The sequence below is a fragment of the Girardinichthys multiradiatus genome, chromosome 14, assembly GCF_021462225.1.
Source record: "Girardinichthys multiradiatus isolate DD_20200921_A chromosome 14, DD_fGirMul_XY1, whole genome shotgun sequence".
NCBI lineage: Eukaryota > Metazoa > Chordata > Actinopteri > Cyprinodontiformes > Goodeidae > Girardinichthys > Girardinichthys multiradiatus.
Window position 1 is genome coordinate 2,767,394 of NC_061807.1, and position 72,089 is coordinate 2,839,482.

At 40.6% G+C, this 72,089-nt stretch overlaps 1 protein-coding gene and 1 long non-coding RNA gene across 2 annotated transcripts; both read right to left on the minus strand.

Moving 5' to 3' along the window:
- Nucleotides 1-22,657: 22,657 nt before the first annotated feature.
- LOC124881167 lies at nt 22,658-26,515 on the minus strand. The gene is made up of 4 exons (XM_047386703.1): nt 26,047-26,515; nt 25,826-25,927; nt 24,668-24,763; nt 22,658-24,228 (listed from the first exon to the last, which is right to left on the minus strand). Exon 4 carries the CDS (start codon nt 24,134-24,136, stop codon nt 23,189-23,191), a length of 948 nt encoding a protein of 315 aa, XP_047242659.1. The 5' UTR covers nt 24,137-24,228; nt 24,668-24,763; nt 25,826-25,927; nt 26,047-26,515; the 3' UTR covers nt 22,658-23,188.
- Nucleotides 26,516-26,518: 3 nt separating this feature from the next.
- Nucleotides 26,519-27,874, minus strand: LOC124881185. The gene is made up of 3 exons (XR_007041561.1): nt 27,498-27,874; nt 27,071-27,211; nt 26,519-26,989 (listed from the first exon to the last, which is right to left on the minus strand). It is a non-coding gene; the product is annotated as an uncharacterized LOC124881185 (long non-coding RNA).
- Between the last annotated feature and the right edge of the window lie 44,215 nt (nt 27,875-72,089).

Here is a 72,089-nt window from a genome sequence, read left to right on the forward strand (position 1 = left end):
TTGCAAGGCCAGTGGCGGGAATTCTTGTAATCTGAGGAAGCACCTAGTTAAGCACCAGATTTTCGTCAGCCTCAGATATATGTCTACAACTCCTGCATTCAGCACCGTTAACACGCCTGCTAATGGATGCAATTTGTGCCTTATTAAGAAAACAAAAACTGCATAGTTAAGGGTTTTCATGTTTGAAACATCTGAAATGTTACAATACAAACAGCTGGATGTTGTCTTGATATATTCAATAAAGTTTATATATTGAGAAATACACATACTACCGGGCTGCACGGTGGTGCAGTTGGTAGCACTGTTGCCTTGCAGCAAGAAGGTCCTGGGTTTTATTCCCGGCCAGGTCTCTTTCTGCATGGAGTTTGCATGTTCTCCCCATGCATGCGTGGGTTCTCACCATGTACTCCGGTTTCCTCCCACAGTCCAAAGACATGCCTGTTAGGTTAATTGGTCAATCTAAATTGCCCTTAGGTGTATGAATGAGTGTGTGCTTGGTTGTTTGTGTGTTGCCCTGCGATGGACTGGTGGCTTGTCCAGGGTGTACCCTGCCTCTCGCCCATAGACTGCTGGAGATAGACACCAGCTCCCACGTGACCCACTATGGAATAAGTGGTAGAAAATGACTGACTGACTGACACATACTACCGGTCAAAAGTTTTAGATACACTTTCTCTCTTAATGGGTCTCTTTATTTTCATGAGTATTTACATTGTAGATTCTCACCAAAGGCAACAAAACGTTGAAGGTGCACATATAGAGTTATGTACTAAACAAAAAAATTTGAAATAACTAAACATTTTTATATTTTTTATTACAGCTTTATTTGAGATTTACAGCTTTTATTAAAGCTATAATTTTTCCCTTTTAGATTCTTCCAAATAGCCTCCCTTTGCTGTGATTACTGCTTTGCTCTCGTAACATTCTCTCCATGAGCTTCATGAGGTGGTCACCTGAAGTGGTTTTCCAAAGAGTCTTGAAAGAACTTACCAGAGGTTCATTGAGAGACGTCCAAAGGTTAATAATTCAGACATCACAGCAAAGGGCGGCTACTTTAGGCAATCTAAAATATAAAACATATTTAAAGTTATTTATTTTGTTTGCTACATAAATCCATGTGTGTTTATTCACAGTTTTGATGCCTTTAGAGAGAATCTACCTACAATGGAAATTGTCATAAACATTGAAAGAGAAAGTGGTTCTAAAATGAAAATTTTTTTAGATTTTATTTTAGAACATGTATTGCCACATGACACTCATAAAAGTACTGAAAACTGGTACCAGCAAGTACCTGTCTAAATTCCCTGGTACCAAGTATTGGTACCGTATCTGTTCAAATGTGAAAGGTACCCATCCCTAGTCAGGAGAGGGTGATCAGACTGCATTTAGATGTCTTCTCATTTTCAAATGAATATATTTTGGAGCGTTACCGTTTTTTGCCACAGTCAATGTATCTGAATAATATTCTCAGCCCACACATTGCTCCTATGACACAATGACTGCACGTCGTTTTAATGCCAACAGCAGCTTTTTTGTATAACATAGGTGACGCAGAAAATCCTTCAATGGCAACTGTTTGTCGTGCTGTCAGGAATGTTACTGTTGCTCGTAAACATTTACTGTACAGCAGAGGTGTCCATGGTGTCAATTGCAAACATTTAGTGAAGTCAGGTTGTCCTCCTTAGCAGAGTGTTGCATGTCCCTACCTGCCACACAGGACACCAGGGTTTAATTCTGTGTAAAAAGTGTAATTGTGGTTTATGTCATCAGACATACATAGCTTAGGTTTAGTTAAAGTTTAACTGTGATTCTAGATGGGAGTCTCCACCACTCCCTAACACACAGACACACAAGAATAATGAAAGAAGAATTTCACAGAACTGCAGGAATCAGTGAAAGCAGTAATTTAGTTGGTATCACATTTTGAGAATTCAAGCATTATGTATTGATATATTTCTGGGTTTTCAGGCATCATTCACTGCACACATGGCATTTACATTCACTGCTCCTTCACTGAATGACGGAGATTGTTTTTTATTTGTTTTATATTATATTTCACAGTTTATCATCTGCTCAACAAGTGTTAACATTCATTCTGTCATCTGACTATGCTGCACCTCTCATTTAATTAATCTGAGTATGCTTTGTTGATAACCACACAGTTTGTTCAAATGTATATTTAATGTTTCCTGGGTTTTATTCTCCTTTACTCTACAGCCTCTTCAAACTATTTGTGACTCCGGTTTTTCATGATTGGTTCTTATAGCTTCTATTCTGGTAACTTTTTCTATGGTTCTAGTAATGTATAAACCTTGATGCTTTCATTGCCTTTTGCTTTGTTTCTGACATGCCCAAATTTCTCCCATTGTGGGACAATAAAGGATTTTCTACCCTATTCTGTATTTGTATCTGTACTTATTTAATATAAATGTTGTAGACATAGCATCTGTGAAGATCATGTATGATGCAGCCCACATTGTCAGCAATGTCTGGGTCTGTGCATGACTTCACACTGAGTTCTAGGCTTGCTGGTGGTGAGTTTATATATAATCATAGTTATAATAATTTCTGATTTAACAATGACTTCTCTAACTAAAGACAATTGTCCCTTTATTTCATTAAGTGTTCTCTATTACCTGCAAGTGAAAATACAGTAGTTTTTGGTTAAATTAAATCATCCAGCTCTAGGGGCACCTTATCCTCATTTAACTGATGCTCCAGCTGTTGTATTTTACGGAGCCCAGCAAGTGTCGGCAGGTACAAAAAAAAAAATCTAATCTTTGTGGCCTTTTCCAACGCTTTTTGCCCTCCGGACATCACAATGAGGCACAATTTTCTTACTTCAACTTAAATCCACTGGCTAATTTTTCCCAAGGTCTCCTACGTACCTTATTTAACAAGTTTTTATATATATGAATTAGCTGTCTCTTAAACAAGAAGGATTAATTCTTGGAGAGAATCAGTATTAACGCCAAGTACTATATGAAAAAAAAAAAGCTTATGCTTTGCCTTGGCACCACGACCTAGCCGGGGGGTGCGCACTACTCTATTTAAGACTGCCTTAGCCAATTCCAACTTTATGTTTTTTAGACAGTCTCCCTGCATGCAGGACACCGTGAAGATTGTTAGAAGAGAGAAAAAAGAGAGAGACCAAAGTCTCTATCTATTCACTCCTCAGTCGAGGGAACCGGGAGGCCGAGATCCTTTCAACAAGAAAAGAGACAAGAACTCACCTCCTCCTGCTGTGGGCCCTGAACGGCAGCCACCCAGGCCCCTCTCCAGAGGAGCGACCACAAACCTCTCCCTGTAGAGAACTCCCCGTACGGGCCACCAATATTTGGGAGTGAGCGGTCTGATCTCTGAGCCAAAATAATTAAAACAGTACTCAGAAATATTCTCCCTTGAAACAGCCTCCACAAGAGGGGACTTTATTCAAAGCGCACAAACTACATCTTCACAACAATTCCCGAAGTCTCCCTCCCGTTCAGTCTTTACGGGGCGGTTTTTATACAGATACAAAGCATTAGTGTGTATTGTATTGCATCCTGACCAACTGACATCATCATACTCATTTACGTAAACCTTCTTGGCACCTTCCACATTGCTTTTCTCAACTTTTCCTGGAATACACATTTAGCCAAACATCTGGAAAACATCAGATTGGCGTACGTGACATTTTATAATAACACTCATGACTTTATCAGGATGCAAACTCTCAGGTCAAATTGACCTGGCAGGACTTTAGGGATATCAAAACTTTCCCAGCTGAAAGCTCTTATCATTCCTCATTCCTGTGGTCAACTGGACTGCCTGAAAAAACAAGCTCATTTGTCTTCCCTCTCGCCAAGAACTTTCCTCTAATATAATCTGTTTCCAGTCATGCCTGTTTCCTTATGCACAGAAGAAAGAATTCACAGAATCCATCTTATAATGATAAACACAATAATAACACTTAATCTATTCAAACACAGCTTTATGCCTCTACAAAAGCCACGGCACACTTAGATTAAGGATGGACACCAGCTACTACACAATCTAACAGACACCACAATGGTGACACATAGTCCACTGATAATCACTGAGGGAGGGAACATCCATTGCATTGGAGTGCCAGATATAAAACTACATGTGACCTTCTATCGGGGCTCTTCGTCATCCTTATACAGACGGCGACGGTCCGAGACGGGAGCCTCAGCGCTGATCTCTGTAATCATTCCTCTGCCTAATTCAGATTAAAGGAGCTAAAAGTTAGAAACTGTTTGAGATTCGTTCATTTTAAGTGTCTTTAGATAGAGTGTGTGATTGCTTCTGGGGACCAAGGACCGGAGGAGCTCCGAGGCATCTGACCGCCAACAGGGTGCGGTAGTTCGGACAACTAGGTCTGAGGACCATCTCAAGTTTTGAGAAATGGTGGTTCCTAGGAACCGGGAGAGAACACACCCCTGGGGTTCACAGGTGTTGGATGATCTACTGGAGACAGGTGGAGGCTGGGACTTTAAGCTGGGTGAGCTTCTGCTGGAGGATATCTGGGTTGATGTTCTTGAAGGCCGAGCTCAAATCCTGGCGTACATCCCTTTTTGGTTGAGATGTTGCAGGATGAAATGTAGTCCCAAGTTGACTGCATCATCTGCCGACCTGTTTGCCTGGTAGGGAAACTGCAGGAGGGTCCAGCAGGAGGGCTGTGATGTCCTTCAAGTACTTCAGCCTGTAGTCATTCAACCCTGTGATGGTGGGTTTCTTGTGTACTCAGATAATAGTGAAATGTTTTGTTAGGAATAACCTTTATTAATATGCTCATAGCTGTTTTCCCCATTTATACTATGTTGAAATAAAATATAAGTTCTAATGTTTCCCTTTTTGTACAATAGGATAAGAATGCTCATTCAGATTAAAGGAGCTAAAAGTTAGAAACTGGTTGAGAGTCGTTCATTTAAGAGTCTTTAGATAGTGTGTGATCGCTTCTGGGGACCAAGTACCGGAGGAGCTTCGAGGCGTCTGACCGCCAGCAGGGTGCGGTAGCTTGGACAAATTGGTGTTCCGCGCCCCGGAGGCGAAAACCACTTTTGGATAGGATAGGGTTGCCACGGAAGGACAACAGTGTTTTTCCTGTAAAAACACTCTGGCTGTGTTGTTAGTTCTGAGTGAGCTGTTTTTGTAACTCTTGGAGGCAGAGAAATGGTTCAGAATAATTGTTGCGTACGCATTAATAAGTGATAAGACGTCTTAATAAGCGGTGCAATTTTAATGGTGACAGCCCGGGAAGAAAGGTACAATCTTCTAAAAGACAGCTAAAATCTAAGGGTGTAGGTTTTGAGTTCCTTTATATGCAAGGGAAGATAGTTTTCCCTCGCACATAATATAAAAGCTACCTCCCTGAATGAGGCACCCTACTTGGCTAAGGTTTGAACGGATCCTGAGTTCCGCTTAACGGAATTCGAAAGCGCCGCCAAGGGGGAAGTATTAGGTTTCGATTGCTCCTTGAATTTCTTAAAAGATTGAAAAAGCCGCTTACATCCTTGTGAGTAAAACACGCAGAGATAAATGCGCATCCTCGGTTTAGGTTTCGATGGTTCCTGTTTGCTCTCGTAAAGAGCACGAAAGCCACCACCGAGAGGGCGTCTTGAGTTTCGATAGCTCTCTAATTTTTCCATAAGAAATATTCAAAAGCTGCTGGCTCCTTTTTGAATGAACAGCTGTATAAATATAAAAATGTAACATCAACTGGCCAGTGGGAGTGTGAATGTATGTGAGTCGGAAGTGAGCTGACGGAAGTGACAGGGGAGACATTACACTGATAGACACTGACTGACTGCTACATGCTAAGCTAACAGGCTAAGGTAACACACCCTAGCTCACTGAATAAACTCTGCTGTGAATAAGCTTTGTTGTCTGAAAGATAACGACCACAATCACAAAGACGCTTTAACGAGTTAAAACAACAGTTTGATGGAGCTTGTTTGGGTCCCGGAAATAATTGTCGACTCACCAGAAAAGGGTAAGAAATAATTTTAACCATTAAGTGACACAAAGTGGTTCCACTCTAAAATGCCATATTTACAGGGCAATTGAACTTATCATGTGGCCAATGTTTGTCCATTTTGCCTGTCTGTTTTTGTGAAATGAATGTCTGTTTCATGTTATGTAACAAATTGGGGTATATGTGGCAGGATACATTTAATTTAAATTGTTTTCTGATATGAAACTAATTGGAATTTTGAGTTTTTAGGTCTGGAGAAGCAGTCTTGACCATGGACCACCTGCTTGAAAGGTAAACACATTTTAAACTATCTGACGCTCTGATCCCCAGCAGTACCATAATAATATTAGGTCAGTTCCTTATGATAAAATGAAAGGAAGTTCCAGAAAAGGGACAGTCTCTCACCTCAAAACTTGAGGATTCACTTTTTCCAGTCAGGTTCAGAATAATCAAATTAGACTCAAATTTAACACAAGATGAAATGCACCTTAACAGAATTACTGGACTGGACTGAAATGGAGAAAACTTGAGTTAAGTGAAACAAACGTTCGTTACTTGAAATAAATACAAAGTGTAATTAAAAAGGAAACTGTACAGTGTGTTTATAAAACTAGGCAAGACAAACTAAGATTATAAGACGTAACATGCCCTTCATTTTTGTGTTCATCAATTTCATTAAGTCTTCTAAATGGATGAGGAGTGAGTTTTTCCACAGGACTCAGTTACAGTTAAATGTAATTGAACCAGATTTAAAAAAAAGGGTATCTATAGTTGAGATTTAATACTTACATTCACAATTTAATGAACACAATACTCTGACCTTTTTTGATGCCTACACTACACAGAAAGAGACCAATCGAGGTATGGAAAGAGATTAAAATAAGCACTAGAACCAATGAAATTGGCACTTCGCATTATTAGAATAATAACAACCAATAGAAACTAGTGACCCCACTCTTAAATATAATAAGGACTTACTGCATTAGAAAATATAGATAGATCTAAATAAAGCTAGATTAGAATAGAACATTCAGAGCCGTTATAGTCTTGTTGATGAATACCACAAATATTGTTATGGAACCAGATGATTACAAGAGAGCAGCTTTATCATGGCCAAACAGAAACATTTGCAGGGAAAATCCAATGTCCTTCGACCTGATTTTGACTTTATTTGACCCTATTATGACATATTATGTATGGAAATAAATAAAAAGTATAATTGGCAGCACTGATAACTGATTATTTCAAGTGTAACCCCTTGAGATGTACCATCTCATTTTTGACAGGGTCCTTGGAGAACAGAAGATAAAACAACAGTAATACATATCAAACAAATGTGAAAATATCACACAAAAATACCCACAACATTCTCAAGGACCCACAAACACACACTCTCACAACAAGGTCGAAAAGTTCAAGGGGGCTGAGTACTTTTGCAAGGCCCTGTACCTCTGTGAGGATTAAATCCAGAATAAATGAATTTAATTTCTTACTGAAAGCAAGAGCAAGATGTTTTACAATAAAGTAAATATGAATAGCAGTAATACAGCTAAGTAAGTGAGGCAAAGTATTCAAGCTGATGAAGCTTTAAACGGAAATGTAAAACGTCTAATTTTTCCTAATTCTTGGTGTAAAACCCAAAAAGATAATTTATCAGCATTTCTCAGGCCATATTGTGAATTAAATTGGATTAAGTATTTCTAAATACGCAGTATTTCAAAGTTTGAGGGGATGAAGATTAGTTTCTGTGGCATGGCCATAAGTAACCAGTTGTGGAACACTCTTTTGCGAGCTGGAAGGAAAAAACATTCCCAGAACGATAATGTGACAATTTTAAGGCAACAGGCTTTCAAACAATATTAAATTTAGGATTTTAGCCCGACCAGTTAGACTCAGATTTTATCTGACTCCAAAGGATGATTTGTTGAAAACTTTACAACAATTAATTGCAGTGATTAAACTTGGAAAAACTTTCACTCATTTAACACTTTCAGCAGGAGAAAAAAGGCTGTTAACTTTATATAATTTGTAAAGAATAAATCTACCATCGCCTTCTGACAAGATTAAAATGAATGTCCTATATTAAAACTTGGTTTTCACCAAAAGTGGTAGTTGCATTAAATGATACAGTTGATTTAATTACAAACAATAAAATCCCTGGCGGTTTATACATACCGATTTATGACAAGTCAAGTCAAGCTTATTCATATAGTTTTTCAGCAACAAGACACTCAGGACGCTGTGCATAAGGAGGAGCATTGCAGTGATGCAAAATCAAATAACAGAGGTAAGAATAGAAGGATGGAAAAGAAAATGAAAGGAAACTTGGACTGAAAACTTAACTAAAAATGTTTAGATGTCACAGTCATTATTTATGCATGAATAGGTTAATTGTTGTAGGCTGAAGTACAAATTAATTTTTCAACTTTCACTACTTGATACTGCAAAAAGGGTGACAAGAGGCCAAGTATCCATAGTTTTTGTGTCAGACCACCAGGTGCTACAAAGGTAGGCTATCCTTTCCTTTTTCTGAACGAAATGATTCTGTTTATAACTAATCTAGTTGCTTTTTATCTTCTTTTATTCCTTAAGCTGTTACACAGCAAGACTGCAATGTTTATTTTTGTCTTCTTTGTATATAATAATAATGGAAATAATGTACAAATATGATTACGTGTTGTGAAATGAAGATGGCGAAAGAAAGAAAAATGCTGATTTCACTACCCAAGTTTGTGATTTCTTGTTTGTGTTAATTTGTTGTTCTGGGATGGTTGTATGATCAAACTGTTTATTTTCAGGCATTGCTCATGATTTCTCTGGAAAGGTTATGGAAAATAACGGTTTGAACAAATCTAACTTTGGCTGCTAGTTAACAGACAATAAATTAGCAGCTAACTGGGTTACAATATAAATATGATTTTTGGTTAAAGGTGAGAAGATGACTCTATTACATTATCCACATATAAGATTATCATGAAAACAGGTATTGGAGCATTTCCTGCTCCCAACAAGCCCTAAAGGAAATTGTTCTTGATTTTATGGGTTCTGACAACAGTGTGCAAGGATGTAGACATGTGCTTGACACTTTCACCTGGTCGGCTGAGAGAGCTAATCACACAATCAAAAAACAATTGGCTAAAGTTTGTGCTGATACAAAAATGAGGTGGCTGGATGTGCTGCCCTTGGTGATGTTTTACATCAGATCATCACCCACTGAGCTCATGGGTTTAACTCCCCATCAGCTGCTGACAGGAAGAACCATGCCCTGACTTTTCACCTCCTCTCTCCAGTCGGGCTGTGAACCCAGTCTGGATTCACAGAGAGAGCAACTGACATCTTCAAAGATTTTAATCTGCTGTGAAGTTTTTCTCTCATAACAAACAGGAGGCTCTAACCAAAGAACCAACAGGAGAAACAAATGGAACTCTGGATGAGGGCAAAACTAAGGTAAGCAGATCATATAGCAGGAAGGTAGAGCCATCCTCCCAAAGGAAACCTCAGAGAAATCAGAAAGCACATGAGGAAGAACATATGAATAGGTTCGATTGGATATCTTTTGACTTAACATTTCATTTCCAGCTAACATATCAAAAATGTGCTTGTGGAATTAAATTAATTTATTGCAGTAACCATAACGTCAAAAGGTAAGATGAACTCATCTTTATGCTTTCAACTAACATGTTGGAATAATTATATATAGTTTTTATCTTTTATATTTCTTCTTATCTTATATTTTTTCCTTTTCTTTAACTTGACTATTTGATCTTATAACCTTTCATGATGTATGTGTGAGTAAAGAACGTGATGAGTTTGTCTGCAGGCAAGGATCAAAGGTGGAGCTGGAAAGGAAGCAGTCACAGTTGAGGAGGTCATAAAGATGATGGCTGATTGTGCTGAACAGAAGACACAACTGATCTTAAGGATGGAGGAGACTGTGGAAGTGTGTTGTTAAAAGATAATGGTGTTTATGACCTGTTTACGATGTGGCTGTTTTTCCCATCCTTAGAGAGCGACATTCATTGTAACTAGGGAACCCCCAAAGATAATAAAAAGAGAGGTGCGGACAGATGGTTTTCAGAGCGGTAGGAAATTTGTAACTGAAAAGCACATCTCTGTCCGTTCTCCTCGTGGCGAGTAAATCGAAAAGTGATACTGGAGCATGCAGGACCACCTGTAGAGAAACAATCCCAAATTCCAGACTTAGTGATCAGCAAATAACAGTAAGGTCACCTAGTGGGAAATTGACACAAGTCTGTGAGTCTGAACCAGTTTGGATAAGAGATCCCAATGGACAGTCATGCCAGCTATCTGTTCTAATGTTCCAAACAAGCCACCCCTAGACATAGGGACAGCTTTATTAACAGAAGGAAGAAATGTCATTACTCAACTACAAGATCAGATGACACCAGATGATCTACATATTACCATGTGGCATAAAAATACTCCTGGACCAGATAAAACGTATGGAGAAGCATTAACTAAAGTAACCCCTACCAAAGTCATGGTAGCTTATGTTTATGCAGATGGGAACAGTACGTCATTTGCTGAAGTAGTGTTAGCGGAAGACACTAGGAAGCTCTGCAAAATGTGGACACCTCCACACATAGCTTTATTCAAGGATAAAGAACTCAAGTGGCAGGATATGGGAAGAATAGTGCAGAGGGGAAAAGATGCCACAGACTGGTTTGCAACAATAATGAATACAGAAATCAGTGCATCCACAGGATTAACTAGGAAGCCATTATTATTCTGGACAGTGACAGTGCAGGAAGGTGTGCTTTCCTCCTGAGCAATACAAATATCTGGATCTTTAATCGGATTTCTATTACCCCAAAATCTATAAAGAGTTCCTGTAGACGCACATGTTAAATTAGTCTCACTAGAAAATTTACTAACATTTCTGCTTTTCCATACAGTATAATTCCTCACCCAAGGAAAAATGACCTCCACCAACCGGTTATCTGGAAAGAAAGTAGCTAGAGTATAAGCAGTATCAATAGGAACTGGTACCAAAAATGGTTGATCATTAATAGCATGTGGAATCAAACAACAAACATAGCAACTATCATTTCTTATCTTCCTCACGGTTTGATGCATCAGTTGCCACCAGACATTATCAGCATGATCATAGTAGTCAGAAAAGTGATGAATCTCTCTTCGAATCCGCTGATGAGTATTATTAACACAATTCCTCAAATTAGCCTTACATTGTCTTTGCTGTACCTTTTCCCAAATGAACACAAGAGTTATAAAAATACTTGCAATACCAATCATTAGCATCAGAACAGACCATCTTCCATTTAACTGCATCGTGACCTTGAAGTGGAATGTCCTTTCTTCTGGTACAGAAAGCAAACAGTTTTTTTTCTCAAAGAAAACAAATTATAAACAACTTTAAAAAAAACAAAAATCCTGCTGCCTCTCCTGAGTGGCTTCTGCGCTTCAAGCTGCCCTGTTACCACACTGGTACAGGTGGGCGGTCGTTGGTAGCTCCTCTAGGTAGGAGGTTCAGAACCAGGATGCTGCTCGGGTGGTGTTCCCGTGAACACCTTGCAGTGCGTAAAATGGACCCAGGTGTCACGTTCCTGGACCTTTACGGCAGTGTGAGTCACCAGCAGAATTTGAAACGGACCTCTCCACCGCTTGTCTCTCCAGTGATGTCTCCTGGTATCTCTAATCAGCACCCACTGTCCTGGCTGGAACTGGTGCAGGGATATGTCAGCTACTGGGGGTAAGGCAGCTTTCACCATCTGATGAGAGAGAGAGAGAGAACGTGACAGAACTTTACAATATTCCAACATGGAATGTTCAAAATGAGCAGTTGTTAGTGTACTTAGATTAGTACTCGGTATTCCCCCTGTATTTGCAGGTCTCCCAAAAAGGATTTCAAAAGGACTCAAATTAGCTCTGGATCTATTCCTCATCCGCATATACATAAGAACCAGAGGGAGAGCTTTTGGCCAGGACAAACCTGTTTCTTCACAGCATTTAGCCAACTTATTTTTTATTGTTCCATTTTCTCGTTCTACTGCTCCACCTGATTGTGGGTGGTAAGCACAATGTGTCTTCAACTGGAAATCAGGAAGTTTACTAATTTCTTGCAAAGCTTTGTTAACAAAATGTGTCCCGTTATCACTGGAAATCACCTCTGGGATTCCCCAGCGGGGAAGAATCTCTGTTAACAAAGACTTCGCTACAGCACTGCTGTCTGCGTGTTTCGTTGGAAACGCTTCAACATATTTAGAAAACATGTCCATGACCACCAAACAATATTTCTTCCCTTTGGCAGGTGTCAACTCAATGAAATCCATCATCAAATGCTGAAATGGGAACCGTGGAGGTGGATGTGCCGCCTGTGATTGTGCAGGAACCCTCGAGGGATTGTGAGAAGCACAGATCAAACATCTTTTACAATAATTTTCAGCTACCACTGAAAACCCATTTGTATACCAATATTTTTTAACCATATCCAGCATTCCCCCTTTGGACACATGATCCAATCCATGCGTCCATTTAGCAAACCAGGGAAAAAAATGTTTAGGCAGGCATGGTCTACCATCAGAAACATGCCAGCCAGAACTGCTGTTAAAGATACACCCAGCTCTTCGCCATTTTTCTTTTTCCTGTGAAGTAGCAAAAGATTGCATTTCAGGAACAGTGACACCTTGCGGATCAGTCAGAGAAAGAAAAGATTCATCCGAGGAGAAAGGCCTCAAAGCTGCGGTTTTTACTGCCGAGTCCGCGGCTGCATTGCCCCTAGAAACAAAATCAGACTGTCCTGTGTGCGCAGCACACTTAACCACAGCCAAACGTGCGGGTAACATAATAGCATCCAAAAGATCAGACACTTGTTTAGCATTCAAGATAGGTTTTTCATCTGATTTCAAAAAGGAGCGATGTTTCCACAAGGCCCCGAAATCATGCACCACTCCGAAACAATATCTTGAGTCTGTGTAAATAGTCACAGTCTTTCCTTCTGCCAACTTGCAAGCTTCAGTCAAAGCAATTAATTCAGCTGTTTGAGCTGAGTAATGCACTGGCAAAGGACCTGAGCGCAAAACAGCTGAGTCAGAGCACACTGCAAAGCCTACTTGGTTCAAACCCACTGCAGAACGGGAGGAAGACCCATCTACATACAAGATAAGATCAGGGTTAGTCAAAGGGGTGTCTTGCAAGTCAGGACGAGGGGTACAAACAACATTTAAGACAGCTGCGCAGTCATGACTTTCACCATCCTCCTCAGTAGGCAGTAGTATGGCTGGATTTAAAGTGTTACAACGTTTAATTGTAATGTTGGGCATGTCCAATAATATTGAAGAAAACCTCAGCCACCATGCTGCTGATAGATGAGACGTCTTTTGTTCCAGGAGGATGATGGAAACAGAATGTGGAACAAAAACTGTCAATAGATTATATCCAACAATGTCACGTGATGCTAACACTGCTTTCTCAGCTGCAGCAATAGCTCGCAAACAACCAGGCAGCCCAGCTGCAACTGGATCAAGCTTACTGGAATAATAAGCCACAGGTCGCAATTTATCACCATGGGATTGCAACAACACAGATGACATGAAACCAGATTTTTCATCCACCATTTGAATAAATGGCTTGTCAGAGTTTGGTAAAGCCAATGCAGGCGCAGAAGACAGGGCTGTTTTTAAATCAATGAAAGCCAGTTCTGCCTCATCTGTCCATTTAATTTTGTCTGCAGCTGCCAAGCTCCTCCCATATATTAAACTGGCCAAAGGCGCTTCCAGCTCAGAGTAATTCAGAATGTGAGCTCTGCAATAACCTGTCATACCCAAAAATGACATCATTTGTTTCTTGGTGACAGGTTTTGGGATTTTCAGAACTGCTTCAATGCGCTGAGGGGACAGTTTTCTGCTTTTATGTGAAAGAACATGACCAAGAAATGTCACTTCTTCCTGTACAAACTGCATTTTAGATTGTGAAACTTTGTGACCCTTTTTATGAAGATGTTGAAGCAGTTTCAAGGTGTCTTTCCTACACTGATCCGCTGATCCTGCTGATAATAATAACTCATCAACATACTGTGTAAGGACAGTTCCAGGAGACAGAGTCAAATCCGCCAAAGAGTCCTTCAGAGCTGTATTAAAAATAGTTGGACTCTCTGTGTAGCCCTGACAAAGACGAGTAAAACAATATGGCTTCCCATCAAACTCAAAAGCAAACCAATACTGACTGTCCTTGTGTACAGGGACAGAAAAAAACGCATTTGCCAGGTCTATCACTGAAAAATATTTAGCTTCTGGGGGAATTTGTGACGGAATCGTAGAAGGGTTCGGAACTGATGGTGCACGGGCCACAACAGACTGGTTGACAGCCTGAAGGTCCATGACAAATCTCCATTCGTCAGGCTCTCCAGGGGGCCTACTTTTTTTCACAAGGAACAATGGTGTTCTCACAGGTGAATTTGGACAGGGTACAATTACCCCAGCTCTAAGGAGGGAATCAAAAACAGGACGAATTCCCTCCAAAGCTTCCTTTTTCAGTAAATATTGTTTCTGACATGGCCTGTAATTTGATTTAGGAGTAACAACAACTGGCTCACAATCTGTAATAAGACCAACATCATATTTGTGAGCAGCCCACAATGAATCAGGCAGCTCCTCAAGATCTGCATCCGCAGAAGAAGCAGTAGCTAAAAACAGATGTGAATGTGAAATCAGTTGCACTGTACGATTACAGGAAACAACAGTGGGACAATGTCTTTTAAAAGCATTTTGAGAAGGAGATGCAAACACCTATGGGACATCCGTCTCCCTCCAATCCGTGGCAAGGAGACAACGTCTAACAAAAAACCCCACATCCTTCCATTCCATATTTTCAGACTTGGCCAATGATACATGCGGCACCGAACCAGAAACTTGAAAAAAATGCAGCTGTCAGAGGTCAAAGTCACAGATAAAGCTGCTGTGTGATCATTCCAGTACATGTCAGAGAGGTGCACTCTCTCATTTGTAATGTTGTACCAACTGTCCTCATAATCAAAATCAGGTCCTTCAGATACATGTGAAGTACAATGCAGATCATCTGCACTCATTAAATCGCAACCAGGTGCCACAGCATTTACTGCCAATGTGACAAAATGTTGAGGTACAGGACAAACTGGAAGCTTCCACTCATATGCATATAAAGTTTGATCTGGGGCCCAATGTACTGCAGTGTAGTCATTGTCAAAGTCTTTCTGAGTGTGAACTGTCAGTCCATCAGGGTTTGAAATAATAGCAATATTTAATCTGCACATCAAATCTCTACCCATCAAATTTAAAGGACACAAAGGAGACACCAAAAAAGAGTGTTTTAACTGCACTCCCTGTGGAGTGGAACACTTTAGAGGAACAGAAAAACTTTCCCTAACTGTTTCACCTGAAGCAGAGACAGAATGAACATAACGACCACTCAGTTTTGGCTGCTCTTTGATACATTTAGCTGATAAAACAGAGTGTGTCGCTCCTGAATCTACAACAAAAGAAATTTCTGCATCCATCACCATCATAGAAAACATAGGCATTTTTTTAAAAGCAGGGTTCTGTGTATGGAGATATGTGCCTGGTAAAACTACGGAGGCACCTTCTAAGTGTAATATGGCCTCTGTAAGCAACCTATGTGAATCAGTATTTTCATGCAACTGTGTGTGTGTTTGTGAAACCTCACGCTCCTTAAGAGACCCCTCCTCAATGCGAGTGACAGCCAGATCCAGGGTCCCGTCCTCCCCCCGTCAGTTACCGGTGTCCGGCTGCTGCAGTTTCTCTGGACATTCATTCCTCCAGTGTCCAAACTTTCCACATTTATGGCAAGCATCGGAGCGGGACCACTGTCCCCTTCCCCGACCTCTGCTCCGGCGTCCCCGGCCTCGTCCTCGAGGAAAAGAACCACGTTGATTTGTACTGTAATACAGGGTCAGGGCAGTGTTATGCAAATCAGTCTCTCTTTTGTCCGCTTTTTTCTTCTTCCTGTCGTTGATAACATCATCGCTGTGTAAAGCATGTCTTTTCAGCTCCTCAAAACGCACCCCATGTCTCCAACCAACATAAAGAGTCTTAGTTTGTGCTGCGATCTCAGGGAGAAGTCCTTCTATAATATATCCACACATCATCTTTTCCCAGGGGCCCAAAACAGTAAGGTCAGCGGGGCGCTCCATACCTTAATGTTTATTGAACGCTTCTTCCATCCGGTAAAGAAAATCAGCGACAGTCTCATCAGGATGTTGTTTGACTTGTTGTAGCACGGCATAATCACTCCTCTGTGGAAACTTTGTGATCAAGTCAGTGCACAAATGTTCTATGGCATTATACCATGGTCCATTACGATGATTTAAATCACCATTTTCACCTCCAGTTGTCTCGACAAGGCGCACTGCAGGATCTGGCAATCTCAGACCAACTAACTCTCCAGGTTTGATTTTTGCAGCAAGGAGCCGGCGAATTTCTGTGCCGGTAGGTCTCATTTCATGGCATAAAGCTTTAAATTCCGTAGCAAACTTTTTTCCGTCTCCTACGGGATCTGGAAGTAACGCGGCGCTGGCTTGGATGTCTGCTGCAGTCCATGGTCAAAACACCAACTGAGGCTCATTTGTTCCGGCTACTTCCAACATAGGGCATTGATACTCTCCTTCCTCTTTTTTATCTTCTTCTCGTTGTCTTCCACTCCGTAACCATGTAAACTCATGAAAGCTAACAGGAGAGGAGAGGAAAGGTGTTTTCTGGTCCTTTGATGAACCCGGTCGCTGCTCATCTGTAGGTTGGTGCATAATCACACCTTCCGCACCGCTGGGGCCGCTGTGCTCGGTGAGGTCAGCCTGCACTGCAGGAGGATGTGTGAGTTGATTCACGGGCTGATACTGAAGCGGACTGGCGAGTTGTCCTGGTTGACTTGCGGACAGATTTGCTGGTTGGCCCGCTGCTGGTTGGCCCGCTGCTGGAGGAGGACAGGAGTCTAGGTCTGCCATCTGGAGGGCCCGCAACTCCGTCTGTAAAGATGGATATAGACAGGAGGGTGAAGCATCACTAGGTCTATATGGAGGTGGAAACGTGGGGTCATCAACGGCACGACCAGCATTGTCATACCTGTTTCCCACGTCCCCGGACAAATCTTTTCCCCCTGCCATCTGTTTCAATTCGGATTTTCTTTCCCGACGCATAGCCTCCATAATCCATTCATTCCAACATTTTACCCATTTTTCTCTCTGATCTAAATCTTGTTTTTTAATCCTTTTTTTATTTTTTATTTTCTCCCAATCACCATCCATCAACTGTTTTATTTTATTCAACTGATTTACACTCAAACTTCCACCTTGTGGAAAACCAAACTTGTCCTCCCAAATTAAAGCACATTTAACACAATCATCTCCACCTTTTTCTTTCATAATTATATAAATCGCAGAGTCTGGAGAAGGAGACACCCCTGATGCCTTTGAGGTTCCGGAACCCATTTTTTCCTTTTTACCCGTTCAGCGGCACGTCTGCCGACTGGCTTTTCTCCTTTATGAGATGTAGAAAATTGCAAAAAACCACCCGCAAAACCCTGTGTTCTGCTTTTTGTTATCGTTTCCAATAACAACCTCCCTGTATACCTCTACAGGGTGACGTGGCACTCAGCTGATGTCCTCCCTCTCGCAACTCCAGAACCTAATTAATTAATTAGGAGATGATGGTTAATGTGTAATAAAAAAATAATATACATTATATCATACAGAGCAACTTCTCACCCAGATATATTTGTAGACAATTAGTTCGGATCCAATCGGCCAGAAGCCGCAGGCAGGCACCCAGACTCCACCACCGTAATATGGAAGTGGACTGAGGACAACGTCTCAGGCTGGCCAGGCGTCCGTGTCCCCCTCCTGCGGTCTCCTCTGGCAAGTTAGATCCTGTTCGTGACGCCAAAATTGTTGTGGAATTTTCTTATCAAAGTGGAGAGAAGTTGACTCACAAGAAGAGAAATATCCAGACTTTGTCTTAATAAATTTTATTCAAAGGCATTCAGCGTTTGAATGACTCTGTCACCAAGCAAGTCAGTTGAACAGAACCCCGAACGCTATTTTCACACAGTATTTATACCAGAACAAGACAGTGTTATCTCAACTGCAAAGAGTCTATGTTTTATGACCCCAACCCTTCTTGAGTTCAAAAGTGACAAGGTTATCTAGGAACAGACCTAACTGCCCTTCCTGACATTGTCCTAAAGATGGGTCTGAACCATTAAACTTCTGATAATGGCTTTTACAGCTTCTTCCTCTAACACAGATGTTCTGAGGAGTAAGATAAAAAAGGTCATACACTGTGAAATGCTTACTGCAAGAACTTCCATCACATCACATTCTTTAACTTCAGGTAAATCACTCTCAGGCCATAAATGCCACACCCACACAACCCTGGGTTGTTGTCAGAAAGGATCGGACTGTGCTAATGGCTCACTGCACCTGTAAAGCAGGATTGGGTGAAGCATGCTCCCATGCAGCTGCACTGATGTGTGCACTACTGGCAGCAGTCAATGTCAAAGATGGACAGTCCAGCACTCAGAAGGCCTGTGCCTGGGTCATTCCAGGCAAAACATCTCAAATCCAGTATGAGGAATTGAGCAAAATATCAATGACCAAGAAGAATAAATCAAAATCCACTATACTGCCCAGCATTCCTGTCCCTTCAGAGGATGAATACATGAGGTTCTTCCAACAGCTGCACGAGTGTAAAGGAAATCCCAACAGAACGGCTATTTTGTCTGTCATCGCGGGTCACTGACAAATACAGGTCCTTCTCAAAATATTAGCATATTGTGATAAAGTTCATTATTTTCCATAATGTCATGATGAAAATTTAACATTCATATATTTTAGATTCATTGCACACTAACTGAAATATTTCAGGTCTTTTATTGTCTTAATACGGATGATTTTGGCATACAGCTCATGAAAACCCAAAATTCCTATCTCACAAAATTAGCATATCATTAAAAGGGTCTCTAAACGAGCTATGAACCTAATCATCTGAATCAATGAGTTAACTCTAAACACCTGCAAAAGATTCCTGAGGCCTTTAAAACTCCCAGCCTGGTTCATCACTCAAAACCCCAATCATGGGTAAGACTGCCGACCTGACTGCTGTCCAGAAGGCCACTATTGACACCCTCAAGCAAGAGGGTAAGACACAGAAAGAAATTTCTGAACGAATAGGCTGTTCCCAGAGTGCTGTATCAAGGCACCTCAGTGGGAAGTCTGTGGGAAGGAAAAAGTGTGGCAGAAAACGCTGCACAACGAGAAGAGGTGACCGGACCCTGAGGAAGATTGTGGAGAAGGGCCGATTCCAGACCTTGGGGGACCTGCGGAAGCAGTGGACTGAGTCTGGAGTAGAAACATCCAGAGCCACCGTGCACAGGCGTGTGCAGGAAATGGGCTACAGGTGACGCATTCCCCAGGTCAAGCCACTTTTGAACCAGAAACAGCGGCAGAAGCGCCTGACCTGGGCTACAGAGAAGCAGCACTGGACTGTTGCTCAGTGGTCCAAAGTACTTTTTTCAGATGAAAGCAAATTCTGCATGTCATTCGGAAATCAAGGTGCCAGAGTCTGGAGGAAGACTGGGGAGAAGGAAATGCCAAAATGCCAGAAGTCCAGTGTCAAGTACCCACAGTCAGTGATGGTCTGGGGTGCCGTGTCAGCTGCTGGTGTTGGTCCACTGTGTTTTATCAAGGGCAGGGTCAATGCAGCTAGCTATCAGGAGATTTTGGAGCACTTCATGCTTCCATCTGCTGAAAAGCTTTATGGAGATGAAGATTTCATTTTTCAGCACGACCTGGCACCTGCTCACAGTGCCAAAACCACTGGTAAATGGTTTACTGACCATGGTATCACTGTGCTCAATTGGCCTGCCAACTCTCCTGACCTGAACCCCATAGAGAATCTGTGGGATATTGTGAAGAGAACGTTGAGAGACTCAAGACCCAACACTCTGGATGAGCTAAAGGCCGCTATCGAAGCATCCTGGGCCTCCATAAGACCTCAGCAGTGCCACAGGCTGATTGCCTCCATGCCACGCCGCATTGAAGCAGTCATTTCTGCCAAAGGATTCCCGACCAAGTATTGAGTGCATAACTGTACATGATTATTTGAAGGTTGACGTTTTTTGTATTAAAAACACTTTTCTTTTATTGGTCAAATGAAATATGCTAATTTTGTGAGATAGGAATTTTGGGTTTTCATGAGCTGTATGCCAAAATCATCCGTATTAAGACAATAAAAGACCTGAAATATTTCAGTTAGTGTGCAATGAATCTAAAATATATGAATGTTAAATTTTCATCATGACATTATGGAAAATAATGAACTTTATCACAATATGCTAATATTTTGAGAAGGACCTGTACATACCAAAGACTGTCCAACTGAACTTGCCACAACCTCTGACAAGTCTCTTCTCGAATGCAAGATTACAAGCAGATTTATCATCACTACTGGTAGAGAGTGAAAAGGTCTTTGATGATCTTCAGCTAACGGTAAAAGTGGTATGTACATTGGCTGTCTAATTCTTCACTAAATTTGTAAAGCACTTCCTTATTTTTTATATTATTGGTATACTCACTAAGATTACTACACTTTTGGTAAAAGCTTCTGGTAAATGCATATTGGGTAAGTACTGGTATTAAGTATACTATTTGTACTTTGCTTAACACAAGGGTCCGCAACCTAAGGCTACAAAGCCACCAGTGGCTCTTTGGATCTTCCACAGTGGGTCTTGATAACATAGGCTAAAAATAAAAAAGAACCAACTAATGTTTTTTTTTCCTGAAGACCTTTTTAAAAAACTACTTTTTACTTAAAAGGTCATGTAACATTTGTGGCTCTAAAAGAGTGTTATTTAGCTGGGCCGAGGGCAAATTTGGATCGTAAAGGTTGCAGACCCCTGGCTTAACACTAATATAAACAGATGTATCACCATTAAAAACTGCATTTAACTAACCTTCAGTGTTCAAAACATCTTGCAGTCATTTTCAGTAGAAAAGGCAACTAGAGAACAGTCAGCCAGCAAGGTGTGGTTTGAGCAAAGTGCAGGCAGAGTCACAGCATCGGTCTTCCATGAGGCAGGCAGGACGGACAGTGGCATATCCTTGATTAAAAGGATTTGTTACCCTCGATCCTGTCAGGTTTCTACTGAGTCAGTGAGGTAAAGACAGAAGTGCGTATGGAAAGGCTACATAACAAACCAGGTTTACTCAGGGTTGGTTTTTATTTAATGTTTAAGGGATATTGCAGAGTAACAAAGTTATTATCATTACACTTCAAAGACTTAAGTGATGCAAGCTCAAGATAAGATCCCAGTCCTAACACTTCCACTATTTCATTTCTGCTCTGTCGAAAAGTCAGGTAATTACACAGTTAGAAAATGTATACAATGCATAGTTAGATCATGTTTGCATAACTGCTAATGCACAGGTTTTAGATGTGAAGTAGTATACTCTAGGTTGTGATTGTTGTAAGTAGGAGTCAATCTAATTCATGTGTAACATCATTTTTCTAGATGGGGAAATCTAAGTGAGCCAGTAGCAAGGATACATTACATCAAAGCGTTGCAAGATCATCACACATTTCCAGGTGACAACAGCATGTCTCATCATAAACACATCTTTGCCATGGATCGGTGCATTGCCAGATGGGATCATTACATATGTCTGCCATGGTAAATGTGTGCTTGAAATAAAATGTCCCTTTACCCTCAAGAATAGCTCTCTTGCCAACAGCTGTAACACTGACACAAACTTCTGTCTAGTGGAAAAGGACAATGTGATGACACTGAAGGCAAATCACAAATACATGTCACAAGTTCAAGCCCAAATGCGTATTGCAGGTGTACAGTATTGTGACTTTGTTGTGTGGAGTCCCACTGAAATGTTTATACAACGCATTCAGTTTGATGACGTGTTCTTCAGTGAGACGTACAGCAGAGTAGTGCAGTTCATCAAAACTAGACTTCTGCCAGAACTTTTGGGAAAGTACTACACGGTACCACGCACAGTGGTCTCCCCAATCTCAGAGAAACAGCCACATTCAGGATGCTACTGTGGTGAACCACAGGGAGCTCCAGAGGATGTAGTCATCTGCGCATCAAAACTATGCAAGCGAGGACACACTTTCACAAGTCTTGCTTGCAGATGACAAGGGTTCCAAAAGTGTGGAAATGTTATGAATGCAGGAAGATAAAGCAAAACTGAGGAACTACACTGTTATGCAACAGACATTGTACAAAGCTAACATAACAAAAATATATTCAATAATATTTAGCCTAAGGTTTTGTTTCCTTTTGTTCTGATGCCAGAGTTTTCCACTTATAAACATGGTGTCATTCCAGTAATCCCACTTCGGGTTATTTTCCAACTAAGTCGAAATACCTTATTATTAAGGTACTGCGATTGTCTTGTGATCTTTTAAAGTTGTGTTTAACCTGCCTTCTTTATTCCCCATTGTTCTTATTCTAATGATATGCTTAAAATAAAATCTACACTGAGGAGAGGGACAAGCATAGATGAGGAGGGAAGAGGAGAGGCAGTGGGAGAGGAGGGATATTCTAATTCCAATTCTGTTATTTTGATGTATTGTAACAAGAGAATTGGAATCAGAATATTCAACCTCTCTTCCTGCCTCTCTCCTTCCCTTCCTTCCTCTCCTCCTTACTATCCTCTTTCCATCACTTCTTTCAGTGTATATTTCATTTCAAGTTGAACTACTGCAAATAAAATCTACATTGTGAGGAGAGGAAGATGAGGACGTGGGATGATTTTCTTGTCTTGTTTTTAATCCTGTCTTAATTTTGTGCGTTATTAAAATCACAATTGAAAAATGATGACATGTTTCTCATGTTTCTCTTCAGTAGTAAACCTTTAAAACATTAAATATTGTAATAATGAAATAAGTATATTGTTTGATCAACAAAAGTCAGATTTATTTCAAAATGAAATACTTTGTGGGTTGGGATGTTTAATTCTGCATGTCATCACTCTGGTGGAACAACAGGATGGCAAAGATTACAGAGGGCACAACACACTTTTACCATTTTGTCTAGTGGCGTGAGTCCATCTGAGGCTGAATAACAAAGTGATATGGGTATGGTTCCTTGCAAAATAGAGTACTTATTCCTTACAATTCCTATAATTCTCTCCACATGGATGCGCACAGCTGCCAGTCCTCTCGATGACTCGATTTATTCTGGGTGAAGCTGTGCTTTTCCTTTGGTAAAGGCAGGTATCTTGAGTTGTGCATTGACAAGTCCTACAGAATCTGCTACATTAAACCCTCTGTCAGCAAGAACCACATCCCCAGGGGACAACAGTTCAAGATATCCACTATGCTCCGTCACATACTTATCACTTGTCCTACCACCCCGACCTTTTGAAACAAAGCTAATGACCCCTTGTAGTGTTATGGAAATGAGATACTTAACTGTATTATGATGTTTATATTGTAAATAGGTTTGTGCACGTGCTCTCATCTCTTTAGGTCTTTCAATTAATATCTCAAAGCAGTCAATAATACTAGTGCAATTTTTGAAGTTTTTTCTGTAACACATGGGAAGACTAATTAAAATCTGATCTCTGCTTGGCCACCTTATAATATTACACAGCCGGAAATACATAACATTCAGTGTGTTGTTGAAAACCCTACTAGCAGTTGATGTTGATGTATGAAAACAATGACCTAGGAAAAAAAGTGGTAAATTCATTCTCAAGCGCTTTAATGTTAGTAAAAACTGCTGAAAAGGTGACAAACATGACTTAACATTAAGTAATGGTGATATAAAAGAGAATACAACAATCAATTTACAGTAAGAAGGCAGGCCAGTTAACTTATTGACTTTGCCTTGGAAACTTTCTTTACTGAATGTTAATGAATCTACTTCACCCTTGAGTTTACAGATTTCAGTCCTTAATCTCATACATTCTTCATTGAGTCTTTTAATTGTGACTTGGCAAGAAATATTGGTACAGGAACCATCCATTGCCAATCCAACCTCCTGTCTGTCTTCTCCTCCATCCTGCTGGTCATTGCCATCCACCTCCTGTCTGTCCTCTGCTTTTCCCGTCTCTCCTCTGTCAGCATCAATCACTGCTCTTTTTCTTTTTAGAGCTTGAGTGTGTTCAAACCTGGCCATTTGATAAATCCTCTTTCGCTTGTTTGGAGAACTTAGATGAGGAAATATTGTTGGCACGTAGTCTGGGCTTAGTGGGTTTTGGCTTTTTGTACCTGATGAGACAAAGGTTTCAGTTAATGTAACTAGGTCTGTGTCCAAAGCAGCTACAACGAAGAAACCAGAGAAATTAAACATCTTGCTAGGTTAATCTAAGATCAGCACAATATATCATCAAGCTTATTAGCTTGTAATACTGTAAGGTTTCAACTTCTGTTGCTGTATATTTTACTGTCATTATGTTGCGTAAGTTCAATTGAATGAAATGTAAAAATACTACATTAATCTCAAAGATCCTGCTGTAGACAGATATCTAAGCTAACAACTGCAATCTCTGAAGCTAAATATTCCGATCTTCATATCAAATGCATTTGTTGCACACGGTGTCTAATCAGTTTCATTCTAATCACTTAATTTTCTGAAAAATATGTTCAAGACATTAAATCCAGTTGGCAGTAGCTTGAGCTAGCTCTCCTGACGTGCTTTGAAACTCACATGATACAAAATGTGCACTGCACAGACGGCTACTTGCAGTCGGCGTCCAGTTAGCCCTCCTGATCGCTGACAGCCATCTCTGATGACGTTCTTCCTCTTTCGGTAAGAGACAGTTAGAAATAAATCATTTAGACAACAGTCCGATAGTGCCAGTAATGATAATACCACCCTGGATTTTACCAGATTCTGATGTCGATTTAACTACATTAGAGAGAAAGATCAGAGATATAACTTTAATTTATGATACACTAACAGACAGTGCACATATGCATCCTAGCGTTGATCTGGTCATATTTCTTTTGGACTGTGCTTATCCTGATTCACACTCCTCACCAGTTGGTGGTGGTAATGCACCAAATTGTTGTCTGCCAACAGCAAAGAAGAAGACAAAGAAGACTTGGCTAGTGATGAAGCCTCATGAAGCAATTAAGCTTTCCAGCATATTGTTTTGCCTAAAGGTTCATTACTTGATGCTTCATTCATTTCTCATTAGTAACATCCGCTGCTGCACAGACACTGTGACAGCCTTCATACTTCAAATATCAGAATATGGCAGTGTTTGCAGTATTGTCACGAAGTTGTTTTTTTTAAAACCCATGTGTCATTTATTTTTAGTTCTTGATTTATGATGATTTATACCCAAAATAATTCTGCTAATACGCTGACGTCTGTGGTAATAGTTTTCTTTTATGTGATATAATTTTTATGTGGACTGATTTGACAATAAAGATACACTGTATGCTTTGTGTTTGTGACTTCTTTCCTGAAAAACTTGAATTCTTTTTCTGGGACTTCTGCTTCAGATCTTTTATAGTTAGCTGCACACAGAATTTCACTCTTTTAATAGCATTCAGTCTGTTTCTCCAGGGTGAGACTGATGTGTCCTTGCTGATCAAACAACTAAATGTGAAATTGCTGGTGGATGGGTATTTGGGTGTTAATTATTTTTATTCAAGAACAAAACTTATTTCACTGTTTGTGGTTGAAGGCAGTTTCTTCGTCGGCTGATGACCTCCCCAGCCTTGGAAAACACACTCTTGCAAGGCACTGAGGATGCTGGTGAATATAGGAACCCCTGTGACATGCGGTGCAAGTAGGGATACACATGTTTTCATGTAAGCCAGCACTCCAGGGGGTCCTGATGTCTTCTCAAGTTACCTTCTGCCAGGTATCGCTCCACCTCTACTATGGCATCTGCTTTGCCATTGGAGCTTTATCTCTTCTGGTCCACTGTTTCATCTAGCAGACACCACAGTTCACCTATAAATAGCAAACACAAACAAAAAAAAACTAAATATAATCATACAACACCAGGAGCTGAAATACAGCAGTAGTAATAAGTCAAGGTCAAGGAATTTACAGAATAAATAAAAACTCACTAGAGTTGTTGGTGCCTTCTCCTGCATCTGATGGATGTGGAAGTGAAGCTTCACTGCTGGTTATTAGTGCCGTACATTCAGATTTTTGGCTGAGAAAGGCAAGAGTTTTAAACCTGGGGTCAAGTAATGTGGCCACTGTCATTATGCTTAGGGATTCTATACTTGCCACATGTTCTCTGACATGTCTTAAAAGGTTGTCTGAAAGAAGTTTAGCAACACTGGTGATATTTGCTGATTTTGCAAGTACTGCATGGTGCAGAATGTTCATTAAGGGTTATCTTTGAGGTTGAGACCCTTCTCTCTTGTGGGAGCTCTAATGTTGTCTGGTAAAAAGGGAATAATACAGGTAAGCACTCCTCAATTGTTTGATACTCCTGACAAGATAGTGAGGTTATGCTATTCCAGCTTGTGTCCACATCAGTGATAAGCTTTTGTGACTGTCTTCCTATCTGTATCTGTACTACTTCTAGCTTTTCTTTACCTTTGGTACTTGAGTGAAAATATGTTACAATTCGTTTGCCGTATTTCCGAAGGTCACGGAGAACAGGGACCAGGTCAAATGTTTTTCTTACCAACACATTCAGTGCATGAGCAATGCACACAGAGTGCCTGATCCTTAAGGCCTTAACACATGCAATCATGTTTGATGCAGCATCAGTGACTAGGCAGGTAACCTTATTAGTTATTCCCCACTCCTCCATGTGGGTATGAACTACCTTTGCCAGATTTTCTGATGTGTGACTATGAGGGAAATGTTCAACTCCAAGCAGCACAATGCCCAGTTTGTCATCTGCATCAACAAAGTGGCATGTTATTGCCAGGTACACCTCCATATTTATTGATGTCCACATATCTGCTGTCAGGCTCACAGGAAACACCTTCTGCATGTCCTCTTTGGCCTTTTACTTTTTTCATATTTTTCCTCCACCATCTTCTTTAATGCCTTGAAGGAAAGTAAATTAATTGAAATTACTGCAATTATTTGTTAGCACTACATTTGATCTTGTTGTGTACACACATAAACCTTTTCTAGTAGGGAGAACATAGGAGGGATCCAGCAAATGAACAAGTTCCCTGAACGCCTCGTCTTCCACAACAGTAAAGGGCTGTGAATCTTTTACAATAAGATTGATCACAGCATCATCCAACACCTGCTTTCTGGAACCTGTATGATGCATGAAAATAAATCACAAACAATTTAAATAAACCTATAAGATATATGTCATACTCAGGCTGGTGTCTGCGTTTGATTTGAAGTGTGTGTCTTTTCTTTTTCATGTATGGCTCTGAAATGCCTAAACATTGATGAGGTGTTATTATTGTATACCAGCTCTCTGGCGCACAACAAACACTTCACCTGAAATACAAAGATGAAAGTTCATTGATACAGAATTATTGGTAATGATGCAAATAAAATCAGGTAATGTGCTGCAAACACACTTTACACAAACCTTGTTTTGAGCACACATTTCAAATTACTTCCAGATGGGAGAAGTTTTCCTTTTTTTGTTGCCTCCATTCTTCTCAGATGCTCCTATTTCTGCTGATGTGCGACCAAACCACTACAACAACCCACGAAGCAACAAGTGTCATCGCGCTTTTATTTTGAACTTCCACACGCGAAATGAAGCAGTGACGTGTCCACGGAAATGCGAGACATCGTTTGTCATCGGTCACGTGGTTTACCGCAAGACAACACAAGCATTGAACCTTTTTACTCTGTAAACTCCTCGAAGCTTTGCTTCAAATGTTCCATCTCTAGAGTTTGGATCGAAGCCGAGTTATAACTACTCAGTAACTGTTAAAGGATCTTTTGAAGAGAAGCTAACAACAAAGATGTGGAGACAGCAGCTCAAACGGTGGCAGAGTGCAGCAGTGGGAGAGATTTCCCAAACAGCTAAAGAGGACAAAGAAGATCAGCAGCGTCTCAACATCCTGGAGGCTGATTTCAACCCTAAAGTTCTGCTGCACAGATTAGGTTTGTATGTTTTCATGTCAGTTACAGTTTAGGAACATTTTAGGTGACTAATGGATTAGCTTCTTAAAGTCCAAATGTTCATCATAGACTTAAAACGGTAAACGCTTCGTTACTCGGTGGGAACGACCCACGTCCGCCATTTTGATTGGTTTGTTGTCCTTCGACACCGATACAAGTTTGTTTAGAAACTAATTAATAGGGCTGCACGATATTAGAGAAACCTGTGATGTGTGATAACAGTGTCTAATAGTGTGATGACGATATGACTTGTGATATATGAACAAATACTTACAGAGCATCAGGAAAATATTCACAGCGCTTCACATTTTCACATAACAAAAGGGAAACATTATAACTTAAGCTTTATATTATTATAGTATAAGTGTGAGAAACAGCTATGAGTCATATTAATAAAGGTTATCCTTACAAAAAAATGCAACTATACATAGCGGCTGTATTAGCATTGAAACAACAGACTGCATGATATAGTTTCTTAATTACTTCAAAACATCGTCCCCATAAACATTTTCTGATGTTCTAAATACAGAGAAACACCACTTAATATCAGGGTTTTTAAATAAATAAATAAAAACTTAAAATACGTTGAAGAACTTTAAATAAAAGTTAACATAACTTAAATTCAACTACAAATCCTCCCATTGCAGTTGTTCTATATTTTCTCTACTCACCAAGTGGTTATAAGGTGGCACTGGGTGGATCATTGGTCTGGGCCTCTGGATCAGTGAAGTTTCTCTCCTAGAACAGAGAAAATAATATTAATAACACTTTAATTATCATGATATATCACATCATTTATTTTTAGTGTTTCAATTATATATATTAAATATATCTAATTTAATTATATTTAATTTCCCTTTGGGATTAATAAAGGATTTTTGAATTGAATATGTATATATATATATATATATATATATATATATATATATATATATATATATATATATATACACTTCTCAGCCACAAGGCATTCAAAGCGCTGTACATGAAGAAAAACATTACAATGATACAGAGTCAAGCACAAAAACAAATCTAATTACATTGATAATCCTCTGAAGTAAACTGGTAAGAGCTGGTTCTAAACCGATCTTTCTAAAGAGGCTGGGAGACAGGAACATAGCACATTTCATAGCACAGATTTCTGCCATGGCAACCACGGATAGCTATACGGGAGCCAGCAGCCAGACCATAAAGGCAATATTGGCTTATTTTGTTTTTTCTAAACATAAAGTTTCTCAGGTAATGAAGTTCAACATCAAACATTTGACATTCAAAGGTTTCATTATCAAATCAAAACAATCAACGATATGTTTTCAGAAAACCGTAGTAGGACTTAGTGTCATGATTTTTGATCGGCCATGTTGCTCAGCTTAGTACAATTGTCTGATCATTTCACTCACCCGTTTCTTCTCCGATGCCAGATAATTTCTTGGCCTTGCCACAGCGTTCCAGCAGTTTTCATGATCAACTTATTGTGTATGATCCAGTTTCCGTTGCTACATCTATGATCCTTGCTAAACACTTGTTGGACCAAGCCTTCCATGTCTGCTCTTTTGCCTGCCTGCTCGTACCTCCTCGTCTTGCCTCAAGCCTTCTAGTACGCTTGTTATTCTCTGCCTCCTCTGTGTATGAACCCATTCTGAAGACCATTGCAGTGTAAAACATAACAAATTGGGGAAAAACTGTACCTGCTTTTTCAGGTCTTTCTTAGGATTTCTGTGAGTGCTCCTTGACTCTTGGACAAATTGTTTGATTATTCTTTTCACTCCTCTGTCAGAATTCAGTTTTATTTATATAGCGCCAATTCACAACACATGTCATCTTCTGGATCAATCTCCTGGATCAAAGACTACCTGACAAACAGACCACAGTTTGTGAGACTGAAGGGTTATGAGTCTAACCAGGTAGTCAGCAGCACAGGAACACCACAGGGGACTGTACTCTCACCATTCCTTTTCACTCTGTACACCTCAGACTTCCAGTACAAGACAGACTCCTGTCATCTGCAGAAATACTCGGATGATTCTGCAGTCGTGGGGTGGATCAGAGATGGACAAGAAGCTGAGTACAGGAAGGTGGTGGACCGCTTTGTGGGATGGTGTGGAAGCAATCATCTCATTTTGAACGTGACTAAAACAAAGGAGATGACTGTAGATTTTAAGAGAAACAGGAATAAGTCAAAAACTATTTCTATCATGGGAGAAGAAGTGGAGGTGGTGGAAGAGTATAAATACCTCGGTGTTCACCTGGACAACAGACTAGAGTGGAGATGCAACTGTGAAGACATCTACAAGAAGGGACAGAGCAGACTGTACTTATTGAGAAAGCTTAGGTCCTTTGGTGTTTGCAGCAAGATGCTGCATATTTTCTATAAGTCTGTTGTGGAGAGTGTGATCTCTTCTGCCATCATCTGCTGCAGAAGCAGCATCAGAGCCAGGGACTTAAAAAAGCTCAACAGCTGATAAAAAAGGCTGGCTCTGTTCAGGGGACTCCTTTGGAACCTCTGGAGATCATTGTGGAAAGACGGATTCTTCATAAAATGAAGAACATTATGGAGAGCCCTGAGCATCCTCTTCATGAGACTGTCCTACAACAACAGAGTGTCTTCAGTCAGAGGCTTCTTCAGATCTGCTGTAGGACGGAGCGCTACAGGAGATCCTTCCTGCCCACAGCCATCAGCATCTACAATGGCTCTTTGAAGAAACCTTCATAATATGAGCTATAACAACATTTAATTTCCCTTTGGGATCAATAAAGTATTTTTGAATTGAATTGAATTGAATCTTAAGGCACTTTACAAAGTCAAATCAATCAAATCATACAGATTTCAAGTCAGGTACATACATTCCAGTTAATCCTGACTTTCAAACAGTGTAGTCAGAGTTAGAATGTTTTTTTTACAAATTTAAATAAATAACTGTCTAAGGAAACCTAGCAGATTGCATCGAGTCAGTGACTTGCAGCATTCATTCCTCCTGGATTAGCATGTAGATACGATGGACAGTCGCTGTCATTGACTTTGCAGCATCCCTCATACTCAGCAGGCATGTATGAGTATGAAAGAGAGCACATAAATTTAGTCACAGTGGTTAGTAGTTAGTCACAGTAAAAGCTCAGTCAGTAGCTACGTCTAGGAGAAAGATAGGGTTTAACACTAAAAGAGAGGGCCAAGTGTATCATCGGTAGAAGGTAAACATCAAGTTGTTGGCAGCAGAAGCTTGGCCGATGCCCCCCTCCAGGAAGGTGTCACAGGTAGATACAGAGTCAGGCTAGGTGTCGCTTCTAGGAAGAGAAAAGAGAGAGAACATAAAGTTAGACGCTGAAATAACAGCAAATAATGCAAATTTGGAGAGTAGTATTGACCAGCAGCTCCTGTGGAAGGTTGAACTTCTTGAGTTGCCTCAGGAAGTACAGTCTCTGCTGGGCCTTCTTTCGAACAGTGTCTATGTGTGAAGACCATCTCAGGTCCTCAGAGATGGTGGTTCCTAAGAACCTGAAGTGGTCCATGGCCGATACAGTGTTGTTGAGGATGGTGAGGGGGAGTATGGGGGTGGTGTTCTCCGAAAGTCCACCACCATTTCCACAGTCTTGAGTGGGTTGAGTTCAAGGTAGTTCTGACCGCACCAGTGGACCAGCCGATCCACCTGCTGTCTGTATGCGGACTCATAACCGTCCCGTCCAATGACAATGGTGTCATCTGCAAACTTAAGGAGTTTCACGGACGAGTCCAATGAGGTGCAGTCATTTGTGTACAAGGAGAAGAGGAGTGGGGATAGCACACACCCCTGGGGGGCACCAGTACTTATTGATCTGGATCGGGAGAAGATGCTACCCAGTCTCCCTTACTGCTGTCGGTCCGTCAGGAAGCTGTTGATCCACTGACAGGTGGAGGCTGGGATGTTGAGCTCAGTGAACTTCTGGTGGAGAATGTCTGGTATGATGGTGTTGAAGTCCGAGCTGAAGTCTACAAACAGGATCCTGGCGTACGTCCCTGGGTGGTTGAGGTGTTGCAGGATGAAGTGTAGGCCTAAGTTGACAGCATTGTCTGCCAACCTGTTCGGTAAGCAAACTGCAGGGGGTCCAGCAGGGGGCCTGTGATGTCCTTCAGGTGCTTCAACACCAGCTGCTCAAAGGATTTCATGACCACAGACGTCAGGGCTACAGGCCTATTGTCATTTAATCCTAGGATGGTGGGTTTCTTGGGTACCGGGATGATGGTGGATTGTTTGAGGCAGGAGGGGACCTCACACTTCTCCAGTGATTTGTTGAAGATCCGGGTGAAGATCGGAGCAAGTTGATTTGCACAGGCTTTCAGGCATGATGGGGAGACGTTATCAGGTCCTCCAGCTTTCTTTGTTTTCATGCGCGGAAAGAGCCTGTTTACATCATCCTCTGAAATCTTTAGTCCAGGCAGAGGATCTGAAGGTAGGTGGTTGGTTGCTCTATGGGAAGAATTTGTTCCTGAATGGGATGTGGAGGAGATGGTTTGAGGTGTGAATGGCTTCCTGTCATATCTGGAGTAGAAGCCAGGTTGGCCAGGCGAGGACTCTGTTCAAGAAGGGTGGGGGTTTCTCAGACCAGTCCATACAACCGAACTGTCACCAGTAGAAAGGCTGTTCTTCAGCTTCTCACTGTAGCTTTTCTTGGCTGCTTTGATCTCCTTTGTTAGTTTGTTCCTGGCCTGCCTGTACCTCGCCCAATCTCCACTGCTGTGAGCTTCTTCCTTATCCCTGCTCAGATTCCTGAGATGTGGAGTAAACCATGGCTGGTTGTTCCCAAAGGTGCAGAAGGTCTTGGTCTGCACACACATGTCCTCACAGAAACTGATGTATGATGTCACCACATCAGTTAGTTGGTTTAAGTCAGTGGCTGAGGTTTCAAAAACAGTCCGGTCTGTGCATTCAAAGCAGGCCTGTAGCATCGGATTTGATTCCTCAGTCCACTTCTTAACAGTGTGAACCTTGGGTTTGGAAGCTCTTAGTCTCTGTCTTTAGGTTGGGATGAGGTGGATAAGAGAATGATCTGAGAAACCCAGAGCAGCCCTGGTAACAGCATGATATGAGTCATTTAAAGCTGTGTAACAATGGTCCAGTGTGTTTTTGTCTCTGTTGGGACACTTAATATGCTGTCTGTATTTGGGGAGTTCATTGGAGAGGTTTGCTTTGTTAAAATCTCCCAGTATTATGATGAAAGAGTCCGTGTATTTTTTCTCCACATCTATAATCAGCTCAGCAAGATGTTTGTCCGCTTTAGAAGGGCAGCCATGCGGTGGAAAATATGAGGCGATTATTATAAACGAGGAAAACTCTCTCGGTGAATAAAACGGTTTACAGATTATGGAAAATTACTCCAGATCCGGACTACATGTTTTCCGCAGCACTTTTACGTCTCTGCAACAACCTTCATTTATATAGAAGCAGATTCTGCCTCCTCGCTTCTTCCCTGATAGCTCTGCACTGCGATCCGCTCTGAACAGCTGGAAGTCCAGCAACAGCAGTGCGCGGTCCGGGATGTTTTCACTCAGCCATGTCTCGGTAAAGCAGAGAACCGCTGATCCGTGGAGGTCCATGTTTTTACCAGTGAGAAGAAGCAGCTCGTCCATCTTGTTGCTTAGAGAGTGGACATTTGCCAGGTGGATTGAAGGCAGTGGTGTGCGAAGTCCTCTTTTGCGGAACTTTACCAACTCGCTTTGCCCTCCGGCGCTTTCGGCACAGTATAGCACCACAGCTCCGCTTGCCAGGAGCTCAGTGAACCCGGATCAATGAAAGATGGTGAAAAAATCCCAAGAGAGGACTCTCTGATGTTGAGAAGTTCCTCTCTGCTGAATGAGACCACAGAATTGTGGCCTGAGACCACAGTACTGTGGCTCGAAAAACATAAAAACACGCAAAATACAAAAACAAAGAGAGAGCAAAGCTCCGAGGCTGCCATCGTCGGCGCCATCTTGGATCTTATCATCAGGATTTGTGGATAAGTAAATCTGAGTATCATCAACATAACAGGGAAATTTTTATCCCATGCTGCCTGATAATTTTACCTATTGGAAGCATACATATAGGAAAGAGACTTGGCTCAAGTACTGAACCCTGTGGTACTCCATAGTTAACCCTGGAGTTTAAAGATGATTTCTCATTTACATGAATAAACTGGAATCTATCAGACAGGTAAGGTTGACACCAGCCTAGTGCTGTTCCCCTGATCCCTACACCATGTTCCTGCCTTTCTAAGAGAATATTGTGATCGACTTTCAAATGCAGCACTGAGATCTAACAGGACAAGTACAGACACAAGTCCATTATCTGAGGCCATAAGAATATCATTAGTGACTTTCAGCAGAGCTGTTTCAGTGCTATGATGAGCTCTGAAACCTGAATGAAACTCTTCAAACAAATCATTGCTGTGTAAATGTTCACACATTTGATTAGCAACTATTTTCTCAACAATTTTAGATGAGAACGGTAGATTGGATATAGGTCTGTAATTCATTTATTATGTCACCTAGATCAAGCGAAGGTTTCTTAAGTAAACGTTTAATTACAGCTACCTTAAACCAGAAGACCAGACATCTTTCTAGGGGCACCTGACTTTGACTGGTCTACGGTGAAATTGTCCTTTCCACTTCAGGATTATGGTTGCAGCAGCACTCACTGGAACAGTCAGAAACTTAGAAATGCAGCTGTAATCATTGCCATTAGTATGTTTTGCAATAGTAAGACCTTTTTGTGACCTTTTACCAGTTTTACCCCTCTGTGCAATACTTTAGTAATAAGAAACCTTCTTATAGGGTATCAATAGATTTTAAACCAGCTGATATTGATTTGAACATATAAAAGATGCTTTCTAAATGCTGACAGATTTGATATGGTTGTTGGCTTTTTATACACCTTCAAAGATCCATTTCTTCATAGGTTAAATCCTTATTCTCTGTGTCATTCCAAGTTTTAACCCTTAACTTTCTTTGTGGAATAATTGGCTTTAATTTCTTATTATATGAGGAGTATTTGATAGTTGCCAACATCTGGTGTGAATTCTATGTCTTTGTTTTTAAAAGAAATATTTAAAAAGAGAAAAAGTTGACGTGTTCATTGCTTATTGTACCTGCTTTAAAACCTGATTAGTCCACATAGAAACTAGTTAAAAATATTAATTATGCGGCACACTGGAAACAATCGTAGACGAGCGAAATGGAGACAAAAATAACTAAAATGGTTTCGGTATATTGTTGTTGAGAATAAGTGAAAAGATCATGACATAAATCAACAGACATAAGAAGCAGCAATGCAAAATAAAAAGATAGGAATAAATGGTAATTAAATCATAGAATTTAATGTAACCAAAGCACCTAAATATATCTTTATTAAAAAGTCACCCAGTCCAGGCTGAATTCAAAACACTTTCTAATATGCATGATGTGTTTCAGTGTTTCCTGCAGATGTTAAGCAGATGCTGATGGTTAAAGAAGAAGCTCCTGTAAACCATACTTGTGCTGGCCTACATGACCCAAAGCCCCACCACATAAAGGAGGAACAGGAGGAGGTCTACACCAGTCTGTGGGGAGAGCAGCTCAATGTGAAGGAGGAGATTGATGTCATCAGGTTTCCAGTCACGGCTACTCCCATAAAGAGTGAGGATGATAAACAGTCCCCTCTGCTCTCACAGCTTTATCAAGACCAAATTAAAGGCAGAGCGCTTCCAGAAGACATCGATGGAGGAGAAGAATCCATCACGATACAAGATTATGGAGATGGTTCCATTTCCTCAGAAACTGAAGACACTGATGAAAAGGCAGATGATGTAAAGCACCCCGTCTCTGATCTCAAACACCTGTCAGACTCTGGACTGAAATCTAAGGACATGGACAATGACTGGAAGGACAGCAGAGCTCCTGAGTCAGATGGAAACATTAACAAACCTTTTAGCTCCCCTGAGTTTGCTGAACATTTTGTTCACCATGGCTTTCTTCAGAAAGACATGATAAATTCAGAAATATTATCTTTAAGCTCACTGGATGGGAAGAAATGTTTCACAGAGAAGAAAATTGTGGAATCACCAAAGAAAGTCCAGACAAGAGTGAAGTTTAGCTGTGAAGACTGTGGTAAAACCTTTATTGGAAAATACACTTTAAACATACATAAGAGAATCCACACTGGAGAGAGACCTTTCTGTTGTGACCTATGTGAAAAAAGATTTAGCCATAAATCAAGTTTAAACAGACACATGAGAATCCACACTGGACAGAAGCCTTTCTGTTGTGATCTATGTGAACAAAGATTTAGCCGAAAAGGAGATTTAAACAGACACATGAGAATCCACCGTGGACAGAAGCCTTTCTGTTGTGATCTATGTGGACAAAGATTTAGCCGAAAAGAACATTTAAACAAACACATGAAAATCCACACTGGACAAAAACCTTTCTTTTGTGATCTATGTGGACACAGATTTACTGAAAAAGGAAGTTTAAACACACACATGAGAATCCATTCTGGACAGAAACCTTTCTGTTGTGATCTGTGTGGACAAAGATTTAGCCGTAAATCAAGTTTAAACACACACATGAGAATCCACACTGGACAGAAACCTTTCTGTTGTGATCTGTGTGGACACAGATTTACTGAAAAGGGAAGTTTAAACAAACACATGAGAATCCACACTGGACAAAAACCTTTCTGTTGTGATCTATGTGGACAAAGATTTAGCCAAAAAGGACATTTAAACAAACACATGAGAATACACAATAGAGTGGAAAATGGTTAAGGTTTGAATGCTCAAACAGATTACGGTTGCTGTAAAATTTGTGATGTGAAGTTCAAGGCCAGTGGCAGGAATACTTCTAATCTGAGGAAGCACCTAGTTAAGCACCAGATTTTCGTCAAGGCTGAAGAGTTCACAATTTTCGTCAGCCTCAGATATATGGCTACTACTCCTGCATTCAGCACCATCAACACACCTGCTAATGGATGCAATTTATGCATTAAATTTGTGCCTTAAGAAAACAAGAACTGCGTAGTTAAGGATTTTCACGTTGAAGAAATGTTTGAAACATCTGAGATGTTACAATACAAACAGCTGGATGTTGTTTTGTTATATTCAATAAAGTTTATATATTGAGAAATACATACACTACCTGTCAAACGTTTTAGATACACTATCTCACTTAATGGGTCTCTTTATTTTCATGACTATTTACATTGTAGATTCTCACCAAAGGCAACAAAACTTTGGAGGAACACATATAGAGTTATGTAGTAAACAAAAAATGTGAAATAACTAAACATTTTTCTATTTTAGATTAGATTAACAGCTTCTATAAAAGCTATAATTTTTCTATTTTAGATTCTTCCAAATAGCCTCCCTTTGGTGTGATTACTGCTTTGATCTCGTAACATTCTCTCCATGAGCTTCATGAGGTGGTCACCTGAAATGGTTTTCCAAAGAGTCTTGAAAGAACTTACCAGAGGTTCATTGAGAGACGGCCAAAGGTTAATAATTCAGTCATCACACCAAAGGGCAGCTACTTTAAGGAATCTAACATATAGAACATTTAAAGTTCTTTAACAATTGTTCATTTGCTACATGAATCCATATGTGTCCATTCATAGTTTTGATGCCTTTAATGAGATGCCTCGGCATTGATGACGTATTATTATACGTCAGCAGCTGCGGGCATAGCAAACTGCACCTGTAAAACCAAGATAACCCGTTACCACACCTCTTGCCTAACATGATACCATGACTATGACACTAGATTTCTAATAAAAACTTTGAATGTAAATTACCTTATTAGGTGGCACCAAATTGAAATATTCCCACATTTGGGAACGCTTCCTAGATGGTTGCTCCATGACAGAATAATCCACCAAAACTCAGAATATCCAAAAACGAGAGCTGTTCGTAACATATAATACGTGTAGAATGGGGGTGTGAACTGGGGCTTGAGCCATCTTAAATACACTGAATCACGCCAAATGTTTGAAACTCCGCCAGTCAACTCGAAGCAGTCAGCTGACTTGGTCTGAATGAAGCAGTGAAGTGGTTCACAGGTCATCGGGGACGTCACACGAAGCAAGCTCCGGCCCACTGCTTCACCATATCTACCCTGTCGAGTTTGAAGCATGCTTTGAAGCCTCTGTGTTAGAGGTAACATCACTAATTGTTTGCTGTTTTTGGATTTTTGACTTCTGGAGAAAGTCTCCTATTTTTGTGGATTAAGATTCCAGTTTCCTGTTTTCTTCGTCTGGACAACCATCGGCTGGCAGTTTAGTTCTCTTGCTTACCAGGTCTACTTCCCTTACAGTTGATGCCCCTGCTCCGGTTTACCTGCTCCTCCTTGTTTCCTGTAAATAAACCTTTTTCCGTTACGTCTCCGTCTCCTGAGTGCTAACTGCATGTGGGTCAAATCAGTTCCTAAAGAGATGAGATATACAGGGGTTGGACAATGAAACTGAAACACCTGTCAATTTAGTGTGGGAGGTTTCATGGCTAAATTGGACCAGCCTGGTAGCTAGTCTTCATTGATCGCACATTACACCAGTAAGAGCAGAGTGTGAAGGTTCAATTAGCAGGGTAAGAGCACAGTTTTGCTCAAAATATTGAAATGCACACGACATTATGGGTGACATACCAGAGTTCAAAAGAGGACAAATTGTTGGTGCACGTCTTGCTGGCACGTCTGTGACCAAGACAGCAAGTCTTTGTGATGTATCAAGAGCCACGGTATCCAGAGTAATGTCAGCATACCACCAAGAAGGACGAACCACATCCAACAGGATTAACTGTGGACACAAGAGGAAGCTGTCTGAAAGGGATGTTCAGGTGCTAACCCGGATTGTATCCAAAAAACATAAAACCACGGCTGCCCAAATCAAGGCAGAATTAAATGTGCACCTCAACTCTCTTGTTTCCACCAGAACTGTCCGTCGGGAGCGCTACAGGGTCAATATACATGGCCGGGCTACTATAGCCAAACCTTTGGTCACTCATGCCAATGCCAAACGTCGGTTTCAATGAAAGGAGCGCAGATCTTGGGCTGTGGACAATGTGAAACATGTATTGTTCTCTGATGAGTAAACCTTTACTGTTTTCCCCACATCCGGGAGAGTTACGGTGTGGAGAAGCCCCAAAGAAGTGTACCACCCAGACTGTCGCATGCCCAGAGTGAAGCATGGGGGTGGATCAGTGATGGTTTGGGCTGCCATATCATGGCATTCCCTTGGTCCAATACTTGTGCTAGATGGGCACGTCACTGCCAAGGACTACCGAACCATTCTTGAGGACCATGTGCATCCAATGGTTCAAACATTGTATCCTGAAGGCGGTGCCGTGTATCAGGAAGACAATGCACCAATACACACAGCAAGACTGGTGAAAGATTGGTTTGATGAACATGAAAGTGAAGTTGAACATCTCCCATGGCCTGCACAGTCACCAGATCTGAAAGCAATAAGAATCAGCTTCATTACCAAGTTAGTTTGTACACACAACAAACAAGTGATTTGACGGTATACCTTGCTCTCAGTGAAGAATTTTTTTTTTTATAATGGAAAAATTAGAAATACCTTTTAAATGTACATATATACACAATTGACTTTGGAATAGAATACATTGTGAGATCAGTCCAATATTTGTGGTGGTGTTCTGAAACTCTGACTTTCAAGTGTTCATCAGAGCAACAGCCTGGGGGAAGAAACTATCTCTGTGGCGGCTGATTTTAGCCGACTACCGCTCTGTAGCGCCGACCTGTCTAAAGTCTAAACAATTTATTGCAGGGTGTGTGAGGTCTGCAGAACTTTTAGCAGCCTTTTCCCTGACCCTAGACCTGTATAAATATGTAGACCCTGCACAGCCTTGATGGCTGGTTATCTTCAACTTCTCCTGGAAGTTATGTAAACATGACGCTCTGCTCCCTCTGCCCACTCCCTTCCCTGAGGACATTTGTGGACCTGCTCAGAACTTTGTGGCCGGTTGATGTACATTCCAACGTACCATCAAGGATAATGGCCTCTGGGACAGTGCTTCATGGACTTACTTGCACACACTCACTTGCACACACACACATGCTCAAGATAAACATATGCACTCCCTCACACCACCTTTACCGTTCCCGGCATGATGTTGTTTTGTAAAGTTGTTGCTTCTTTGTGCTGAGGTTTTTTGCAATCTCAAACTGTATCCTGCTAAGGATAAAGTGTAAAGTGTGAAACATGATTTTTTCCTTCTACGTACCTAATGTGGCCTCTTTTCTCATCTAGCAAGGGCAGCGCCTGTGAGTGGGCAGCAAAGCCTCGGTGACCCGTCCCCCCCTTGTCTTGTGTCATGATGTATGTTGGATGGGTTGTACTGGAATTCTAATTTCCCCTCGGGGATCTATAAAGTATCTTTGAATTGAATTGAATTGAATTGAATATGTCCTCAATTTAGGGAAGGTCAGCCCTGATGATCCTCTCTGCAGACCTGATTGTTCGTTGCAGTCTGGACCTGTCCTGTTTTGTTGATGAGCCAAACCACACAGAGATGGAGGAAGATGGGGCAGACTGAATTATGGCACTGTAGAAGATGACCGGCAGCTCCTGGGGACGGTTGAACTTCTTGAGTTGCCTCAGGAAGTACAGTCTCTTCTGGGCCTTCTTCCGAACATTGACCAGGTGTGAGGACCATCTCAGGTTTTTGAGAAATGGTGGTTCCTAGGAACCGGAGGTGGTCCACAGTAGATACTGTTGTTGAGGATGGTGAGAGGGGTGTTCTCCAAAAGTCCACCATCATCTTCACAGTCTTGACTGGGTTAAGTTCCATGTTGGTTCCTCAGATTAGAAGTATTGCCGTCACTGACCTTGCACTTCGTGTCACAAATATTTCAGTGGGTGTAATCTATAATCTTTATTTGTCATTTTGATTTTACATTCCAATGAAATTGTTCACTGCATTTAACCCATCCCTATAAGCGAGTTGCGCAACACATTTGCGCATGTGGGGACTTATCAAGTTCAAAGATTATGGCTACCAAATCAAATGCCACGCTCACTAACCACTAGGTCAAAAACGTAACAAAAACACTGCAGGTATAAATCAGAGTCAAAATCCCAAACTTACAAAACTCTGCAGGTACTAATGGCAAAACGTAGCATAAGATCCAAGCGAAGCATAAACAAAGCATAGTCATGGTAAACGTAGCATAAGAACAAAGCGAAGCATAAACAAAGCATAGACGTGGTAGGGAATGGGGTAGTAACAGAAGGAACCAGCCCAGAACAGAGACACCAAACCAACTGATATACTGGGGAAATAACAAAAGCAGATGATCAACGGAACAGGGAACAGGTACGACAAGGGGACAGGGAAGGAGCAGGAACAGGTGAAACAAATACAAAGGCTGAGGAAGAGTGAAAGGACAGAAAACACAAACGAAGCAAGAGAATAAATCAGAGGAGGAAATAAAGAACTAGAATAACTATGAACTAAAGTAAACAGAGAAACTAGAGGGGAACATAGAAACAATAACCTAAGAAATAAACAAAGAGCCATAAGGAGAATCTAAATGACAAAATAAACCATTAAAGAACCCACAAAGTCCAAAATGTCACTCCATGACAGTAAATGTTGATCGGGGCTCTACTTCACTGACTAACCTCAGTGACAGGGTCTTCAAACGCTGAATGCCTTTGAATAAAACTTATAAAGACAAAGCCCGGTTTTGCTCTTTTAATGTGTTAATTTCTCTCCTACTTTGATAAGAAAATTCCACTACAATTTTGGCGTCATGAACAGGATCTAACGTTCCAGAGGAGACCGCAGGAGGGGACACAGATGCCTGGCCAGCCTGGAGACGTTGTCCTCAGTCCACCTCCATTTTATGGAGGGAAGTCCTCCTGTGGCTTCTGGCCGATTGGATCCAAACTATTTGTCTACAAATATATCTGGGTGAGAAGTTGCTCTGTATGATATAATGTATATTATTTTTTATTACACATTAACCATCATCTCCTAACTAATTAATAAGGTTCTGGAGTTGTGAGAGGGAGGACATCATCTGAGAGCCAGGCCACCTTGTAAAGGAATACAGGGAGGTTCTTATTGGTAACAATAAGATAAAGCAAAACACAGGGTTTTGCGGGTGGTTTTTTGCAATTTTCTACACCTCATAAAGGAGAAAAGCCAGATGGCAGACGTGCCGCTGAACAGGTTAAAAAAAAACAAATTGTTCCAGAACCTTAGAGGCATCAGGGGTACCTCCTTCTCCAGACTCTGTGATTTATAAAATAATGAAAGGAAAAGGTGGGGATGATTGTGTTAAATGTGCTTTAATTTGGGAAGATAAGTTTGGTTTTCCACAGCGTGGAAGTTTGAATGTAAATAAGTTAAATAGTTAAAAAAAACAAAAGTTTAGTTTCAAGTAAAACAGTTGATGGATGGAGATGGGAAAAATAAAAAACATAAGAATTAGATTAAAAAGCACAGAATGCATCAATTAAGGGGTTCAAGAGTTAAAACTTTCCTGCAGGAAGTTTCGTTTGTCTTAGATATTGCGATCAGTCAGAAAAGAAGGTAAAAGTGAAAAGGGACATTAGAGATGTGAAAAGAAAGTTGTTTTAAAAAGGATTATAGTGCATGTTGTGGAAGGAAGGTGGACAACAGGCAGGTGGACAACTGACTGACTGACTGACTGATAATATTTCTGTGTGCAAAATCTGAACCTATACTAAACTTTTTCTTCTGCCTCTCTCTCTCTCACACACACACACACACACACACACACACACACACACACACACAAACACACACACACACACACACACACATATATGGGATTTGAGTGCAACATCTGCGTTTTTGAGTCTGGACTTTAGAAATCTGCCCTTCCCATGGCTACTCCACCAGAGACGCTTCTTCATCATGGCCTGAAAGAGAGGGTCTGCATGCCTGCCTGCCTGCCTACTTGCTGCAAATGACAGTGTGAGTGTGCTTTATATTGAAAGCACATCTTATGCGGGCAGAAGAGAAACAGGCCGGAGCAAAGTTCTTTTTCCCTCCTGGAGAAGTTAAAGTGGACAAGGAAGGAGTGAATGTCCCACCAACACACCTGGGAAGGGCCTGGGTTGTTTTTTGACTGATAGAGGACTGTGTGCCATGACAGTCTGACTCTGGAACGATTAAGAAACTGATGGGGGTAATGTACAAACACACACATATTTGCATAAATCTTTTCCTATTTTCTGCAACGAAGAATGCTTATTAACCGCTGCTCATATGACACGCTTTCCTGACGTTGACAGATATAGCGGTTTAAAATATTACTTTAGGGTTAGAAAAGTATTTTCAAAAGGGTGATAACTTAGCTCATTTGATACTTTCCAGTTAATTCTTTTAGAGAAGCAAGTTTTCTTTCGCCTGATGGGCTTCTCTTTCAGCCATCGTTTTCTGTTGTCAGAGTTTGTATCCCATAAATCTAATGGGTAGAGACCTCATTAAAACAGGCTTAGTTTTACTGCAAATGGTCTTCATACAGTTTCTGACACAGTATTTACAGTGGGCTGCAGTTTTTGTCCGCAAGTGCTAACTTACGCTTGTGGAAGGTACAAATTTATTGTTTTTCACAGCAGCTGCTGTGTTATATTATATTATTTTTTTTTCCTTCCCTCTTCTGATTCATGCAGCGTGTTTATTTAAACTGTACCTTATATCAGGTCCTGACAAAAACTATGAAAGGTTTGGTTCTGCAGTTTATTTTTTCTCCCTTTAGAGAAGGAAAGGAAGCCTAATCAGTTCTGTGCTGCACAGAAATATTGAAACACTTGTTGTTTTCTAAGATATCACCAGTTAAAACTTTTAAACTTTTGAGAGTAATTGGTTTTATTAAACACGTTTTCCTTGGTAAAACAAACCTTTAAAATGAGAATGGAAAAAATTGGGTTATTTTTGAAGGTAAGTAAGATTCTGATTGGACAGTGGTACCACACAAAAATTAAACTAATCTCATGTTCCCTAAAAGACTCTGCATAGAAAGGCCTTCAGAACCGTGGAGTTATTTTCCACCACAGTACCAAGTTTTTTAAGCATGCTTTTTCCTTTATTTTGAAACAGATCTGTGTTCTTTTTTTTTGTTTGTTTTTGGCTTTTTAGCATAATGTTTGTCTGAAGCTTCTTATGAACTGGGTTAGGAGCAAATATGATCTGAGGTAAATTAGGAGCTGTGAACTAGTAATTGTTTAATTTGACTATTGTCCAAGCCAGAAATAATAAACTCTTAGATTTGGAGATATTTAGCCAATCCTTCAATCTCTGCAGAAAGCTAACATCATTGTTCAATGCAGTAGTATTCAACTTGTGATTCCTGGACTCCTGAAGCCCGTAAGCCATAGATTTTGGGTCCATAAAAGTATAATACTTAATTAAAGCTAGACCGATTACCTATTAAAATAGATCTAAGCCAATGATGGGTTCCAGTCATTTGGTGGCTTTGAAATGCAATAATACTCAAAATTTCTACTCTGGGGAACACAGATTGGGGTTGAAGAGTTTTATTTTGGAACCAAAGTTAGGATTTTTATAACGGAATAAAGACAAGTATAATCCTTCATTTTAGGAAAAGAAAAGAAAAGAAATAAAGGCTCTCTCAACACTAAAGAGGATGGTCGGCTCAAACTCCAGTCTCCTTGTTTGATTTCTTAGGGTTTAAAGATTAAAAGAATACATAGAAGTAGAAAGGTACACAAGGTGATTTCAGATTACTAAATCAAAAAATATTGGAACATTTATCAGCATTTAGATTATTAAAGAGGGGTTCTAGTAATAATTTTCTCCCCAACTCTCAAAATTTAAATAGCCCAAATTAAAGAAAGTCTGTTCTCCTTTTAAAACACTATATGGGAACAAAGTCCAGTTTGGAGTAAAGCTTCTTAGCTAAATTTCTGGTTAAGTTTAACAGTGCATAAAAACGTCAATGCCGACTTAAAATACTTCTTTGCATTTGTCAAAATAAGGTGAGATCTTTCCATGTAATCCATGCAAAATTTAGTAACTGCTCACAGTTAACTCCATAAAAGTTACAATAAATATCTTTATATCCTTATGTGTAATCCATGCAATGACTATTAAAACACACAGTTGAAGCAGTGGGGAGTGAAACAAGCATGTTCTCATATTCTGGAGCTGAAAGACTGGAGAGGCCTGTGTGGAGCCACGTCTTATCTGCCACATGTTATCTCTCTTATCTTTTGCAAAAATATAAACAAGTATATCCAAATAAATTATGTATGATGATTTTATATTCTTTCACATGTATTGAATAAAATTAGTAGTCTTTGATTAACAAGTTAAAAGATGTATGATTGAAATGTGGTTAAGAACTGAGAATTAGAGGAAAAACATTAAAGTTTGACATTCTCAATCAGCTATATATGAAATAAATATAATATTAAAGCATGAATAAAGAGAATGAAGTGATGGTTTTGCAACTGTATTTTAAAGCAAATGCTGGAAGCTGAAGAATGAAATGTGTAATACTGTGTAAAGTTTAAAACTGAGTAGATTAGGGAAAGAACTGTAGGATGACTAGGAGTGACGAGAGCCAGCTGCATGCTGACAGCGACGGGAGGATGCGACTACAGACCAGCATGGCTATTATTAGCATCTCCAAGACTGGGAAGCAGAATCAGTGGGTCACAGTGACCATGACTAAAGTATTGAGCAATAATCAACAAGCTGAGCTGAATAGGTTGCGCAATAACTAAGAAGCCTAATAAGGCCCGGACCGGTGCAAGCATCAAGCGCTATAAAAACAATGATGAGAGCAGAAACGGGGTTGTTTCCTTGCAGAAGACCAGCGAACGGAGAAAATAAGCTTGGATGGAAAAGGAACAGAGACACAGCTGCACTGATCGACTGCATTAACAAAGAGGATCAACCCGTGAGCCCAGAAAGGACAGTGCCTCAAAATTAAGAATCTGATTTCATCTAAAGCCTTTATATCCAGACAACAGAAGTGAAATTGATCGGTGAATAGCTGATTGCTCTAAGTTTCAGGCTTCTGGAAGTCCTGAATCAACTTCATTTATGTCCCCAGGTTTCCTTCAACTCTTCAGCCTTTGGAAACCACTGTCTTCTGAGACATATAACAACAAAGATCATGTTTAACCATCAAAGCCTGGAGCATCAGTTCCTGCCACTTAAAGGAAGAAAACTGAAGATTAAGTCGTATTACCTTCAAGAAACCACTCGTTGTTACTGGAAGAATTCTTCTCCATCAGGTGCATGGATGAGCCTCCGTCTTCAAAGCCTCTTCAAACCCACTAGTTTCAGCATCAGGGAAAGACAGGTTGAGTTGATTTCTATTAGTGAAATTATTTTGTGTTGCCGAATTTAAATTGTTACTGACCCCTGCAAAAGCATTACTAATTAAAGAACACATAAAATTCTAGTTAATTTGTGGACATTCAATTATTTGAGTCACCGTATTGTTGGTTTTTCATTAGTGGTAAAAAGTCTTGTTGCCTGGTTCTAAGATATTTTAGGAGGTTTTTATAGGTTGCCTTAGTCAAGTTTGTTAAAACAGCGCCCTTGGGGCTCCTGCCGAGCTACTAAAATTAACCTAGCCTATATACCAAGAGCCAGTTGTAAATTAGGGAATGAGCAGCCGTGAACAAAAGTGACTGTCGAAGGTGTGGATGACTGTGAGAGGCTACTCTGTCGCCCGGACCTCCAGTTGAAGAAGAGCGAGACTTTTGGATGAAGGCTGTCAGAGGCTAGGCGAGTCATTTCCCGACACCAGCTTAAACAGAACTTTCAGTAAACCTGCTTAGTAAGATCTTTCAGGTTTAGGGAAGTCCGGACCCGTTAGATGGAGAGCTGGATTGAGCAATCCCTTTAGACATGGGGAAGAAGGAGGGAGGGGTTAGCTCATCGGACAACAAAACATTTAACCTGAGCAGAGAAATTCTTGAATACAGCTGCGATCAAATTGAGCCAAACAAAAAGAGAATTATAACAATAACTCAGGATTGTAGTTATTATTATTACAGTTACAGTACAAAGAATTGGCAAAAGGTTTCAGCATCAGTGAATGTGGATTCATGTTAGAGAAAACTGTTGCTGTGCTTCTCAATTGTTTGAGACCTCTTTGGACTATGTGCATGCATCTTAAAAAGGATCCTGACGATTGTCATAACAAAATTGATCAATTACAGCATTAAAAGATATGGCTGAGAAAACATATTCTGAAAAGAGATTGTTAAAATTTTTTTGAATTCTTGAAGCCTCAAATTTGGCCATTTGTCTGTCTTTGATGTTTTGTCTTTGTTTGTTGGAATGAATGTTTGTTTATATGTTGCATGACACAATAATCCATGTTTAGAATAATATTTCTAAATCCCAGATTGATTAAAACTTTGAATTTTCAGGAGAGTTAAGAAGCAGCTTGTTTCTGAGGTAGGTGCATGTTAACAGTTTTGCAGTTTAAGGTTCACTAAGACGGGTTGGAATGAAGAAACTGTGTTTCCGCCCATAGGCTGTCCATCAGAGGTTAGTTCTGCCTGACTGCCCACCTACCAGGTTGGTTCATGCCTTCACTTTCATGGAAACGCTCAGCACCTCCCTTCCTGAGTTTTAACACTGTTCATGAGACAATAGAATCAAAAGGCTTGTAGTGATTGTTGCCTTAAGAACATGTTTTTTTTGGTATAATAATTAAGGATGTAGCATGACATTTAGATGTATGTGTTTTACTATTAAAAGGTTAATGAAGTAGTTAAACCTTTTTTAAAGAATTAGTTTTGCATGCAGAACCATTGGTGATTTATTGGATTGAAAGTTTTCCCTGGTGCCATTAAGCTAGCTGACAGTTCAAGATATGCCAAAAGTAAGGAATATATTTTTGATAAAGAATCTGAGTCATGACTTTATACTTGGTGGGAATTATTTATTAGATTTAATTTGTAGGGTTTATGCATCCAAATTACATTAGATGTCCATTAATCTAATACTCATCTTCATACAAGACAAATCAGGATGATATGTGACTAATTTCTAAGTGAGACCTTGATGAACTGAATAACTGAAGTTTGTGTTTTGTTGTTAATGGAACTGAATTGCAGGTAAAAACATCTGCATTTTATTTATGTTGTTTTCATTAAATTCATAGTGACACATAGTTATGTCAGAATTCATTTCTTTGGTTCTATGTAATGTGATCTTGGTTACTAGAACATTCTTGTACAAACTTTTGCTGGATTGTCGCAGGGGTTGGACCTTGCGCCAGAAGAGGGGAATGTCAGAATAAAGTAACATGGGGTTCCAAAAGTTTTAGCACTCATGGGAAAAAGGGTAGCTCAACCTCCAGTGAGGACTTAGTGACAATGCGAGAGAGACGTTGTACATCGTTTATATAAATGGTGCATAGCTCCCTAAGACCACATTCTGAAGTGCCTAACCCTAATCCTTAGCCAAGTGTTGTGAAGGCCCTGTTCTCACTTATATGAGACTGAAGCAAAGGACACAGGCAAATCTCAGTCCTTTTGAAGTGCTGTGTGGCAGGTCTCCTAATTTGGGCATGGGGATATTGCCAAGATCATCTTCTTCCACAAATTTGTGTGAAGATAGGATGTTGTTTTACTGTCAAAACCTGTCCATTGTGTTTTCTCAAGTTTCACAGACGGTGAAGGCTGCATTACCAGAAACAGCCACTTCCACCCACCAGTCCTTTATTCCTGGCGACTGGATTCTGGTCAGAGAATCTAGGAGAAAACACAGGAAGTCCAGGTGCTGGAATGGCCCATATCAGATCCTACTAGTCACCCAGGAAAGCTGCAGGAAAGCTCCAGCTCCTCCAGCTTCATCTAGCTTCCAGGACACAAGTCATCTTCCAACTGGATCATCCACGGCCTGAAAGGTGAGGACAGCAGACCACCACAAGACAAAGAACTGTAAGCTGATCACTGGCGAGTGATTGAAGAGGTGGTTGAAGAACACTGTTCTTACAAGGGCACAATGATCCCTTGGGCAGTGCAAGGTTATTTCAGAATCTACTTAAGGCCATCGCATTGCCTGAAAGTTAGAAATCATAAGGTCATTTGCCTCACTGCACACACACCACAGTGAGAGACACATAGAAAACATACAGGGAAGACCTCTACACATTTGCACATAACCTTTCTCTGGATGATGGACTGGTGACGTCTGCAACAGAGAGACAGTCAAACATGCGCCATGATGCTTATTCTCCTTAATTTCTTAACATTTGGTGGCTACTAGGCGCTTCTTTGCCTGGACAGCGAGGGTCAGCCAAATTCTTTTCTCCCACTTTGACAGCGAAACTGACTCTGAGGAGGAAATCTCAGATGCTTTTATCTAACTTTCATGTATATTGCTTGATATCTATCATTATGGTATTATTACAAATTTTAAATGTGTTCATTTCTACCGTTGTTTAGTTGGACTATGGAAGCCTAACTTCCAGCAGGTTAGAGTTCCTGTTTCTAAACATATTTCTGAAGGAGCTTCCTATGACCGCCTACCTGTACCAGACTGGTAACAGGGCAGCTTGAAGTGCAGAAGCCACTCAGGAGAGGCAGCAGGATTTTTGAGTTTTGTTTATGATTTGTTTTCTTTGAAAAAAAACAACAGTTTGCTTACAGTATCAGAAGAAAGGACATTCCACTTCAAGATCACGATGCAGCTATATGGAAGATGGTCTGTTCTGATGCTAATGATTGGTATTGCAAGTATTTTTATTACTCTTGTGTTCATTTGGGGAAAGGTACAGCAAAGATAATTTGTGGCTAATCTGAATAATTACGTCAATAATACTCATCAGCTGATTCGAAGAGAGATTCATCACTTTTCTGACTACCATGATCATGCTGATAATGTCTGGTGGCAACTGATGCATCAAACTGTGAGGAAGATAGGAAATGACAATTGTTATGTTTGTTGTTTGATTCCATGTGCTATTAATGATCAACCATTTTGAGTACCTGTTCCTATTGATACTGCTTCTATTCCAGCTACTTTCTTTCCAGATAGGCAACATAACCAGCTGGTGGAGGTTATTTTTCCTTGGGTGAGGAATTATATTGTAAGGCAAAGCAGAAATGTCAGTAGATTTTCTTTTTTTTTTTTTTTTACCATGTCCTGTCCGGCAGAGTATCGCTCAGAATTGTTGTCTGAGTGCCAAGAAATTGCCCAACAGATTTACTTTCACAAGCAGAGAATCACAGCTAATGCTTTAAAGCTCTGCTTGATATCTATAGAAGAAACTTTATTATAAACGTCTTTTGGGATATTTCAATTTTTCCGGACACAGAGACTGAAATGAAAAGGAAAAAAGAAGCTCAAAAAAGAGAGAGATGGGGGGAAAAAGGGGAGAAAAGGAGGAAAGAGAGGAGGAGAGAAAGAAGGATAAAGAGAATACAAGATTACACCCTGCTTGTTTATACACCTGCGGTTGTTTTTTTTTCTTTTCATTTTAACAAAATAGTAGATGGTAATTATGAATGTAAAATGTACTTAGTGAGAGGTGCAGCCCAAAATAGAACATCTGTGTATCTGTCAACACCTGAAGCTTAACACCTGTGAGTATGAGTGTGGATGCGCTTTTGTATACAAGGTTTCTCCACAAAAATATGCAATAGCAAGTGTGAGGACCCACAGGCCTGCCCCATGGTCCCTGGACGGACACTGAGGAGATCTGAGTCACAGACATCTAAAGGCCCCCCAAAGCACAGGAACCCCAGGAGAACCACTGCCGGGACTACCGCAACCCCCCCAGAGAAGAGCAGTGGAGAGTCCCAGGGGAACCACCCAGCAGCGACAGCACAGAAGCCCCAGGAAGCCGCAGCGATGAGTCCACAGGCCCCGCCAGCAGCCATCCACGCCCGAGCAGATCTAGCCATGGACCCAAAGGCCCAAGACCCCGGGACACACCACCCCCCAAGCAGAGGCCTGACTGTTAGTAGATTTTCTACTGAGACTAATTTAATATGTGCTACTACAGGAATTTTTATAGATTTTGGGGTAATAGGAATCAATAAGATATCTAGATATAGGACCGATATTTGTATCGCACATGAGGAAAACACACCTTATTTCCTTGGAAAGACAGAAGGTTGCAAAACTATTAAATCTGTTTCATGTGCTTTAATCAACAGACATAAATTTGAGTCATAACCTATCAGAACTGCTTCTTATACCATTTCAGGATTTTTGGTCCCAGATCCCTTTGTGTTAACTCTTAATCTTACAGCCGTACCGAATGGAAGTAAGTTGTATGGCCAGGCAGGTAAATTAACCAGGGTTCTTGTTACTTTTCCTGGTAGAGATGGGTACTCATGTCCTAAGAACATGGTTTGGATGTGTGGAAATAGATCATATCTGTATCTGCCTGCTAATTGGTCTGGAGTATGTTATCTAGCTCACTTACTACCTACAGTCACAACTTATGATTCAATCAGCCCATTATTAGAGAGGAAGGTTTCACTGTTCTGACCAAGGAGCAGCAAGCTCTTAGAACGATGAGTTTGCAAAATAGAATGGCTTTGGATTATGTGTTAGCTGAGAGGGGGGATGGTTTTGGAGAATTTTCCTTTTAGTTGTGATTATCTTGTAATCAGAAGAAAGGGGTTGTAATGGAAATTCTTGTATTAAGTGCTCTAAGGTGTTCCAAAGTGTATGACCTATAGGTTACCTCTTTCATCAGAACATCTGTGTTAGAGGAGGAAGTTGTAAAAGCCAGTAACAGATGTTTAATGGTTAAAACCCATGCTTTAGGGTGATGTCTCAGGAAGAGCAGATGGTCTGCTCGTAGATAACTTTGTTACCCCTGACAGACTCTTTGAAGTTGAGGTAACACCCACATACTCTTTCAATACTGTGTGTAAATGTTGATCGGGGCTCTGCTTCACTCACCAAGCTCAGTGACAGGGTCTTCAAACGCTGAATGCCTTTTAATAAAACTTGTAAAGAAAAAGTCCGGTTTGGCTTTTTTAATTAGTAAATTTCTCTCCTACTTTGATAAGAAAATTCCACTACACCATCGTCCCTGTTCCCAAGAAGCCAAGGACTACAGGGCTTAATGACTTCAGACCCGTCGCCCTGACCTCTGTGGTGATGAAGTCCTTTGAGCGCCTTGTGCTCTCACACCTAAAAGACATCACCAACCCCCTCCTGGACCCCCTGCAGTTTGCCTAGAGAGCCAACAGGGTGTAGATGATGCAGTCAACTTAGCAGTCCATTCTCTGGCACCTGGACTCCACAGCAAAACTATGCCAGGATCTTGTTTGTGGATTTCAGCTCTGCCTTCAACACCATCGTCCCAGCTCTGCTCCAGGAGAAGCTCTCCCAGCTGAGTGTGCCCGACTCCACCTGCAGGTGGACCACTGACTTCCTGTCTGACAGGAAGCAGCGCGTGAGGCTGGGGAAGTAAGTCTCTGACTCCTTGACCATCAGCACCGGTTCCCCCCAAGGCTGTGTTCTCTCTCCTCTGCTGTTCTCCCTGTACACCAACAGCTGCACCTCCAGTCACCAGTCTGTCAAGCTTCTGAAGTTTGCGGACGACACCACCCTGATCGGACTCATCTCTGATGGTGACGAGTCTGCGTACAGATGGGAGGTGGACCATCTGTTGGACTGGTGCAGCCACAACAACCTTGAGCTCAACGTTCTAAAGACAGTGGAGATGGTTGTGGACTTCAGGCAGAACCCAGCCCCACCTGCCCCCATCACCCTCTGTGACTCCACAATTGACACTGTGGAATCTTTCCGCTTCCTGGGAACCATCATCTCCCGGGATCTCAAGTGGGATCCAAACATCAACTCCCTCATCAAGAAAGCCCAGCAGAGGATGTTCTTCCTGTGGCAGCTGAAGAAATTCAACCTGTCAAAGACTATGATGATGCACTTCTACACAGCCATCATTGAGTCCATCCTCACCTCCTCCATCACCATCTGGTACGCCGCTGCTACAGCCAAGGATAAGGGCAGGCTGCAGCGTGTCATTCGGTCTGCTGAGAAGGTGATTGGCTGCAGTCTACTGTCGCTCCAGGAACTGTACACCTCCAGGACCCTGAAGCGGGCAGGGAAGATTCTGGCTAATCCCTTCCACCCCAGTCACAGACTCTTTGAGACTCTCCCCTCTGGCAGGAGGCTGCGGTCCAACCGGACCAAAACCTCATGCCACAAGTTTTTTGCCATCTGCCACCAGCCTTGTTAACAAAGCCCGGAAACCACCTTGACATTCTCCCTTTCCCCCACACCCCCCCCTTTTTTGCTGACAGGACACTTGTAACTTGCAACTCTATGCGTTACATTAACGCTCAGCTTGGACTCCTGTTTTACTTGCACTGCCAAACTTGCACACTGATCACCTCCACTGTTGTACTGCTCTCGCATCCTATACTGCTCTACATTTACTCTCACTCACTTAAAACTGTGCACATATATTTATATTATATTGTAGATATGTTTATACTGTTTAATTTGTATTGTATTGCACCGACTACGCCAAAACAAATTCCTTGTATGTCCAAAAACACCCACTGCTGTTTTACTTTATTTTTGTTTAGTTAGATATTTTACCCCTTGTGTGTAGAACTTTGCATGTTTGAGTAGGTGAAGATTATTAAATCGGAAGAACGGATTGTATCAGGCTGTGATTTAATAAATATTCACATAGATGGTAACAGAAGGCGTTCTGTGTTTATTTTGTGTAAGAGTGATTCGTCAGTCAAGATAAGGTTAAAAGTTCCACACGTTTCGGCAGAAACAGTCAATTAAACAGTGACATCTCTTGTAATAGTTATTAATTATTATTGAGTATTTAACGGTTGTAATTGTCAAAGGGGTTCAGCCACAATTACAACACCAGAAAACATCTCTGGTCTCGATTCATAAATGAGGATTTTGGTTAAGAAATTGATTTTGTCAAATTATGATTTTTAATTATAATTATTGATCAAGATTAATCAATCAATAATCATAACTCCCAACAACTGCAAGTAAACTGTCCAAGTATAACTCAGACGTGGCAGAAGTGGAACGATTAATGAAGTTGTTACAGTAAAACAGTCATGTAGGCTAGTTCTCATATGTTGCAGATGTGGTGTTATTCACATTATTTTAGGAATCTCTGCTAAGAATCCATGGTTATGTTTGCCAGTGGATTTGCAGTTAGAAAGTTATATTGGATTTGTTGAGAATTACACAAACACACCAATGTGAGGAATCTCAATAAAAACTCCCTGTATGTATCTGAAGGTTAGGAGTTTGCGATAAAGATGTTGTGCACAGAATGTGTAATAAAAGTCCTCTGTGTAGACTGGGAAGATAGAAATGTAGTATCCCCAGTTGAAAAGATGGTCTTCCAAACTGATGGTTCACAATCCCTTTATTAAACAGCCTTGCATGTGAACACACTGTAAGAGCTACGAAATATACAGAACAAAAAATATAATTTGTAATTTAAACAGTTTGTTGCCTTTAACCCTTTGGCTCATTTATGAACCATACATTATCTTTTACCTTGAATTATTAAATCCTTTTTATTCATGACAATCTGTACATTGAGTGCTATTACCATGCATCTACCATGTATATTTAATAAACCGTTTTTAACATTAAGTTTTACACCTTTCATATACTATAAATAAAGTAAAATAGACAATATTGCATATGTCTGTGACTTAACATAACATGTAACATTGATGAGTGCAAACCTTTGCATTGTTTGCAAGGCATGACAAATGCCCTTTATCAGTGGCTCGATTTGGTCCACCCGGAACGGCTCCACATGTCTTGTGTAGATTTCCTTAGGGAACACCTCCTGGAAGTGCGGCTGTTAAGCATCATGTGTTGTTCTGCATAACTGCGACCGAAACACATGGCAGTGGTAATGCACCAATACGTTGTTTGGCAACCGACAATATAACTACAAAGAAGAGAAGAAGAAGACCGAAACATGTACTCAGTCTCTGTCCTCAACATGTACTAATTATATTTTTTGTTCTGTATATTTTGTAGCTCTTACGGTGTGTTCACATACAAGGCTGTTTAATAAAGGGATTGTGAACCATCAGTTTGGGAGACCATCTTTTCAACTGGGGATACTACATTTCTCTCTTCCCAGTCTACACAGAGGAGTTTTATTACGCATTCTGTGCGTATCTTTATCGCATCTTTATCACAAACTCCCAACTTTCAGATACATAAAGGGAGTTTTTATTGAGATTCCTCACATTGGCGTGTATGTGAGAGAATTTAAGTACACCCTTTCATCAAACTTTTTGACAGGTGGGTGGGACTTCCGGTGAGGGTGGGATTTCCGGTTGGCGCCATGTGGGCGCCATGTGGGTGCCATGTGGGCAGGAGGTCACGTGGTCAAGCAGGTTGTGTGTCCAAGGGGGCGTAACCGTGGATGCTGATTGGTTGTCGTCATTAGGGGCGATACCTTAAATGAGTCAATTAAAACACAGGGGTGTGTTTGAGGACCCAACATCAACTTCAACAACCATGGTTGAAAATCAGACCTCGGGTCGGCCAAGAGGTATGTCAGTTCTGTGCGAAACCCCAGTGACCATCTACCAGTATTCATCCCGTGAATTGAATGCTCCTAAGAAATCAACATACTACATCTGCAGGGTACAAAGACCCCCGTTCGACACTCTGCAGGAAGAATGGTCTTTGGAGTCATATGGCCTGGTTGGCAGCTGGGGTTATATTTTCATGTATGAAATAGGAGGGCTTTGCCTGTATCAATTGGATCAAGATGAGGTATTTAATGGATCACTGGCTCTGTGTACTCTCACCCACAGCGACTGGGCTGTGTTAAGGCTTGCAATCCCGCACCTTAATGATAGCCCTGAAACAGTCTCAAGGCAGGAGAGGGAGGAAGAAGAAGAAGAAAATGAACTGTCTCCTCGACCTGTAAAATGGGCGAGAATGTTTCATATGCCATCCGATGTTGACATAGCTGAGAGAGAACCTCTCTTTAGCGCAGTGTGGGGGTCAAAAACCACAGCAAATGGCCGCTGGTCTTTTCGGGCAAGCAGACGCAGGAACAACCGGACGAGTCCCTCAGATCTGTTTGTGTTGGAGGCTTTCAATTAGGACTGCGGCGTATTCAAGACAATGCTGGCTCCGCCGTTTGAAGCTTGGGCAGAGAAGATGAGTGAAATTGGACATCGTCTTTCCGACCTTTTCCACAAGTCACGAAGTTGGATCGATGTCATGTCAGTGAAAAAAATGTTGACGTTTCCTGTTTTACGTTTAGAACGAACCCTCTTCTGAGGACACGCCCCTTCCTATGATATATATACGGGGGGATAACTACAAGCTCACAGACACTGAGAATCGTATCATGAGAATGAGTGGACCGACACCATACAGGGATCTCTACAACCACCGAGCAGAGATCCACTTCTCTCCTGAGCATGATGAAAGCTTCAACATTGGACCATATCATCCGCCTTCCCCTGACCTCTTCTCACCATCCACCTCAACATCCTCATTCTCAGAGAACCACTTCAGTCCTGCATCACCTACAGGATACAACATGAAATATCTACCGCTTTCTCCAGACCTCTGCTCACCATCACCGCTATTCATGGCTGAGTCTGTAGACGCGTATGTCCTGCCTGAAGACATGAAGGTGGTCGTGGAGGAGGAGGTAGCCACCGGCTACTCACCCTCTACCGAAGCCCCTACACAAACCCTGGAACCGATGGAGGACCCTCAGCCTTCAGCAGAGGATGAGAGTAACCAGGAGGACGAAATTGACGGTTGGTTCTCAACCACCCTCATCAATACGGTGAAAACAGCGATACTTCATTTATTCAACATAACCTCTTTGAACTATCTCAGAGAAACCTGCTATGGATGTATAACGAACCACCCGAGCCAGCGTCAACACCATTGCCTGGAGGTATTGGGGGAGGATTATTACCAAGTCAACTTTCAATGCATCGTACGACGACTCGTAACCCCCAAACCCGTTCCTGCTATTCAGAATCTTCTGGTACTTCGACGCATACAAGCGGATGACTTCAGAGTGAAGACGATTGCCAAGACGGTTTTATATGAACTGAAATCGGTACAAGGCATCCACAGTGCAATAGCGCACGTTTATGATCGCATGGTCAATGAGAAACATCTCAAACAACTTAACTCTGTTTCAGAGTGCTATGGACTGACAAACTGATCTCACATGTTTGATGACTTGTTGTATCCTTTTTTTTTTTTATAGTATTCCAGTACTTTAATTAATCTGCATTATATGATTTTTCTTCTTTATTATTTTTACTATTAAATACAATTAAAGTAGGAACATAGTAACCTTTCCCAAAAGTGTTGTTTAAAAGCTAGTAGTGTTTGAATTCATCTGCATTAATCTGCATTGTATCTGATTTTGTTTTTTGGTTGTTTTTTTTTTAAATATTAAATACAAAAATAAAATAAAAAATAAGGATAAATCTACCCTCCTGTGTGTTTTTTCTCATTATTTAACAAGTAATCGGCAGAGTGAGCATAAGGCAGAGATGGCAGGAAGACGGCTGATGAAGAAAGTATATTATAGCCCTTCAAATCCGGGAAGTTTTGGGGGTGTAGATAGGCTGAGGAGGGTTATGCAAGATGAAACGGGAAAGAAGGTTGCGGTTGAAAAAGTTAAAGATTTTTTATCAGGAGAAGATACCTATACTCTACATAAACCTGCAAGAATAACGTTCCCGAGAAACAGAGTTTTTGTCACCAGACCCTTGAGGCAGTTCCAGGCTGATCTCTGTGACATGCAAGCTCTGGCCATGGAAAATGATGGTTATAATTATTTATTAACAGTCATTGACATCTTTTCAAAAAGGGCGTATGTACGAGTTTTGAAAAGGAAAAAAGCCGCTGAGGTGGTAAAGGCATTTGAATCAGTTTTTACAGAAAGTCAGATCCCCAAAAAACTTCAGACTGATGCCGATAAAGAATTTTTTTACAAGAAATTTAAGGTTTTAATGGAGAAACACGGTATTGAACATTTTGCCATAGCGAGTGAAGCAAAAGCTTCAGTGGTCGAGAGATTTAACCGCACATTAAAAACAAGGATGTGGAGATATTTTACAGCTAACAATACCCGGCGGTACGTCGATGTACTGCAAAACCTAGCTAGAAGCTACAACCATTCCTACCACTCCAGCATTAAAATGAGCCCTATGGAAGTGACCCCAGAAAATGCCTTTCAAGTGTTTCAGAATCTGTATGATGTCAAGTCCAACAGATATTGCAAGGACTCAGTGACAACGTTTAAACAAGGGGATCTTGTCAGAACATCCAAGGTCCGTGGAGTGTTTGACAAAAAATACGAACAGAGTTTTACGGATGAAGTGTTTACAGTGTATGAGCAGATACCCCGTTCTCTTCCTGTATACAAACTCAGAGATTTGGATGGAGAACCTATCGAGGGTTCCTTTTACGCTGAGGAACTTCAAAAAGTAAAAATATTTAACGACAAGATGTATCAAGTGGAAAAAATATTAAAACGACGTACGGTCAAGGGAGTCAAACAGGTTTTTGTCAGTTGGAAAAACTGGCCTGAGAAATTCAACAGTTGGATCAAGTTTGATGAACTTCGAAACGTATAAAAAAGGTTTGCACTAAACCTCACAGTTGACACAGCATCATGAACCGTCAGGTAGAGGATGATGGCTTTTACGTTACACTTCCATCTAATGCTAGCATGGAAGTGTTTAAAAATAATACCAGTTCAAGTTTCCGTGTAAATTTAGCTCAACATATTGATTTAGAAGGCCAATGGATGGTTGCATTAGCACAGATTTCATATCCTCATACATGCATAATTTACCGGATTATGATGCCTACTTTGAATGGAGGAAGGTTGGTGATGTGGAGATCAATACGCAAAGGATCAGAAGTGGCTACTATAACAGCGTTATTCAACTTGAGACAGAGATGGAAATGTTTTTCAAAAAATTTAATTCGGGTTTACGCATTAAATTCAGCAAAGTTCAAAAAAGATTTGCATTTCAAGCAAACAGTCCGTATGAAATACGCTTCTTCAACACTCTGGCTTATATGATGGGCGTGAAACCAGGGGAATGGATTCATGTTTCTGAACCAAAACTGGCTCCTTTTCCGGCGGATATAAAGGCTGGTTTCTATCACCTATACTGTTACAGCGACGTGGTCAGCCCACAAATAGTAGGCGAAACTTTTTCACCTTTACTGCGGACCGTCAAAGTACAAAGCAAATTCAGTGATATGATTACTCAGACGTTTAACCCCGCCCACTACCTTCCAGTCTCCAGAAGACATATTGAAAATATCAATATAGAAATTAAATCGGACCAAAACTTTCCTGTAAATTTCGTCTATGGAAAGACCGTCATAAGACTACACTTCAGACCGGTGATATCACAACGTAGCCTGAGATAAATTTCATTTGTATAAACTATTCCAGAGATATGTATATAACCTCTAAGACTGATTGGTTATCATTCATATTACGCTGGTCATTCAACACTGCATCAAGCAGGCAAGAGAGAACATGGCACAGCTAAGTCTGAGACGTGATCCAAATTGCTTTGTAAATTACTATGTAAGTCAATCAGGCGGTAATCTGCCAGGGTTTTATGGGGCCCCGGTCATGTACGGACGCGGAATTGGATCATTATTTTCAAAATTATTCCGCTTCGTATCCCCTCTGGTTAAAAAAGGATTTGCAATTGCAAAACCCCATCTTAAAACGGCTGCATCAAATATCGCTTCGGATGTCATCGGTAGAGCCGTGAGTAAAATGAGTGGTTCTACACACACCGACGGTCAAGAAGGTTCAGGAATTATGGTTTTATCCAAAAGACCCAGAACAAGACCCCCTGGTGATCGTTTAAGGACGGTTAAAAAACAACGACAAACGCGAAAAAGGAGATCAGTCGCAGCTGACAAACGAAGAGGAAGGAAGTCATCCGCAAGTTTTGATATATTTAAATAATGGCTCTTTTACATAACAAATCATCAGAGTGCACGCTGGCAGAGTTGGACTTATTTTCTGCCCCGATGACGCAGCTATTGATCGAAGATAAAATTTACACCGAGATCCAGCCTTTATCAACAATCACTGATGGAGGCCCGATCGAGTTTTTCATTACGGGAGACGGAGAAAAGTATCTGGATCTCAACGATACGCTGTTGCATCTCAGAGTGAAAATTACTAACGAGAATGGAACAAACCTGCCAGATGATGCACCTGTAGGGCTCATCAACTACCTGTTAAACACCATCTTCAGTCAGTGTGACGTCACTCTCGGAGATCGAATGATTTAACAATCCAGCGCTACACATCCATATAGAGCCATGATTGAGACATTGTTAAACTTTTCTGAGGATTCTTTAAAAACCCAGTTTAGCTCTGGTCTTTTTTATAAAGACACTGCAGGGGCTCTGAACTCTATTGTTACAACTAACGGCCCTAACCAAGGTCTTAACAGCAGAGCAGGCTTAACGGCAAATTCCAGGGAGGTACATCTCCTAGGCCCCCTGCATGCAGACATATTTTTCTGTGAGAGACTTCTTTTAAACTCTGTTGACCTCAAAATTAAACTTACAAGAGCCAACGATGCCTTTTGTCTCATGGCAGCAAGAGACTCCACTTACAAACTCTGGATATTAGGAGCATCTCTTTTATCAAAAATTTTACTGTCCCTCCAGCTGTACGACTGGGGCACGCTTCAGCTTTAATGAAGGCAAATGCTCTGTATCCACTTTCACGTGTGAATGTAAAAACATATTCCATCCCTGAAAATTCAAGGGTATGCAACCAAGAGAATCTTTTCTTAGGCGTCTTTCCCAAGTATGTGGTGATTGCGTTACTGGATCATGATGCTTTTACAGGAACACGCAATCTCAATCCGTTTGACTTTAATCATTTTGATATGGAATATTTAGCTTTGTGTAAGGATGGCAGACAAATTCCTGCTAAAGCCTTCCAGCCCAATTTTAACCAAGGCCATTCAGTGAGAGAATATTACAACTTGTTTACGGCTACAGGACGACATCTAAAAGATCTTCCACTGAGTATAACATGTCAGGAATTTAATCAAGGATACTCTCTATTCACATTTAATCTTAACCCGAGCGAGGACACAGATGCTCTATCTCCAGTTTCCAGTGGAAATTTAAGATTGGAAATGCGCTTCAGAAACCCGTTGCCTCATACCACCACGCTGATCATCTACGCTTGTTATGATTCTATTTTAGAGATTGATTCAAAGAGGCGTGTGCTGGTGGATTATTATTAATCTAATCAGGCCTGAATAATCATGAAATTGAGAGCCTGATGCGTCATCTGCTGGGAGATTTGTTTTGTGGTGTATGGCCGTGCGACCAGCTGCCGCAGCTAGCTGACAAGTTCCCAGGGCCGGCCTACTTTATTGTGAACACCCATCCTTCACACATGCCGGGAGAACACTGGCTAGCTCTGACATTGGATGAGAATGGTCAATCCAGCTTTTTTGACTCTTATAGATTCTCTCCGGATTTTGAGTTCTATCCGTCAAGCATCGTAACATTTTTAGAAGACAGATCCTCAAAAATATTGTATCATAATAATCAGCTTCAAAGCACTCTGTCCACTGTGTGCGGTCACCATTGCATTTTTTATCTATGTCATAGAGCGTGCGGATTATCAATGCAGCAAGTGTTGTCGAAATACACCGGAGATGTGATTAGGAATGATTTAATGGTATCTAACTTTGTGAAAAAATATCAGAAATGTGTCGTTAATCAAAGTTGTACATTTTATACTCACGGAACATGCTCTTTGGAGATATTTATGGATTGTTATGGAATTTAAATTGTCTTATTTTTTTTTCATTGTTTGTTTTTGTTTTTTTCTTCTTATGATTTAATATTTGTGTAATGATATCATATGTTAGTGTGTGAAGTAGACAACGAAGTTAGACTTGAAAAATATAATCAATAAATATTTTATTGAATAAAAGAAATAGGCTACATGTTTCATTTTCTTATAACGGTTTATGGTGAAAATGTAATCCATCGGGGTGGTAGTGTCGTCTTACGAAGAGACCTTTTTGATCTCCCATCAGCATTTTTTGGATCTTCCAGCTCAGATCTCGACCAGTAGGGAGAATGAGTTATCTGCCTTCTTCTTCTTTTTCTTCTCTGCTTAACGCTGGGGGGTGTACCCCCATTTTCAATCGATGTACCCTCTGTTTTGAAACGTCTATATTCTTCACGAGCATAAGGGTTAATGACTGAAGATATAGGGATGTTTACCTCTGACAAGGTGTGTAGAAAGTCAGACCATCCTCGGGTTTGTGATGCTCCAGATTTTTTAAACGGAAGCATGAGATTTTTCAACAAATCAATCATGTGGGACCCTTTTATAACATTTCCTTTAAATACAAATTCACCTCGCGAAGTCCAACTCTCACTTCTTTCGGATAATTTCTTCAAAATGTACTCAGCATTATTACGGTTGTGTTTAGGAAGGCTTTTCAGTACTTCCGTAAGAACCTGATCCTTAGGGGCCTCGTCCTGCCCTGGGCCTTGTTTTTCTTGGGACCGCTCATGTTCAGGAACCTCTGTGTCACGCTGCAGCGTTAAACTGACCCGCTGTTTTTCTTCTTTGACACCTTGCTTAAGTAAAGTCAGATACCTCTGGAGAAGAGCATCGTATCTCTTGATTTTTTCATAAGAAGTCAAACCCGGCTCGTTTAATATTGCTCTCATTTCAGCATCCAAATTCTCCTCCGCCGTCTGTCTGATGGACGTGTCTGACTGGGTCAGACGCTTGAATTGATGAGGTGAAATGAGAAGCATCTTCAGCGATGTTCTGAGAGACATTATCTCCTGATGATTCCACCCACTAGATCACCGATCAAGGGTGCAAGAGCCGTTAAGATGGGGAAAATAAAACCACCTCGTTGCTTTTTGAGAGCCAACTGTTTAGTTTTTATCCCGGTTCTTTTATCACCCAACAATCTGATGATATTTCTTTGTTTCTTCAATTGTCGGTGTTGAGAGGGTGATAGTTTAATGTTACCTTTTAGGATATTCAGTGCAATCTCGCACAGAGCCTGAATAAAGTCGGGAGAGCAGTGTGCGAGAATATCTTTACGTTTCTGTGGACAGGCCTGGTACAAAGCTCTGAATAATGGTAAATTCCTTTTTATACGCGCAGACACGATGACTTACTTTGTTCTGGGCACGTACACAGCAGGCCACTGCTGAGGAAGTATCCCCGTTCTCAGTCTGAAATGTTCTGTGCAGGTAGGCGTAAAATCGATGATTAAATATCCATGAGCTTCTCTCGTTGCGTCTTCAAAACTCTCCAAGAAGAGACCCTTTTGAGATGGAAACATTTGGCGGGCCAGTATATTCAGCTGGAGTTTATCTCTCGGGTTCTTAAACAACACCGTATAATTATAGTTCAAACTAATAGTGCAACTGAACGTTCCCTGATGAAAAACATTCTGAGTCAACATCATAACACTCATATTACGATGGTGACGAAACTGGGTAAAGACCTTCATCACGTTTTCATCATCTGAGGCTTGAGCGATAACATCGTCTAGAATAATCAGATGATTCTGATCAGGAGGAAACAGGTTTTCATCTTCAAAAGAATGAGGCAATCCTTCCACAAAGGTAATATTTTTATTCACCTTCTGTAATTCAGCATACATGGGTTGAAAAGATGTGTAAATCCATACAAGATTTTCTGGAACAATATCCATGACATGATTACAGTTTTGTAAAATACTTTTTACAAAGAAAGTTTTCCCGCAGCCGCTGGGTCCAACTATCATACATGAGAAAGGTGTTCTAAATCTAGGATCAAAATCAATCTCCTGTAAATCCATGTGACTTTTTATTTTATTTCTTCTTCAACTCTAATAACCGAAAGGCAGAGTTGTCCCGTCAGAAAAAGGACGTCTCTTATCATACACCAGTCGAAACTTTTTAAGAAATGTCGCGTTTGTCAAACGGAATCTCTTTTTATCCCTCCTGATCGCGTGTTAAGGGATTTCAATGACACCCTCACTTGACCTCTGTAAGTAGCCCTTGACCAGCCCTTTGATGCTGTCAAAATTGACCCTCTTGCTGCATCCATGCGTCTGAGTGATGTCTTTAGCACGTATCACTACTTTTTTATGGTTTTTGGTCTGGTATGCATAACTCTTGGGTCCTGTTGATGCAAACTCTGAAATGCTGTCACCATCTAACTTGTCAGTAAGATCACCCAGATAATTCCCCAATTCCAGAGGAGTTTCACCACTTTTTATCACATAAATCAAACTGTCCGTGTCAATGTAAATCAATCTGTCCTGTAACTTCTCCATGCTGCTGAGAAGTTTTAAACGTGCATAAGCGGTGGTGAATGCTGCAATAAACACATTATTTGTCTTACTTGGAGGAGAAATGGCACGTTTACTGAAATTCCACTGCACTACACACATTTCAGGGTTGAAAAAATGAAAATAGTTGACCCTGTATTTACTCGAGAACATGAAGCTGAAAAAGTCTTCAGGGTTAGTGATGACTGTGGTCTGAGACAGATCACTTCTTTGCCCAAATTTCCCCCAAAAACTGTTTAAACACAATTTTGCAACCTGCCTTTTGGCAGGATTCACCTCGATTTTCTCAGGGTCTAATTGGATGCCCTGATGCAGTTTGTAGTCGCTTATATACTTTGACTTACTCTCCTGATCCACTGCTTCAGACGGATAGCCTGAGGCCTCCTGCTTACCCTTTAAAAAGCAATGAATGTAACCTTTAAAGATTGCATCACTTCTCTTTTCAAAATGCCACACCTCTGTGATTTTAGCAAGATGATACCCACATTGTAACGCTTTACAGAGCTCTACACTCACCCATACACCCGTCAGAGCTCTGTCCTCATCATTATGCATGCAGGGACCTGACTGGTTATTTATTTCAGCGCATGTGCGGCAGAGAGTGAACACAAGTTTACCTTGGGATGTTCTGTAAGGTAAAACAGGGAACAACAGGTTACGTGGTGGGTAGACCACATCTTTGATTATACCGAAGTAGCTGCTGGGGTCATCAAAATCTTTGTAAATGATGGTGGGGTGTCCGAGGGGAAAAACGCAGTTGGCGTTTACATAAGGGTACAGAGATGTGTAATCTACATAGTGTACAGTTTCATCCGGTTCCGCTGTGTACCTCAACTTCATAGGACAGGTGCGTCCACCATACAGAGCATCCCGGGGGGATAGCGGTTCGGGTGCATTAACTTTCTCGAGAATGCTGATCACCCCTGGGTCTGATTTTTTCATTTCAATCCACTCATGCTCTCATATGACTTTGAGACGAAGGCCGTACACAGTTTGTAACACCTTGCTTCTCTCAACAGTGGCTGCGTAAAACTGTTCAAATGCGACCCCTCTCAACGGACACTTGGTCATGAGGCATGTAACACTTTTTACAGCCGTGGAAAAAACAGCCGTAAAATTCAAACGCAACTTTGACACCGTTAATCTCTGCATACCCATCCAGTGAATATGGCCCGATTTTCTTTTCACCCCTATTTAATGCATGCTCGATAAATGTGGCTCTGCTGTCTGCAATCCAGCCGAGCCATTGAATGGACGCGCTGGAGAACGTTTTACTGCTACGTCTGTAGTCCAGAGGTGATGGAATGGCTAAGGTTTGAGGAGGAAGGAAATTGGTTACAAAAACCTTCATGCCGGCTGATGCTATTGTGATACTTTTAAACGGATCCACACTTGTCTCCTTAAAGAACTCGTCTCTGAATTTTAAGCATCCTTGAAAAAGAATTTCAACGTCATTTTTACAATAACGAATAGCTTCTTTCTTAAAGTCAAAGACCTCTTTGCTCGCTTCTCTGTACCAGCTGCTAAACACCTGTTGTTCTTGAACACTCATGCGTTCTACAGTGTAGCAGGATGGAGGAGGAAAAGGCCCCACATACTGGAGACGTTGTTCAGAGGAAAATAGGTGGGGAAAAAAAAACCTTGCTTTGATCGGTAAAGCCTAACGCTTTCGGCATGGCGCTAAGCTTTATGCACATAAATGAAAGGCTATCAATGTATTTTAACCTGTAATCAGGGTCGGTTAAACAGAGAAGTTTACTTCCTACCATGACGAGATGAGGTTTAATCCCTAACTGCAGCATTGCTGTAAGGATCAGGTAACCATCGTACCCCCGCGCATTGTGCGCTATTAAGGTGAAGCCTCTGTACTTCGGCCTCCTGAAATGCAGGAGAAATGTTTGGGTGCAATTCAGTCCATAAGCGTACCATTTATCACCTTTCAACGTTTTAGCACAGACCAGAAAGGGGGTATGCACGCCGCTCTCATTGACGAGGCATTCGAAATCATAAAAAATCAGTTTATCATCAAGCTGATTAATTGCACTGCAAGGCTGAATGTAACACTTATGATCATCGCATGTAATGTCTAGGCTGGGGGATACATTTTCACCGCAAATACTGCATTTTACATTACACACGTGTGGTTTATTCGGTTTACTGATTGGAATAACGTATATCCGTTTGCATACTTTACACAGTTTTACCAACTCACAGTCACTCATAGGTCTGTCAGCACTATTTCTGATGCGCGGTTCCCTGTGTCTGCTGAAACATGAGGAATTACGACAGATTCTTTGACAGCCTGCACAGCTTACAGGATTGCTAATTTCTTGCATACATTTATATGTTCGACACACTGGACAATAACCTTCACAATGGTGTGTATTTGCATTATCATAGCTGGCGTAACAGTAATTACAAATATATCTGCACCCCATAAAACCTTTGAGATTTTTTATCCCATAGTAATGACCTTGAAATAACAGCAAAAACACAGGGTTTGAACGATCAGGGAAACTGGTCTCAAATTTACACAGAGCAGTAGAGCTCTGAGTAGAGTACCTCTAGAGTAGGTTCTGTGAAACACTCCAATTTTTATCTTCAGAATGGTTTCAAATTGACCAATATCACTAAAAGTAACTGCTGTTTGCTCGTCGAGGCCTGCCTGATGCTGCCATCTCCTCCCCAGTTCTACAGCACGGTGATCCGTGAGCTCAGGATCAGAGACGTGTGCGAGGCTGATTGCAAAACATAACTGATTACCGGTATTGTTTATAATATACAAATGACGCATTTTCTTATTAAACAGTTCACAGTCTAACGTTCCTGCAGCTTTACGCTTAGAACCTCCTGCTGGGTCATTAACAACCTGAAGAACAAATTCCATGTTATTATCTACAGGTATATTTGCATTCGATTGTACTAAATCGTCGAGGAAGTTTTCAAAAGCAGGCAGGATCATATTTCCATCATCTGTAACAGTAAATGTGATGTGACGATTGAGATTTTCACCCACTAATTCCAGCTGCACAACGTCGTTACGTCTGGTTAACGATCTCGCAGCGTCGGCTAATTCAATGATAATACGTATGATGTCTGTATAGAATGCGGCTAAATCTGGAACGTTACTTGGACAGGGCGGCGGTATGGTAAAAGGTCTCCTTATTTCATGGTTATTAAAATGTTCACGTTCAACCACGGCTGGAGGGTTTCGTCCTATTTGATCAGAACTAACTGCTACGTCCGTATTGAAATGACCCCCGTGCTGATCTGCGGCGTGTAACGTAGAAGGATTCTGATGACTGTCAGGTGAATCATTTTCCTCAATGCTGCTGTGTGGAGACGGTGCTCTATTTAAATCTTCAAGAGCCTGATTGATTACGTTTAAAACGTCACCGTGCCGATCTGCGGCGTGTGACGTAGAAGGATTCTGATGACTGTCAGGTGAATCATTTTCCTCAATGCTGTGTGGAGACGATGCTCTATTTAAATCTTCAAGAGCCTGATGAATTACGTTTAAAACGTCACCGTGCCGATCTGCGGCGTGTGACGTAGAAGGATTCTGATGAGTGTCAGGTGGATCATTTTGCTCAATGCTGATTGGATACAATGCTCTATTTAAATCTTCAAGAGCCTGATTGATTACGTTTAAATAGTCACCGTGCTGATCTTCATTTATTACATTTTCACTGTTAGCAGGAGATGCATTTAAAACGATGTTATCTGCTACTTCTGCATTAACGGGAATTTCGTTAAGTTCATTAACTAAATTTATTATTTCATCCAGGGCAAGTCTGATTCGGTTATCCATTTCTATGAACATAAGAAGAAATAAAATAAAATAAAACTAACCTACAGAAAAAAACAAAAAAAAACACAGTGATCAGTTCAGTTTAAAATCACCTTGATGTCACCAAAATGCTTCTTTAACAGAATCTGACATGCTGCCAGAAGCATTAACGATGAGGCCTTATTACGAAGATTCCGTGAGGCTGTAGAGACTGTCTTCCTGCGCTGTCCGTTTCTGTATCCAATCTGTCCTACCATCAACGTTACCTCTGTAAGGAGAATGAACAAAAAACTAAAATAAATAAAAATATGTATATATTGAAATAATCATATTAAAGCTGAAAAAAACAAAACAAAGGAATTCAAATTAATTCAGTATGTATGTATGAATTAAAACGTACCGTTCATTAATCCACTCACTATCATTGCTCTGCTTTGTAGCGCAGAGAGTCGCTGTCTTTTGGCCGGGGTTAAATATTCTGTAAAAACAGAAGACAATAAAAGTTATCTTACGCTGCGCAGCACAGCGTTCATAAATAAAACGAAAATAGTTTTTAAAATACACAAGTTTTTTTTTTTTTTATCTTACTCCGATTCTTTGCGGTAAAACCTCCAGATTTCGCTTCTTGTTGAACTGAAACGGTGCCTCTCTACTAAAAGCTGTCTTGATCTTTGAAAAGCGACCTTCTGGTGGGCGGATTCAATGTGGCATCTTTGGATGTATCTGTAAACAGGTTTATATGACATTTTATTGAACTATGCTTAAAATACATATATATATATATATATATATATATATATATATATATATATATTGTTTTTATTTAATTTTTATTTTTTTCTACCCTGCTGCTGCTGCTGCTGCTCGACAGTTGTGTCTTCCACAGAGCTCTCAGTCGAATCTGTAAACAGTTTTATCTGAGGTTTAAAATACATTCACTCTCAAAGAAAAATAGTTAGTTCCTAGGACTTACTTTCTGGTGGTGCCGGTAACTTATCCAGTGTGTCTTCAGGGGAAATGATGATAATTGACGGAGGAGTATTCAAAGAATCAGTTTTAATTTCTGTGTTAGAAGAAAGTTCAGATGTTGTTGGGGTTTTTTCTTGTTTGGAAATAATTCGCCTTCTCAATTTTGACTGTCGATTCCAGCCGCTGAACCCTCCAACTTGATCATTCGGGTTTACCTCTCTCATCAAATCTATAAATTGAAACATTGTCAAGGGTTAACTATAATATTGCATTTAACATTTACTTACCATAATCTGATTGTGTCAAGATGAAATCATCAAGGTCATCAGCGGTGGGTTCTATGACAAAGAAACAAATATATATATATATATATATATAAACAATATATATAAACAAAATTAGAGAACATTCACATGCATTTAATGATTTCTTAAAGATGAATACTTACTTACTTACTTACTTTTAAAGATGTCATTGTACTTTTGTGAATTATCAGAAGTAGATTCCACAATTTCCGGGTTTTCTGAAATGTTTACCGACATTTTTTCTTGTCAGTACTGGTATTTTCAATGTAACAAGTGTTATGGTTCAAAGACATTCAGCATTTGAAGACCCTGACACTGAGGTTAGCCAATGAAACAGAGCCCCCGGACAACATTTACTCACAGTATTTATACCAGAACATGACAGTGTTATCTCAACTGCAAACACTCTATGTTTTAAGACCAAAACCCTTGCTTGAGTTCAAAGGTGATATGGTTATCTAAGGAACAGACCTAACTGCCCTTCCTGACATCGCCCCTAACAGTTGAATATAGAATAACTGTAACCCCCCTGAATAACCTTTTACTCTAAGATGAAAAAGTAAATGTTTTAGAAAAGCTACAGGTAACTAAAATTATCATTCCTTTTTCCTAAAATGGAGTTTCTCATGATTCAATAACAAACACATCATTGCTAGAGTCAATTTGTAACTTGGAAACAGTATACTGAAGTTCTTTTTTTTTTTTTCTGTTAATCTCATATTCGTCTTACCTCTTTCAGCTGCTTTTCCAGTATGTTGACGCAGAAGCTGAAGGTTTTTTCTCGTTCCATCGATGTAGTGAAGCACAATCTTTCAATTTACTTTTTAGGTCTTTTCTATTTTGAACTGATTTAGACTGGCTCATATATTCAACAAAATAGGTCCTGCTGTAAAAGCAAAATGAACTTACAATTTCTGTCAGGTTACACAGTTCATTTTATTAGGATTTCATGTGATAGGTCAACATTAAGTTGATTATACCTTTAAAATATAAAAGGATGCATGTCTTTTTTTTTGTTTTTAGATGTATTAACGCCTGAAAAAACATACAGATTATTAATAACACCCTTAAACACACCTCTGTGCGTTTTAATTGGCTCATTTAAGGCCTTCCCCGTAACACCCTTAAACACACCCCTGTGTTTTAATTGACTCATTTAAGGTATCGCCCCTAATGACGACAAGCAATCAGCATCCACGGTTACGCCCCCTTGGACACACCACCTGCTTGACCACGTGACCTCCTGCCCACATGGCACCCACATGGCGCCCACATGGCGCCAACCGGAAATCCCACCCTCACCGGAGGTCCCACCCACCTGTCAAAAAGTTTGATGAAAGGGTGTACTTAAATTCTCTTATGTGGAATTCTTAACAAATCCAATATAACTTTCTAACTGCAAATCCACTGGCAAACATAACCATGGATTCTTAGCAGAGATTCCAAGAATAATGTGAATAACACCACATCTGCAAGATATCAGAACTAGGCTACGTGACTGTTTTACTATAACAACTTCATTAATCGTTCCACTTCTGCCACGTCTGAGTTATACTTGGACAGTTTACTTGCAGTGTTGGACGAAACAAAGCTATTATTTTATCTTTTGACAGGAATAGGCTCTCCTATGCCAGGAGCACAATTAATAAAGTGAAATGCTTCCAAACGTCTGCCCTTAATAAGTGAAAACCTATCAGCTGAGAGAGAATTTTCTTTCATATGTATACAATCTTAACATGTAATATTTAAGTATACCAGAATATATGTAATATATTTAAAGTGAGTACATGAAATAAAAATGTGAATGAAAATAAGGAATAATAAAGAAAATGATTTTCCGAAATTAAGCAACCTGAGATGATGGCTCTGGTTTAGATCTTCAATTTTGGGTTTAACTAATTAATTAGGATCCTATATAAGTTTCTGTGCACACATTATTTTAACTGTTAGACTTGGTAAACTAAACCTATTTGCAAATTAGACCAAAGTCATCTACTCTCCAGCCATATAGCTCACCCATCATGGACAAGCATCCATGTCCTTCAGACCCACAAAATGTGTTGCGGGAGGCGGCCCAAAGGTCAGCTTAGGCCCTTTCAATCAAAAAATCCACCCCTCCTAAAAGGTAGGAGAAAACGTCTGGAGGTCTCCCAGAAATCTCGCTCTCGGCCAATCTGAGCAAGTAGTCCCTGTATTGCATCTAATAAGTATCATTATCATATATTTGAGGGACCTTTAATGCCAATCCGGTCCTGTTCCATCATTCCTTTTATCAAAATATTACATAAACAGAAAACATTGGTTATGTTAAATCTCAGGAGCAGAATATCATCAAAGTGATGCCACCATTCTATCAGAGTATATAAACAGATTAAAACAGTTCAGAACCTCATTAAAGGTGAACTAAATAAAGACAAAACCTGAGGTTATAACATAGGAATATGGAGAAACATCAATTAAGTTCTTAGTCATGTCACAGTGTAACTCAGTCTCTGTCCTCAATTTGCCACCTTGCATGTTATCTGATATTGCAGAGTAGTTGCTCAGCAAAGATGAGAAGTCGCTATTCCACCAACTTTGTAATGACTACAAGGAGGGTTGGTGCTGTGTTTGTTTTTATAATTTGACAT

Excerpts from the sequence above, each read along its gene's own strand:
- LOC124881167 (XM_047386703.1), bottom strand. The coding sequence starts at position 24,136 with ATGGCCAGGTTTGAACACACTCAAGCTCTAAAAAGAAAAAGAGCAGTG.